The sequence below is a fragment of the Chelon labrosus genome (assembly GCF_963514085.1).
Source record: "Chelon labrosus genome assembly, chromosome: 20".
NCBI classification, from domain to species: Eukaryota; Metazoa; Chordata; class Actinopteri; order Mugiliformes; family Mugilidae; genus Chelon; species Chelon labrosus.
This window is the reverse complement of record NC_140353.1, coordinates 23,331,228-23,403,316: the sequence shown is the minus strand read 5'-3', so window position 1 is coordinate 23,403,316 and position 72,089 is coordinate 23,331,228. Positions and strand designations below refer to the sequence as shown.

Below are 72,089 nucleotides of genomic sequence, written 5' to 3'. Positions count from 1 at the left end.
GACATCAAGTAATCAAACTGGCAGTGAAAGGGTTAAAATACTCAAAATGATTGAACGTTTGGTCGTTTTGAACAGAGCTGAAGTTGTTTAAGAGATTTATGCTGAAAAAAAAAACTGAAAAAAAAATGTTAATCTGTAAAATCTTTATAGCAGTTTTTTTTTTTTTTTTTGATGACTTAATGACTTAAGAGGGCAGTAAAAACGTTTCGCAGTATTCTATTGATCTATTTGAAAAATTGAAATTTGATTCCAAAATTTGTTAAGAGTCAGACTTTCTTGCGAAAAATTGTGCCACAATCAAAATGACGGCCAGGTGAAGAGGAAAAATGGACAAAAAGTGATGCATGAGGGCTTAACGATCAGTCAGTCAAATGTATAGCAACGTTTATTAACATATTAACTGTGTTTCAGAGGTTATTTCAAATTTTTATTATAATTATTTAGTTTTATAGTACTTAAATCAGGTGCTTTTATTTTGCATGAACACAGTTTGGTATATTCCTTAACAGTGTGTTAAGTTTCATCTTAAAACAAATCCAAATTGCCGCTCTAGCTGCTTGTGATTGAATGATCTCTTGTTATACTGGGATAAAATGCCATTGTTGTTATTCTTATATTGCTTTTAGCTCATTGTTTTGTGTTTTGAAAATCCAAATTCAAATTTAAGCATTATCTCCCATTCATTCCAAAAATCCCCATCAAGGCATCTTTTCATTTTGTGTCTTTTTATACAGTACATTATGAGCAAAGGGTCTAGATTTGGTTTGTTCTGCCTCTGGATAAGAAGCTGCTGGTTATTCAGATTCTCCACCTGTTCCGTCATGCTCTTGTAGTGGATTCAAAGTGACCCGTTTGGCTGGAAAGACCAGGGGCATTCCTGTTTTATATGCAGATGGAAGGCGCCTCAGAAGGAGGCAGCATGAAGGTTTTCCCCCACCTCCTCCTCTTCCCCAGGTCTCAGCTTTAAGGGCACGAGACGGTGAGGAAGGCTTCAAGGTAGACCTAGAGGATGCATTGTTGCTGCTCTCAGTACACACACGCACAAATACGCACATACTCACACCAGTGTCTCTAACTCCCCAAGGGGCTGAGAGCAAAGTCATACACTGCTTTCACTGAGACCAGTGTTGGATGGTGGGTAAAGCAAAAACTGAAAAACTGAAGCTGGGATTTAAATAATTCTGCATCACAGACACAAACTGGATAACAAAAAAAGAAGAAGAAAGAACACTGATTAAAAAAGAAAAACAACATGAGGTGGAAGTAAAAGTGTAAGAAAAGGAAATTGTGATTCGATTCATAAAAAGATATTCCAGTATTTATACGGAGCTAATGTTGAAATTGGTCTCAGAGATTTGTGGTATTTCCACCACACTGTACCTCTAGTTTCACATCTTTCATACGGCTTCCCTTTGGTCCACCTGTAAAACTTTTTAAATCCAAAATGCTGTATACCTCAGCTTTCAGGCCTGACGGTGCTCTCTGAGCTGGAGCTTCTGTCACGTTCTGGATCTCACTCACATGTGGACAAATCTCATTGCGAAATCTCGCGAGACTGGTTTCGCGCGACTGGATTAGCACCGAAACCAGATTGACGCAAGATGAGGTAATGACAACAGTAAATAGATGAGAAAATTCTTCCTCGAATCAGTTCTAAATTATTGCATTTGAGCGTATTTTATGTGCCTGTCCTGTTACTATTGTTTCCTGACACATTCATTCATTACCTTTCTCTTATAGGTCTATATGTAATGTCAAACCTGTTGATTACAAACCTGAAAGATGGTTGAAATGCATCTTTCCTCTACTTTATGTCCACTTCGTGAGGTCTCATGACTCACGCTCAAGGCTCCCCACTGCTTTTCACTTACTATGCATTAACTGACCTTTGTCAATTCTCTCCGTCACTGTTGTCGTAGTAATTGCAATGCTAAGCTGCAAAAAAAAAAAAGAGGACTCATATCTTGTCATGATTACAAAAATGAGGACATTAAAACGTGAGTTCATTACAACTCAATTTCAGCATTTGTGAAAATCACAAGACGTTGTATTGTATAGAAAGTGATGAAGGATAATCGCGTTTTGAAAACTGAAATATTTCCAACAGTTAAACAGTAATCTAATAAAGCACCGATGTGTCGAAGATTACAAAGGCAGAATGTAGGGTCTCCAATGACTGTAATTAAGGCCGACCCATCCACTTACAAATAAAGGCTTTAAACCCATTATTATGGAGAGAATTAGAGAAAAGTCTCTTTTCAGAAATGCTTCAAGAATGGAAGTATGATTACCCTTTTTTCTCTTTTACTTGGTCTTTTTTTAATCACAGCAGAGGGCTAATCTTTGTGCAGACGGAATAGCAACGGCGCCCCGGAGAAATGTGTTGAATAAATGGACAAGGCAGGAGGCTTGTGTGCGTGTGTGTGTGTGTGTGAGAGAGAGAGAGAAGCAGGGCACCCATAAGAATGCAATTTCTTGTTCTCTTCAATAGTCTTCTAATAAAACAAAAGTGAGGAATCTGATGGAGTTTCTTCAGTCACAAAGGAAAGGATTTGGCTTCTGCTTCCTTCTGCTAATTTATTTATTCGAAAGTCTTAAAACCTGTGCAGCGGGGAAATGATCACAAGCAGTGTCATGTAGCGATGGTTTAACTTACTGTCGTATGCATTTAAATATGTTAAATTGTGCTGATGTCAACTCCTTGTTGAATAGTTTGGAGTTGTTTTTTTTGTACACCTCTCTTGCAATTTCACTGAATGTAATGGCATTTTAAATAGAATTGTTTTAGAATTAACTTTGTCGAGGAGATGTGTACACTCCAAGCTCACAAGATTTCTGATTGGTTCTGCATGTATACTTTTTCTATTTCTATTTCTTTCAGATTTGTATATTATTCCTGTAGATTTGTACATATGCAAACATTGCACATTTTCTGCTCATACAATTTTATTTTATCTTAGTTTATTCTCTCATTTTTATATTAATTATTATTTTTCTTTATACTGGTGGTTTTTTTCATTATTTCATTATTATAAAATTGTAATTTTATTATTAGTATTATATGTACAACTGAGCTACTGACCAAGCAATTGCCCATGTGGATCAATAAAGTCTAAGTCCACATACAGAGAGACATGAATAACATGCTCCACACACACACATGCACACACACACCAAAATACAACTACCACTACCAAACCAGCGGTGAGAGTGATTCATTCCAGACCAGTTTTATCTGACCTGAGCCAAGTGTTTTACACACTGCGGTCAGGCCTGCCAAGCACTTGCTCACTGGGACATTTAAGCGTGTGTGGGTGTGTGTGTGCGCGTGCCCTCTGCCTTGTTCGCCGGCCTTTCTTACAACCTGTCTCAGAGATAAGAAGCGTTGCTTTTTCATTTCAGGAAACTCTCCCCCTCTGTTCTTGCACTTGGGAGCAGCGCACTGAGAACTGGTGAGGCTTTCTGACTTCATCCTGTCAATACGACGCGATAAGGAGTCCGACTGAAAGTTCATTAATTCCTGGGTAACCTATGCCGGGGTCAGGCTAATACCCCCTCTGCTCTATTGATGTTGCTGTTCCCAGGGTGAGAGCAGTTTGAGCCAAACAACACACACACACACACACTCCTCTCTCTGCCTGTCTTATCCAACAGTTTCTAACCACACTAACACCTCTCAACCACGTGCCATTCAGTCAATGGATGAAGAAATGAAAAGGGTCTGAGAAGAACCAGCTCATAAACAGTGATTAAAGAACCTGCAGAGACAGATTGGCAATGTGCTCCTGCAGCTATAGAAAAGGTACATAGAAACAGGTGACATCAACACTTGATCCCATTTGAAACAGTGTCTATTAACGGAGGTGACATACCCAAACCCAAAATATGTCACGTCAAATTTAGATTTTTGAAAAAGAAAGCAAAAAAACTAAAACCGATCTGTCACACAGGGAAAGGTGAGTACATCCCCACCTTAATCACACCTTTACATCTATAAAAGCTAGAATCCTGAGTTCCAGATTAGGTGCCAGTGTATGATCACAACCCCCGTAGGGAATGACAGGTGCAACCCCTGACCTCTACGGTGTGCTGTTGAAATGTGTGAAGATTTAAAGAGTTCTCCAAGGCCTTCATTAAAAACTTTTTGTAAACAGATTGTTCAACAGAGCAATGCTGTCTTGTGAAGACAAATAAAGATGATACATAAATTACGTTCTACTTTATTGTGCAGCGGAAGTGGAAGCATTTATGTTACCTCATGAAAAGGCATATGCCATTTTAGACATATTTTACACATCACAGCTAAGGACAGATGTCGCCGGCCATTGAGATTACATCCCAAAATCAAGATATTGTTAGGCTGGGATAATGCTGTGGCTTGTTAGTCAAACAATGTTAGAGGATATCAGATAACAAGCGCAATGAAGACACACTCAGTGAAGAAAAAAATAAATAATATGAGGTACGCCACTCCAGAGTCAGAACAATGAAAAAATCTGATCTGTAATAAGTATTGATAATCTTCTAAACTTCCTCACATTAATGCATACAACTAACAGACGTTTTAAGTTTCAGTCATGTTTTAACATAATTTGAGATTCAGGTTGAGCTACTTTAACATCCCAGGTTATCTTGTCTTCCATGAGTGTCAAACAGACTTTGTAGTGATGTGTCGGTCGCGAACGAGACGGCTCTAAGAGCCGGCTCTTTGAAGTGAACGACGGGAGCCGGCTCTTCATTGGGAGCCGATTTAGTTTTTTTCTTTCTTTTTTTTTTTTCCTCCGCTTGTTTTGGTGAAAGCCACACAGTGATTGGTCAAGATGTGTGGCGACAACTGCAGTGTCCACACAAAGAGCAGTAGGGGCGGGGGAAAGGGAGGGTCAGACACACACAGCAGTGAGCACACACACACACACGGAGGAAGACAAGAGAGCGAGAGAGAGGAGGAAAGAGCGAACGAGAGAGAGAGAGAGAGAGAGAGAGAGAGAGAGGACGAAAGAGCGAGCGAGAGAGAGAGAGAGAGAGAGAGAGAGAGAGAGAGAGAACGACGAAGAAACGGTGAGAAAATGAGCGACAGCAGCAGGAAACGTAGTAAAATTTGGACCCATTTCAATGTTATAAGCAGCTCAAATGCTTCAATGTAAATAGTCCATCTTCTTGCACATGTGGAACCAGTGAATTTTCTGTTTTGTTTGTTTTGTTTTTTAAACTGGTGAAAAAAGGAGTTTTGAGCCCTGGATGGGTCTTTGTTTTTTATAGCATACTTTATAGTTTATTTATTTTTTTATTCTCTGTTAAAAAAATTTATTCTCTGTTCAAGTTTGAGTGTGTTCAGTTGCTAAATAAAGCCATATAAATGATAAATATTTGATATAGTGTATGTTTTTTACATTAGTAATTCATTTTACACATAGTTTTGCATTATTTTTGGTGATAAATATACTTTAAGCAACAGAAAATCTGAGGAGGCACTTGGGAGCCGAAAGAGCCGGCTCTTTTTAGTGAGCCGAGCCAAAAGAACTGGCTCTCCAAAAAGAGCCGGAATTCCCATCACTAAGACTTTGACTTTGACTTTAATGATCCACAAGCTCAGTTGTACATAAAAAATAAATACATCTCTTGAACACTCTTCAACACTCTTGCAAACCACTAGTAAAAAGAAAAAGTTACAATAAAAATGATAAAAAACGAATAAAATAAAATAATAATAAATAAAATCAATAGAATAAGCAAAAAAATTACAAGATTTGCACAAATCTACAAGAAATAGAAATAGAAGTATTTCTGCTCTATATACATTGAAAGGATAAATGAAAAGGTGTAAAAATATGGATGGATTTTGGCTTTTTATTCAGTTTAAGTCTTTTATTCCTTTAATTATTCCTGTTTTACTTTGAAAGTTCCTTCTCTGTTCCGTGTTTTGCTTATTTCCTGTTTACAGTCTTGTTATTTCTGTGTTACTGTGAAAAGCTCCTTGTCCCTGTGTCTTTCTGCTAGTTGTACGTCGCTTCTTTTTTTCGTCCTGATTGTTTGCTCCTCCCTCATGAGATTCGCCTGTGCTTTGTTTCCCGATTAGTTCGTGTACATATGTGGTTCAGTTCAATTTGACTTACAGAACCCAGAGTTCTGTTTCTCCCTTCTTCTTTTATCAGTTCATATGTGTTCTCCCTGGATGTTTTGCCTGTGTTTTTCTCATGATACCTTGCCTGTGTTCTATCACAGTTTCATCATCAGTTTCAGTCATTTCATTGTGTTCCCTGCTTCTCTTAGTTTGACTTTTGTTGGACTACGTTATGTTGGATTCCCTGCCTTGACAGCATTGCTTTTTGTTTTTACTGTAATAAGTATTTTTTTACCGTAAGAAAAAAAAAAAAAACAGGGCCAAAACGATTAGATCGTGGAAAATATATATTTTCATTTCACTGTCAGAGCCAGTTCTGAGATACCATAACCCTGCCCTAAGGAGTGGTTAGAAATGATATACTCTGAGTACTTTCCCCCAACCCCACTTATGATGCCTTAACCTGCACTTAGAACATCCACCTGGGGTGACTTTCCACACTTGCAGCCCGGTGCAACATGCAGCATCCATTGTAGAGTGTAGGACCTTGACCTTTGAGGTCACGTTCCGAAAGCCAATTTAAAAGCCTGACATCTGTTGCCTGGCTCTCTTGATGAGGGATAACAAAAGAATGAGTGTCCGTCTATGCTGAACGTCACCCTCTCACCTCACCAGCAGCAACACAGGTCTGTGATTTGTGATAAGAACAAAGAGCTTGACACCTCCCACCCTTATTTAACTAGTTTTACAGCCACTGGTTCACACTGTGCTGCAAGAAAAAGATGGGCAAGGGGGGTAATATCATAAGAAACAGGAAATATTCAAGGAAATCAAGATGAGATATTTAAAGACAGATATGGTCATGCAGGAAAATAGATGATGTACATATACGTATATATGTGCGTGTTCCTGTCTTTGTTGGCACAACCAGATTTTAAATTAAATCTATAAATAATGCTGTATGTCGTAGCTTTAAGTGTGATAAAATCAGAGAATGTGTCCAAAGTTGAAAAGAAATGGCACTGATGGCACAATTATTAAAGGAATTCAGAGAGTGCTGCTGAAAAACAGCGCTTCCAGAAGCTGTGCTGCTTATCCAGCCCCAAAAGTTATGGAAACAATATGTATGAAAATGAGTCGCAGTGTCAAAATCCTCTCTTCGGCAAAGTGTTTTGTACCATAAGCAGCCTTCTGTTCCCAAACTGATGAGAAGCTTATCCTGGGTTTGCGGGCCAATAGACTGCCATTTTTCTTCTTTCTTAGGGGTGTCCCTACTTTGCCACGCAGAAGCTGTTTTAATAGTTTCTCAGTGCAGTTGGCATGGTTACTGGTGCAGAAAGGCAGCGTCTTAAATCTGCCAGCTGAATCTCAGTGAACCTCCTATAATCTTTGGACAATCTCTGTATTAACATCCAGCTTCTGCCTGGCTGTCCCTCTGCTGCTTGTTCCATCGCCTGTGCACCTCAGACCAGCCTTTTCCTTTTTTTTTTTTTTTTTTTACTAACAGGATAAAGGCTGGTAAAACGGAGGTTCCAACATCATTACCTATCAAAGCCTTCCTTATTGCCCCTGACTGAACATCAGTCATTTGTCTTTTTTCTTTAATTTTGAAAATAAATAATTAAATAAATAAAAGGAATGGGGGGATTTTGCTCTAAGCATGACAGGCTACTCAAGGCCACAGTCAGGTTTTTGATACAGGGAATGGGGATGGGAATAACGCGGCAGGACAAGGGGCTCTGGTGATGGCTTACTGGATCTCTATGTAAATCCCTGGAACATGGAGGGAAATGTAGCAGGCAATGCGCTAGCGTAAGCCCTTTAACAGCCGCTGGCCCTGATTAAAACAGCACATTAAGATGCCACGGGTAGCTGAAAGACGTGGCCAAGCCCAGGACCAAACTCTGGGTTATTTATTAGCTGGCCCTGCTAACAAGTATTGACTGGCCAGAATTAATGTGCTCTTTTCTCTTTTGCTACTGATGATGTGTTTAGTGCTACAGCTATTTGTAATGGGGCTGGGCGTTCCTCATGACCTCAGCTTACATTATGATATGGCGTGTGTGTGTGTGTGTGCGTGGTGGGTGGATGATTTTGTCTTATTGATTTTAAAATGAATGTTAAAAGGATGGATGAAGTTATCATTGCACACTTCAGAGTTTATATTATGTGTTAGTTAAGTGTAGCATGTGGTCTGTTTTGCCAGTTGACTTGTCAGCAGGCGAACACTGCTGACAAGTGGATGTAATGAATCATTTCTACACGAACTATGTGACTGATTAGAATTTCAGTTTTGTATTCACATATTGAAGGAACACTACAAACTGTTACCCTTTTGTGTAATTCTGACAATCATTCATTTGGGTTATAGTTACATATACTAACAATACTGATGCTGGCACATGTAGCACCACATGCAGTTGGATGAGTATACATGCTTAAATTACTCTCAGATATGCAAACTTTTTTTTAGCAAAGGAAAACAAAGCTGAACTGTCAAATTCTGACCAAAATTAAAAACAGTTGTGGCGGGAGATGGTTAGCAACTCACTTTTGATATCCTCATCTATATCCTAATATCCTAAATCTGACTTAGCACAATTTTATCATGACCAAAACAATTCTTTGTGTTGATCTTTTGCACTTTCCTTGAGATTTCATCATTGACCCTAAAGGTTTCATCCTTTTAAGCATAAGTGATATATGTGCCATGTGAAGGCAAATATGGTTAAATCCAGCTGAGCTCCGCCTCTCTGTGATTCTATGAATGTGTGTGCAAAGGGAGATGTCTGATAGCAAGGTGGGCAGAACAAACATGACCGCACCATCAGCAGATCAGTTCATCCACCTTTGTTCAATAAAAGACGGAAAAGCAACTTCATCACAATTTAATAAATAAAGAGCGCACGACTGCAATTAGCAACAGTCCTGTAAGTAGACGTAGCATTGCTCAGGCAAGTGCTATTTATTGATAAACAAAAAGAAAATCCCACAGTGAAACACGGTGGCCTGGTTATTCAAATCCGAGAGTGGACACCTGGACTAACTCCACTCAGGAGACACAGACTTCCATTCTTCAGGGACTCTCTTTTCTGTTTTTTTGGCAGAATAGAGATTCCTCTTTCTTTTTTTTCCCCCAGCTAATTAAGAATGAACCAATACTGATACCATACTGATAGTGGATATGGTGCAGTCAGAGGACACATGACTGGTTATAAAATACTAGTGCATTGTATTCTACCCCAGGTAGTAGCGTCTCTGTTCTCGGTTTCAGACTTCTACACAGACTTCTTCTATGCAAATGGTATTGGCGCAACAACATCTGAAAAGTTTCCCCATGTGCATATATCTCTGCCCTTGAGTTTTTTGTTTGTTTGTTTTGTTTGTTTTTGTGGAACTCCAAGTCATATACGAGTTATTTAACGTTCATTGGGAAAACTTTAAGCTAAAATCCTCAAAGAACATCGAAATGGCGAAGTCCAGGAGGAGTGACCCTCAACAGACCTCCATCTGTTGCTGCCTCGTCTCTGCACTCGGTGCAGCAGCATTTTGTATGCTGAACTCCAAGGGCCACACGAGAAGTCAACGTCACTAAACTTAAAGTTGCCTTGACTTCGTTTCTGGGAGCCGGGCCAAGCCTGTTTAGCCAGCCGGCAGAGAGCAGCAGAGGTGGGGGACAACAAAGAGGGACCTTCCATTGCTCCATATGGCAGGTTGAAAGAGGTTGCTGGTGGGAAAAAGAGAGAGAGACTGTGCAACAGCAATGCTCGGTATTAAGGAGAGGGTCGGTACACTTCAGTGAAACCTGCTGCTGCCTAGAGTCTACAGGATGGTCGAAGATGTAAGTGATAAGGTAAAATACACCAGATTTGAACCTGCCTGTAAAAGGAGAAAATGGCTTATGTCTTGTTTGTGTGTTGCAGGCATACACTGACGTTTTGCAGTTTTTCAATCACGGAAAAATCCCAAACAATGCAAACATGTAGTTGAATGTAGTGAAAGTTGAATTGAAAATGTTAATCAATGCATCAGTGCAAGACCTACTACTCTGAATACAATGAACACTAAACAGAGGACAGCATCTAAATGTACCTGGAGAACAGAAACTTCAAGGCCTCAGTATATTTCAACCCACCTTCATCATATAACTACTGCAAATGTGTTTATACTTGTAACAAATGGATGCAGTGTGCTAAAAATATCATAAAAATGGCCCTACATGCTGATTTTCACTATTTCCTTGTTCTCTCTCCAACAGTGTCTGAGTGCGATCAGGATTAACATTAAAACCAGTGACAGGTTAAGTGAATAACTGATCAAGCAGTTAAACTGTCATTACTCCCTTAAAGATCCTTTTTAATAGAGGGAAACGTATGCCTTCATTTATGGCTGTTACTATGTTTTTAGAACAATGTGTTCTTACTTAACAAAAGTATTATCGTCCACTCCTGTATGAATTGCATTGTTTTGTGTTTCTTCTTGAAGCATTTACTTTCCTTCAGGCAGTGGGATGTGAAGCTTCAGTAAGACCAATGCTACATTAGCGTAGTTAGCATGGGCAGGTATGTCCAAAAAAGTAAGTCTCCAGTAATCAATGTCCTGCACGTAAACACTGTTGCTTATGACAACATCTTTAAACAGTCAGGTGTAGATAGGCTTTCTCTGCACCCTGCAGTCCGACCATCAGTATTTTCCCCATTTCAGCACTAGGAACACCTCCCTTGAGTTGTGTTCAGGTGGAATTCTGGTCAGATGCTACAACCGCCACAACAACTCAAATAATCCATGTCCCACATGCATCTCCCGTAATAAACTGCGTGGGCCACAGTTATAAGTCAAACCATTTTCCAAATATACAAAACTGACTAGAATTAAAAGGCACATTTCCATCCCTTTCTGCACTATTGAAAGGATAAAGACCTGGCTCACTTTGATGGACAGAACCGAGTCTGCATCGCTTCTCCTTTGCTCATATCCTGAAGTCAAGCAAAATTCTTTAATCTGCAAAAGTACATAACAATAATAATAATAATTCCCTTTCTGATCTCACATAGGGAAATTCTTTCTCTGCATTTGACCCATCCATTCATTCACACTGTAGTGTGTACATTTTGAGCAGAGGGCTGACACAACCTGCCCAAAATCATCCCAGGTTCCAAGATGTTTCAGACTATTCAATATATGTCATCCACTTTTTAACAAAGTAATAATACTCTCAAAGAAATAAGTGTGCTGGAAAATCATCTTTAATAAATGTAAACTGTTAAAATGATCAAGTCAATACATCATTTCAGAGCAGTTTTCTTCTGTGTCTTAAAAAAATGAAATAGATTCATCATAATCACGTTGCATATTTTACTCAATACATGTGCTACATGTTTTGTGTTAGTATTGAGTTATGTGTGGTCAAGGGAAGAGTATTAATAAAGTATTATCAGTATTTATAAAAATTAAGTTGTGCGTGCACCTCAAAATCTAATTTATGCACGAGCATGAGGTCCAATATTGTAAATTCAGTTCAGGTTACATTCAGGTGTCCAGCTGTTTTCAGACAAAAAATTAAAAATGAACTATGAAAATAAATAAATCAATTGAAAATACTGTATTTAAAAGCTCCTCTTAAAATTGCTGTATGTGTTATTAGAAAATGCAGATTTTATTTATCTGTCATTTTTAATTTATAGTTTTTTATTTTAAAATCTCCTCACATATTAGTGTGGCCATGACCTCTGTGTGGCAGCTAGTTATTTATTTCTACAGTTTAACATGACACCTCTGTACACGTGTCACTTTAGCCAATCAGCTAATTTTCAACTACAGTCCCCGTGACAGTTGAGTCACAACAAAACGATAGCAAAGGAAATAAAATCAAGCAGGCATTAGAAGAAAATGTACTGACTTTCGTTTGGCCTGATGGTCAGGTACTCTGTGCATTAAAGGTTTGGTTATACTTGATAGAGATGTATGCGCAGAACCCCATTCACAGGAATCTATCCCATAATTTGAGTGTGAAAACAAACCTATCCGTTCGAAACCTTTTTTGCATTGGGCAGCACATACACCTGTTACATGACTAAGCCTGTGGGAGAAAGTGGCATCTTCAAGGTAGCATGTAAAGGGCAGCTGGCGCCTTTGCAAACCCCTGAATGCCACCCGTTCCAGCGGATTGACAAAATAATATGCACCCATCGCTTTATGCCAGTGGATAGAAAGAGAATAGAAAAAAAAACATAAAGGAAAGGACGCGGGGCGCATTTGGGCCCCCCCTCCCTCCCTTCTTTTTAATCAGAGTAGGAAGACTGACATGTCCAATCATAACAAAACATCAGCTGGTAAATGGGCCTTCGCAATCACTGTCAGCCAGCCTCCATTAGAGAGACCCCCTTTCCTGGACATCAATCAATGCTTTATGGACTGATTCCTTCATTCATTATTTAATTACAGCTATTTCTTTATTTATTTAACCACTGAAGACTTTTTTGTGAGGCTTAATCACTTCTTTGTTGGCAATCACATTTTTACTTCTTGTTTATGTCACTTTTTTTTCCCTTCTCTTTTATCCTCTTTTTGGTAATAACTTTGTTCCTCTGTTCTGTCCCTGGTGAATAAAAGCGGAGAGAACAACAGTCCTGTCCTGTCACCAACTGCTGCAAGCTCAAAGGAAACTGGTCAAAGCAGAGCGTCACACATTTGATCAACTTTGGGTACGCTAAAAGTGATCCGCTTCGTTCTTCTTTCGAATTCCAGAACATTCAACGAACACACGCATGACAACAACATCCCCAAAAGTGGCAAGGCATCTGCCGAAATCACATGCAAAATAGCCAACTGTGAAAATCTGGAATTATTTCTTGAAATTAAGCCCATTAGCCATGAAATTATTTGCTTTCATTTAAGAAACCATGCAATCCAATTTGAGGTGGCACGAGCGCACTGCATCTCTTTCCAATTTCCCACTGATCCCGCGGAACCGAACATGCACAAAAGAAGCTGCGTGGGTCACCTAAGTATAGACATAAGAGATATATCCCACTGAGAATCAGATTGGAATGGAAGATTAGTGAGGCTTTATCAAGATATTCATTCAAATCCCCCCGGCTGCCAGCTCGCTTTTTTCCTCCAGTTAACACTTGAGCAAAGTTTTACAGAGGAACTGAAAATGAAGCCACGAAGCAGAAAGCTACAGGAAACATGGTCAGATGATGGTGAAATTGTTTAAATAAATAATGGAGATGGCTGTATTAAAACAATCTGTACCAGTTATTTTGTATTAGGACTAATGGTGTTCAGTTTGGTTTGCAATTATGGTAAAAAAATAAAATTACAAAAAAAAAGTTGAGAGAGCTTTGAGAAGTTTTTGACATCAGCTCAGACAGAGATTCACAGTATCCTGGCCTGGAAAAGAGAAAAGTCTAGGGAACTGTTACTGACTTTATGTTAATTATGCTGTTTGATTTTGTCCTCTGCATATTTTTTTTGTCTGTTTGTTTATTCAGTTCATCAGTTATCTTGTATATGTGGTTTATTGTATATTGTTGTTTCTAAGGAAATTCTGTTCTTATAACTGTCTCACCCCAAAACGGTTCTGTCTTCAAACCAACTGGCCAGTTCATTTTTATTCATTTATTTGTTTATCAGTAGAGCTCCCCCTGCTGTCTGACTGCAGTATAGGTCATAAGCTATGCAGTATAGATCATAAGCTATTATCTGTTTTTGTGTGTGCCTGTGTCATTATCTGCCTCAAAACTCGTTCATTTCACCAGTATTTTGTTATCGTATGCTAGTGCTATTCCCCGTTGAGTCCAAAGTTAGCTGTTATCATCATCCGGGGTCTGTAGATTGACCTACAGACCCCAGTATTGATTAAATGAAAATGTGAATGAGTCTGGCAGAAGTGTGGGCGGGTCATCGATAACGTGGCTTCGCATGGCTCCAGTCTCCCACTGTACTGCACAAACCCCGGCTCTAAAATTGCAAAATGGTGCCACCAATTTCCCCAGGAAAAAAGCATCAGTTAGGTCAATACAAGGGAGTGGGGATGCATTGTCCATATTTATATACAGTCTATATGGTCATGACCAGAAGGCTGTATTTGCTTGCGAGCTGTTCCTTCCTAAGGTTTCTGATTTGGGTCCTCTGATCAAATCTACACATAACTTCAAGTAAAACACGGCCTCATCTTTAATTAAAATGACTGACTGATTTTTCTTTCTTGCATTTCTATATAGTTTTTACTGAGACTTGCAAAGTAAGAGTTTCACCATATGGTCTAAACTGTGGTGTTTTTACTGTGCATATGACAATTAACATCTTGAATCTTAAATCTTAAAGAACATTTCTGGTCAGGTGTGTCACTGCAACAGGGTACTGACTCTGTAGTTGCATTTTCTCTAAACAGTAACGCGCAGAACTCACTAGGTCGTCATTGTGGGTTTGGTCAAAACACATGCGCTCCCACAGGTGGCAATTCTGAAACTTGCGTGTGCAACAGCGCACGCCTCAGCCGTGGTGCATAGTCCTGTTTCACTGAACATCCTAAATGTAGCTGCCTGTTAGATATTACTGAAAATACAGAGACGCACCACAACATTAACATTACAAAATATGCCAATAGACAGTCCGTCTTTGTGTCTGGTGTGTGCACATTTAGATACATATAGAAGCTGTAGAGACATCTCCCAGATCAGTAACACTGACCACAAGTGCTTTTATTGCAGTGTGCTGTTGGCTTTTCGTTACCTTAGCCTGAACTTTGACGTACACATTTTCTCAGTGAGTTCAATAGCAGCAGGGTAGCATCCAGAGCCTCCAGGTGCAGGAATCCATATACAGCCAGTTATCATAGCTGTTTTTCACAACTGAATGTTATGTTAACTCTTCTCTATTGAAGTCCCATGTAATCATTGTAGTTTCCTCCCTGTAGCTGTGGTTGCCCTAGTTTCAAGGCCAGAATCAAATTTGGTAGTGAAGACAAGGGAATTTACTTTACATTTTGAATCCTGGATATTCTTAACTTAACAATAATGTGTGGTAGATTTTCTTGCACATCATATTTATAATAAAATATTTTTAAAGTGGTTCACAATAATGAATTAAACCTGACTCTCAGCAACACACCGAGCGCATGAAGAGACGGTGAACGTATTGAGAATGTTTTCGTACGTGTTTCTGATCAATGAGGAATCTACACTCTTTTAATCCTGCAGGTCATTGATTGTGAATGCTCACACTGAAAAATGAAGACTGGCATAAAGTCTGAGCCAAGCCCGACCAGTAATAAACCGTTAGCACAGGTGCTCATCTGGCAACCCTTTCCTATGAGCTGTGGTTTGTCAACACAGGATGTTTAGTTCAAACAAGTGAAAAGACTAAATGAGTGCATGCATCCAATCCACCAGCAGAAGACATGTAGATATGGGTTGATAAGCCACATCCTGTGGCTGAGTGACAGCGCTGGATGTGTCATTACACACATCACGTTTGCTCTCTTCGTGCTAGCACCACAGCACCTCAAGACACCTTGATGGTGACTAAAGAGTCTACAGTCTGACCATTGGCTCCGAATGGAGAAGGACCACTGGACATACAGGTAATGGATGGAATGCATTTGGGCTGCTGCATTAGTGAGATTGCTCCAGTCTGCTAGAGGCGAAAGGACTGTCCATCTGTCTCTGATTGTATCCTCCTAATAAATCATTAGGGTGGTGTCTTCAGGCTTTGCATCTCTTTATATAAACAACAACTCACATCATGACATACACCGATCAGCCACAACATTAAAACTACTGACAGCGGAAGTAAGTAACATTGATCATCTTGTGACAATTCAACGCTCTGCTGGGAAACTTGCATTCCTGGCATTCGTGTGGAAGTTATTTAGACATTTACCATGCACCTAGACCAGATCAGGCACCCATGTCCATTCTTCTTGTTACTGATTCAGCAGTTACTGATTCTCCTTACAGATTCAGTACTTTGTACCAACGTTAAAGCCTCCAACAGCTACCAACTGCTCCTACCTCAAGGTTTGATTGCACCGAAAGTCATTTTTGTGATGCTTAGACGAGGCAACCTTCAAAGCGAATCACACTCCACCTGCCACTGCTGTACATACTGAGGAGATGCTCTTACTTATCAAACCAATCAGTAATCCTTTGCTATAAGCTAAAAATGTATGAAAATGAACAGGCGGGGATGTCTTTTACTATAATGCTGTAGCATTCTATAAATAGTAAATAGGTAAGTCCAAGTTCCAAATACATGTACGACAATCTGTTAATTGTTACAGTAAATACTATAGCATATCTAATGGGAGACATGGATTGACTTAAATTTCACAATAACATTTCAAATACAGAATTTAACAAGCAAAAACTAAACAAAGAAACAAAAAAACATCATGGTACATAACTTTTTCTTTTTGTCACCACAGTAGCACAGAGTGATAACTGCCTCACACAGCTACTCCTAGGATCTTCTGTCCAGCATTAAGCACACAAAAGCCCTGAAACTTCGCCTTAACACCTGCCTGGCCTTTAGCTCCTACCACTACTGTCTGGCATTCCCCTGTACACAGACCCCCACCCCTACCACCAGCCTCCACACCCCCTCCATATGCCTTAATGATGACCTGCTAAGGCCTCCTTTGCCTGAATAAAAAGGGATAATTGGCTATCATTGTCTTCCCACCAGCACTGTAGCAGCAGTGCCGGCAAAACGCTTGTGTCCAGCTGCCCCCAGCCCAGTTCTCAGGGCCTTAATTAGAGTGAACCTAAGGACCAGGAAAAGGCCAATTAGACCCCCACCCCCCGTAACACACACACACACATACACATACACACGAGGTCTAATGCCAACCCACTTTTTTCTGGTCTTCTGGTCTTTCTTGCCTTCATTGAATGTAGGTGAAGGAGTGGGGGCTTACATTTTTCTCATGGCGTGGGCGTAACTGTGCAAAAAAACAAACAACAAACCTATTTCTCAATTCATTTCAAAGACAAACAAGTCTTTTTGCATGAAGAGTAGCCTATATTTGAGCAGCACAGCAGCGATTTTATTTAAACACTGTTTTTTTTTTTCTTCTGGTGTGTATTGTCATGATAACATTATGTCTTTGGGGTTCATGAAATCTCATGTCCATATGTGTACAGGCAAAAAGAACCTGAAGGAATAATTAATTATAATATTTGCATTTTAAAATGCGTAAAACGGTATGATGAAGCCTTAGTGGTATTCAAATGACCTGCACTCCCTTCCGTTCTCCGAGAAAGCATCATGGCGAATTTGCATTGAGAATTCATTCAAACGCATCTCAGATTAATCAGAGCAAATGCTGCAGCATGCCGTAAAAAAGGACCTTTTAGCATGGTAACCAAGCACCCTTACATGTATCTACATTATTCATGAGAGCGATTTGGATAATGCTGCTTCTGACTATTACTCCCCCTATGGTGTGTTAACATGTATTAAGAGTGATTTGATGAGATGTGGATTCATGGGGAATGGGTCTGTCAATTACCACTGGAGTTAATAGGGTTGAGTGAGCAAATGGTGCGAGCAAATTTCATGCAGTTCGCACTCATGCAACATTAATGTGATTCTTTAGGAACAAGACTTTTAAATCCTTCCATGTTAGCACAATGCCCATCTGAGGTACAGCAAATCTGCTACTAATCAATTATGAAAAGAGTTGACAGGGAAAGCTCTGCTAGCATGCTAACCTGGTTTAGTTTGGAAAACTTTGAGCTTCTTAGATGCTAATTGGCTTCTCGGGATTAACAGCCATACAGGAGCAACGTATAATGATACATGCATGTTAACATCGAGAGAACACAATTAGCAAGGTGCTTATCCATGTGAGCAGCATTTCTCATGGTTGTTGGTGCTACATGCTACTTCCTGCAGCATTCTCACACTCTGGTAGTCCTGTTGTTTAGTGCCAAGTGGTGTAAATATCTGCCTAATAACTGTTTCGTTGCTTTCTTCTAATCCCAGCATTTCCACCAGAATCAATCAACACCTCAGGAGTGGCAGAGAGACAGAAAATAAGGTCTGCTTTGTGAGTTTGACAACTTTGTCACCACCTACCATCCAGTGAGGAAGAGGACCTGAGAACAACCACAGGAGATTTTAGCAAGTTACGTGGCATGTATGGCACATAGCCATAGCATTGCATACCTCAGTATAGTAGTTGTTATAATGCACACAACATAAAACAATATTAAACCCTGAAGAGAAATTGTCTTTGGAGAGGCCAGGGGTCAGTCCTAACACTCCAAGCTGGTTGGAGCAAAATTAGATTATTCTCAATCAAGATGGTCTTGTTAGGGGGAAAAATGTGAAAGTCCACCACTGGATCTTTTGTGTGAACTGAGTTTGGGATCATGCCGATCAACAAAGATAACTGGAAATGCAGGCTTGTCAACTGCCACGTTGTGTCCACACTTGACCTTGGTAATAAGCCTCCGACTGGCCGAGAATGTCTCTCCTCTGTCCTTCCTGAGACTTCCTTGAAAGGACAGTTGTTAGCTCCAACACTATCAGTGTAATCTTCTTCTAAACGAACACGATGCTTATCTTAATAATGACCATCAAAGTTATATTTTAATGCTGAGATCGGCACTGGCACATGTACCCCGGGGAAGGGCTTCTTAGAGATGAGTGCAGCTAGATGTTATCCAGTGTGGCGGTTATCAGATCTGCAGCAGAGTATGTGAAGCCTTCTAAACTGGGTTTGAGGGAGGGAAGAGAGAGAAAGGGAACCATCCTGCTGCTCGGGATGGTGTGGAGGGCAGGTGAGCACAACTGCTGAATATGCCTTTCTTTCTGTTGGTTCACCTCCTTGGCACACAGCTCACCTTCGGGACAGGCATGAATTCTGATCGGATGAATTCAAAGCAAACATCTTCTTTTACATATCTAATACAGTAGCTTGAACCAGTGATAGCCCTTAAACCCCACCCCTGCATTACATACATTTTCCATTGCATCTGAGATGCAATCCAAGATTGAAGCCCTGATTAAGCCAGTTGGCACTGGATGTAAACCAGATTCCATCAAACTGCATCAGATAATATTATAAAAACAATGAAAGAGCCCAAGTGCCCAAGGCCAAAACAGTTTAAGCAGCTGCAGCTAACTTTTAACATAGTGTTTCTGTAACTCACAGGGATAACACAAAAAAAAATTACATTGACATCAGATGATTTCTAATTTGAGTTTACCATACAAGCTACTGGGGCTCTGTGGTTTAACTAACAACAGCTGTACCAGTGCCAGAGCTGTCTCAGTCAAACTCTTGCACTCAATTTATGCTCCAACCTTTTACTGTACTCATTTAATTGTCAGAGTGGTTCACAGGGTGGTTCACAAAACCACTGTGGACTGTGTGGATTAACTAGGTGAATGAAATGCAACAGACACTTAACACTCTCAGGCAGATGTGATGCCCACACATCAAAATGCTGATCGAATGAAGATCCTACTATTTCAGAGGTAAGTGAAAAAGGATAATCAAATATACAAAAAAAGAGGGAGGGAGGAGAGTGAAGAAAAAATGTGAGAGAGGGAGGAGGAGGCCTATTTATCAGTCTAATTATGAGAGAAAGATCAGAGGCTCTAGTGCATAGTGGGATGGTCTGAGTCAGGGAAAAGACTGGTCGGTCACACTGAATATTAATAGAAAGTGAGAAGGGAGGGGTGGTGGTGGGGGGTCATTTTATTAGAGAGACTAATGGTGGGTGTGAGTAAACCTCTTTTCCAATATCTGGGTTGCTCTGACCTCTCTCATCTCTGTGGCCTCTTTTGAATAGAGCTGCTCTCAGATAAGCTGGACCACTGCAGGGCGACCTTCTCAGATTTCAATATCAGACACCAGATTTGAACCCACTAGACACAAGGGAAGACAATATGAGGAAAAACTGGAATGCATTTTGAATAATAATGCCACATGAGATTCTCAGGATGCTTTAATTTGCTGTCCAAACACATTCTCGCCAACTCACCTGTTTTTTCACCTGTTCTATGGCCAGCTCTCGTCATCATCCCATTTTATATATTTTTTTCCCCCAGAAACTCTGCAATAGCTTGCTTGGCACTCAAACTTTAATAATTATAACCCGTAATTGTTATACACTGTTCCGTAAGTTTGTATGTTTGTCCAATGCTGCCAATGTTGCCACCAAGCAACAACCTTTAGGGCTGAAAATTAAAGGCAACGCAGAGCAGCCAAAAACAGTTCCTCGACTGCCCACTTGAGGAGCGGGATCTCGTAAGAAGAATGTGTGAGAGAGGAAGAGCAACAAGAAGGCTGGGCTCCAAATCTGGGGTCAAAAGTGTTACTTTTCACATTCTTCTACTAATTTCAGTACATTTTCAAGCACAAACATGCTTTTTGTATGTTTATTTTTTTTAATTTGATCAAGTTATTTGTTTTTAGTATTAGATACAATCGACGTAAAAATGATTCAACACAACCACCTTAAAAAGAAAAAAAAAATGCTTGTCAGATCGTTTGTCAGACAATTTCACATCACTTCAATTAAATTTTATTGGAACCCCCATAGCAGCATGGAGGCAACAGTGGTGACACATTCATATGCACATAATAAGATCTAAAACTGATCCTTAGCCCAGATTTCCAAAAGGTCAACTCATCTGTGCGTGAAGACACATGAGAGAAAGAGAGTTGTAAACAAACATTGGTGATTTACTTCATTAACAAGAAAAAATAGATGTATAGGTAATATTTTCTGTGGAAAATGTAAGAACATACAGTACTTGCACTCAGAAGCTCGCATTGTTTGCATTTTGCATAACATCAGTGTCTCTCATCAGCTCAATGCAAATGTTGTTAAATTCTGTCAGTTGCAAGAGGTGTGAGGGTTTTCCTTCTTTGTGTTTCAAATCCCCCCACATCATTTCAATGAGATTCTGGGCTTTGACTAGGCCAGCCCATTCTCCTACATTTCTCGTTGCCATTCCTTGGTGCATTTCATATTATGCAAAACTCACAGTTGAATCAATGGCCCCCAGCTATCACTATGTTTCACAGTTGATATGAAGTTATTGTCACAAAAAGCTGTCTTGGTCTGCAGCCAACATGTGTAGTGTTACTATGACCAATGCCAGATGTCAGAGGTTTAGCAAAAGCAGGAAGTGTACAAATACATGTAACCAAGCCTTTTTTTCCCCAGTAAATAATGGAAATGACTACTAAACTACTGTAGACTACTAAGTCATTTAGAAAAGTACACCTCTATTTGTATGCAGTTTCAGAGAGAATTTACCTTAACTGAATTGAATTGAATATATATCAGGGTGTTGGTAAAGGGAAGAAACTCTTCTTGTGTCTTTATAGCGCCTGACAGAGGGGAGAAGTTGGAACAGGACCAGGATATGAAGGGGGCATGACTCTGGGGGTGTACATGTTTTTGCAGAATTAACTGTCTGCTCCTGTCCTATTTGTTGGCTGGTCCAAACCAGAGGGCTAGGTTTGGTTATATAAACTGCCAGGTTAGTCAATTGTATACTTTTACTGACCAATTTTTTTTTAGTGATCAGAACATGGACCCTTGGCTTACAGTTGTGCAGATTTTGAGCTTTTTATTTTACGTCTGCCTGTTGCGCCTTTGGTGTCCACAAAGCAATAGCCATCACTAGGAGCTTCCTGTAAATATCACTAATCAGCTGGTTAGCTTTAGTAAACATGTAAATATATGTTGATTGGTTCGTCAGCCAGCTGCCAGCAAAAATTATTTTTAGAACAATCCTCATCCTTCATCCTGTTGATCCTTAAGAAATTGGTAGGCTGCTGGACTCACGTTGACCTACAACTAGTTGGTCAGCTGACATGCTAGCTAGGAAACTAGGAATATGCTAGCTCGACTCACAATCGTTGCTAAAGCTGAGTTTGCAGAGTTTCTGCAAGCTATTTACAGTTAATACTGTAGCTTCCAAAATTTTGGACTCTACAAATTTATGACATTTCTGAGCACTCAACAAAATGGAGATTAGTATTTTCTTCAAAATCATAGTGTGTTTTAACTCTGGAGACAATGTACAACATGGTTATTAGAAAGTTCTTATGAGTATAGTCTTGTCAAATCATGCACAATACTATACAATACCAGCAGCTTTAATTTATTTCTTGCTGCTACCTGCAGTCCACTGACCATACAACGTGTTCTCTTTTAAGATGTCCTCTGGTCCTGGCTGGTTTTCAATGAGAGGCGGTTTAGTTACCAGATGTAGTTCTGGTGGCTCCAGGATGTAGGAGATCTACACTGAATGGAAGGCCACGCTGGTTTTGTATAAGCCTGTTATTTTGGACTGACCCCATGCACCCAATTCCCTCAGGAGCAAACCACTGATTGCAGCTTTAAAATATGGAAGATAAGCTTTTTAATATCTCAAAGTAAAACAGGAAAATGGGGTTGTTACATTTAGGCTTGTAGGTGTTACCACACTGAGCTGACAGGTGGTTTCCATTAAGAGATTTGCTGTTTCGGCATTGACTTCATTGCGGGCTGGTTTGCGCTCAACGTTTGAGGCTTGTCAACAGCAGACCTGAAGCAATAGGAGTCATGTAGCTGGATTGTTAATGTTCCTGTGGTGTCTTTACCATCAGGCCAAGTGATTCAACCCTCAGGCCTCCTCTAGATAATTGCAGCAGTTTCAAAATAATGTGACAAATGGAACAGAGATTACAAAATGAGAAAGGGAGAGATTGAAATGCAGTATTTTAATTGAGGACATTTATTCAGCGCATCTGCATTTTCAACAATAAAACTCCCTCTAACCACTGCCTTACACCTTGTAGCATTTTTCTCTCCCCGAATGACCTCAATTTGTGGACTTCATAAAAAGGTGGACAGATATCTGGCCTTTTAGTCCGGGAGGTAATTACTAATGTTACCGCTTCTTCCTAGGGGAGGGAAGATGTGATGCTTCGGCCCACGCTCCTATTTGGAGACGGGCCAGTTATTTCTGTGGAATCAGGCAGCATTAACCTCCTGGATGCAGATCCAGTCGGTTGTAAATTAGTAACTAATTAGAAGGTGCTCATCATCTTCCAGAAACACTGCAGATGAAAAACACACCAACAAATTACATTATGAAAAAAGAGCCACTATGGCAGTGTGATTTTGCTCAGTGTTTTTGGCATTAGTATTTTCTCTGTTTTCTATTTAAAACGTGTATCATCTTGGATGGAGTAATAGTCTTGGCTTATGAAATTGTCACTGCTTTAGATTTCCCAAAACAAGGCATAAATAATGTAAGGTTTCACACAATGGTCCTCCAAAAGAACGAGATTTTCAAAAGCATGATGGCATTAAGAAACACCAAACATGCTGTGAAGTCTTCCATATTCATGTCAAGAATTCAATGTAAACACAGTCCTGACCTCATGTTGTTCGACTACATACAGACGAGTCATTCTGATCTGCAAAATCTGACAACCTTCTAAGTCAGTCCTTAGTTGCATTTTCTTCTTTTAGAAACAGACAGCGAACACTACACGTTGCCAGTTGAGATGTAATGGATATCTGCTGTTAGGATAATCCAGTGATGGTGGAAGTGAAAATCTCTCTTGCTGCGTGCTTGTGTTTGTGTGTACATCCATGTGTTTGTGGACAAGCGGCGGATTATTAACAGGCTTTGTAATCCACAGCTTCTCTTATCTCTCTGGGAAAATGAATGAAGAACTACCACTCTTTGTCTTGTAGGTCAGGCTTTAGCAACTTTAGTGTGATTCTTTTGTCCCTTTAGCACAAAGTGAACAAACCCACTGACTTAGTCCAGGGTAGGCCCGTCAGTCTACTATAAAACACAGTACATAAAAAGTGTAAAGAGAATGTTCATTACTTTTTCTTTACTTATACCTTTATATATATATCTTTGAAACACACATCATATTTGTAGTTTAAACTCTCTCAGTTTGCCTAGACAATGTGGCACCCCGTGTGCCAATCAGTAACATTGCCCCTTTAAGTTTCTCCAAGTCGGACTGGTGGCGCAGGATTTCTGGCCTCTTAAAGTTCGAAATTATGACCTTTAATTAAGACACCCCCTGCCAGGCCAATCAGTGGAATGTGTGATACGTCAGAGCACAGCGCCAAGGTATACCATCAGTCCTGGTATGTCAAAATCCAAGCAGGAGCCTAGGCTTAATTTGCGTTAAAAATGTTGACATTTAATCAGAGCGCCCTCATTAGGTCAATCAGTGCAGTTTTCTGTTTTTTTTTTTTTTTCAAGTAACAGTTTTCTCACTAAGATTCACACCATTTCTAAAATTTCCATTCAACTAGTGATTGTATTTTTTTTTTCTTACATTATATGGAACAAACAAACCAAGATCGATCAATGATCAATGATGAAATTACTGATATTTAATATATATATGTATATATCCAAGTTTTGTTTGTGACTTCTCAAGGTTTGAATCTGAATCTGCTCCACAGAATGAAGGTGTTGAACAACACTACCAGTAAAATGATGATTTAGTTCTTCTTCGGGGCTAACTAGCAGCAGTGGAGCTGATTCTATAGAGTCTGTCCTGCGGACGTAGCCATGAGAAATGTGCTTTTGAATATATAAGGTTTATTTTTCTCGGGCTCCATCTGTCTCTCTGTCTGTGCTCTACAGACATGTGCTTAAACTCCATAAACATAAATGCGCATAGACATACACATACACACTAACACAAATATTGATATGCATCATGAGTGTGCAAAGCATTGTGTGTACGTGGACCTGCGTGTGTGCACATTCATGTTTATGGCGTGTTACCGTGGTTCGGCTGGCACTAGAGACGGGAACTGAGCAGACAGTTGCATGTGTTTTATGTGTGCGTATATGGTACTGTATATGTCCAGCTGGCAGGCGAAGGCCTTTGCGCAGCATGTAACATCGTCTTATGGGTTCACACGTAAACATGACCGAAACTCACAATGAAAAAAATAATGGACCTGTGTGTGTGTCTGAATAAATAATGGTGTATTCTGAAAAACTCACTTATCAAAGGGTCTAGACAACTCCGGTATGGGAGAGTGAAACTTGCATGGATGCAAATCAGGTTCTAAGTGCTTTACAGTATGGACAGGAAATAAAAGAAAGAAAAAAATAGAAAATATTGGAGAAGACATGGGACAAGAAGGCATGAAAGGGGAAAAAAGGAAATGAAAGTGAATAAAGGACATGACAAGCTGAGGTGAGAGGAACAGAAAGGTGGTACAAGGAACGGGAACACAAGTAGGGAGGAAGAAGGAAGCAAAAAAAATGGAGAGAAAAGAGAGGGAAGACTCCTGAACATCATCTCCCCTCTGTTCCTCAGCTTCCTCTTTCTTTCTGTGTTATCTGATGAGTCTTGCTCAGGCTGTCATGGCTGACTGATCGAGGCAGCCAATCGCCATTGCCCGCGCCCGCCCACCCCACCCCCACCTGATGTAAATAACCTCCCCGCTGGTTCAAGGTGGGACGTCACTCCAACTCCATTAGTTTATTTTATTACCTCGGAAAAAGGCTGAAGGAAGTGGGGGTGTGGAGCAGGATGCATAAAGAAGGGGGTTCGGGGATACAAGAGGGGAGAGGAGATGTCTTCTACACTGAGACTGAGGCGGGAAGGATGGAGATGGGCGAGAGAGATTAGGACAGACAGAGGAAGAGTGAGAGAGAAATAATGCAGAATGATAGAAAGAAGCAATCTAAGGGGAGACAGACAGGCCTGAAAAAAGAAAAAGAGGGTGACAGTTGACATGAGAAAGAGTATTTGTGCGCGTGTGCGTGCATATACATGTACAAGTAGAAAGAGATTTTTATTTTTTTCAGCTGCAGACGTGCAGTTAATCAAACTCATCTTGTCCTCTAACATCTGGGATAAAATAGGTTACTTCACGGCCTGGAAGCCAGACCAGCTTCCCTATGAAGTCTGGAATCGCTCTCATGAGAACTGATCATCCTCTGGCAAAGATCTGCCGGGCCAATCAAATAGTTTTGCAATTCTTTACGCCGTGATGGACAGAAGAGTAGCAGCGACATAGTCATACACGTCAACAGAACGGTTGCGGTCAGAGAACGATTAAGGAACTTGTTGAGAATGCCTCAATTGCTTAATGTCACTTACTTCATTCCTCTGATTGGTTGTTGGACTGTCCAGTTGTGCACAGAAGTGTTTATTTCTCTGTATCGGTCATTCACGAGTCTTTCACATTCTGAGGCTAGTTGGTATGGGTTTCTCCACCAATGGACCTTGTTTAAAGTACCATTACTTGTGTGTGTGAAACTTTATCACATTCCTGAATGGATTTGTGACCTTTTGTTCTGTCCTCTTGATCTCTCTCCAGACATCACTCTTACCTTCTCTATGACCTCCATTGTGGTAACATTCATTCAGGGTAGGCAGGACAGGCGGGGTAAACCCTGGACAGGTCACCAGTCACACAGAGAGACAGAACCATTCACACTCACACCTATGGCCAATTTAGAATCAACCTTAACCTAATCAGCATGTCTTTGGACAGTGGGAAGAAGCTGGAGTACCCGGAGAGAACCCACGCAAACACAGGGAGAACATACAAACTCCACACAGGAAGGCCCAGTCAGGCTGTGGATTCAAAACTTCTTGCTGTGAGGAATCCACCACGTCACTATGCCGCCCCATCTTAGAAACAACCAATTTAAGAAATTTGAACTGTACATTGAAGCAAAGCAGTAGCATTTGGTTCTACGAGTGTTTGAACCAAATGCGTTTGTTGTTTGTTTAAATAGTGAGGAATTAACTGTTACCGCTTCACCACGTCCTCCATACGTGTGCATGTGCAGTACATTGTATTGATCAGTTGTGTTTAGTGTACGCATGATGTGCAGTTTTTGTGGAATATTAAATCACAAGAGCGAACATCTTGGCTGGCAGCTTGCCTTTTTTTGCTGAAAGGCTTCCTCTCTGTAATCATGGCCAGTATGTGAAATAAAGGCTATGAAACAAGGCTGGAGCGGAGTGATAATGGTGCTGATAGTGTCACTCATGCTTCACCTCTCTCTCACTGTCTCTCTTGGCCTATAATCTCTGTTTTTTTCCCCTGTAACCCCCTCTGCATTTCAAAGGCAAAAAAATAATAAAATTGCCTTTAGTGGTCAGATCTATCTGATCCTATCTCCTTTCTCGCTGGCTTTAATGTAAGCAGATTCCCAATCAGCCAGGATGAATCCAATCAAGACGAAGGGGGAGGCGCAACAATCTAGGGCACTTTTCCCAATGACTGCTGCAGGCCAGGAGATTAGAGGACAGAGAGACTGACACAGAGAGGGAGAGGAGTTAGAAAGCCAGAGTTTCTGTGATGAAGAAGAAGCCTTTCATTCAGCGATGCAACACTAAATCACACATACATTCATCCCTTTACCTCCATTTGGCTAACCCCCAACTCCTCTTTGATACAGAAATGCTAATTTCCCTCCTTTTTCCCTATTCACTTTTTTAATGATTTCTGCCATATGGATGCCAAAATACCAGAATGGGAGGAGGCACAGTGTTTCTTCAAATCAGCACGGCTAGTGGCTGATTTATACTCAAACTTTCCTCCCTCCCTCCCTCCTTCCTTCTCTCCCTTCCATCTCCTCATCCCTCCACCACCAACGCCCGGTGACGGCTCTCCTTCCTCTCTTCTTTCATTTCCAAAGCTTAACTTCATTGTCTGAAGCCCCTCTCCGCTTTCATCTTAAGACAAAGATTTATGTAAATCTTTGGGCCGGCGTTAATGCGGAGCGCCGTGTGAGAAATAGCATCCCTAAATCGTGGCATTGTTGTTGAAAATGACAAGGCAGGCCCGTTAATCCTACAATGCGATCATCCAAATGTGTCATAATGCTGTGTGTAGGCAGGCGAATCTGAATATCAAAAAGACGCTGCGCACCTCTTATACAGCGCCTTCAGGACTTCCACCGCTAACGCACTACTATCTCCCTCTTTCTCTTTCTCTTTTTAAGAAATGTCACCCTGCTTGTCACTTCACTTGCATTCAGGAAAGTGGATAAAACACATAAGATGCCACAGCCTCAAGTTTTTCAAGGGATGCTCTTCACATTTAGCTTGTTTTCAGGAATATTTCTATCTTTGATCCGTTCAGATATTGACAAACTACATCTGTGTAATCGTCGCCACGATTGTGAGCTGAAATAAATCAATAGCTTCAGCCTTGTCACCAAGAAGAAACAGCAGTACGAAGCTTTGTGAGGAAACAACGCACAGAAACAAAGGGACCGTAGCGACATGTTGAGTCTAGTCACTACATGTATGGAGCATTTAGCTAACAATCAGTTACCTGGTATTCCTTTATTCAGGATGTGAAGAGGACGCGGGGCTGATTCTCACTCCTATTTGTGTGCAGCGCGGCTCTCAAATTGAGCCCAGCAAATGTCTGATGAGGATTCATTTGCTGGGGGAAATTGACAGTGGAAGTGAGGCAGAGACCGAGGAGCATGATAGCTTCTTTTTTGGAAAGAGCCATGAAATAGGCATGCCAATCAATTGGACAGGGACAAGGCTGGTGAATGATAATGTTAATAATTAGCAGCCATGTCGAGGGACTCCTCTCTGATTGGCCATGAAACCTCTTCCATAATTAAACGACAAGTCCCGGTCTTTCTGTCCCTTCCCTCCGAGCCTTACCTCCTGACACGGTGACACCTCCTCGCCTGACCCCTTCTCTCTTTCTCCTCCAAACCCCTCCACCTCCCTCCTTCATTCCTCTGCCATCCAATCGGGGAGGAGCCCTGCGGGGGGATTTTGTCAGGGAGAATAGCAGCGTTGATCTTGAAGGCTTAAGACCCTACTGTACCTGTCAACAGTGTGGCTTTGGCGCTGACGACCAGCGGCTTAAGTCATTTGAAGTTGCTCTTTTTTTAAAGGAGGAGGGGAGGAGGTGCAGCGAGCGCTGACAACCAGTCAGGGTCTTGAAATAATTCCATCCCTCTGAATAACCAGAGGTGTCTGTCTGACTTAATCCCCCCCCAGACACACACACTTTTAGTTAGTTATAAGAGCAGGTTGCAGGGCTGATAATGGCAGAGAGGGGAACAGTCGGGTCCTGTCAGACTATAGTCCAGCTGGGTGCTGTGTATTAATCAAATGACAAAATAAAGACATAATCCGTTAATTCAAAAATTAGACATTAGTGCAGCTCTTTTTATGAATGGCAATATTTTGCGATAACATATAATACAGGTCTAACAAAGTATTTTTTTGACTGATTAACAGTTAAAACTAAAAAGCTTGAGTACAGAATACATCCATACATCCACCGTAGCAATGAGGCTGCAGGAAAGGAGATTTTGATTAAAACAAAATGCTATAGTAAAACAAATAAATAAAAACATTCTAATTCACTGATTTGCTTTTTAATTAACTGATTAATTAATTATTATTCATCTCCAGTCAATCAAATAATCAGTTAATTTTAATCGTTTAATGGTTTCAGTCCGAGTATTGTCAGCGTTTTATTGTTTATTTCTAAGGTCTACATTTGTTTGTGTATTGTTTTGCCTGTGATAAAAATCATCTATTTTCAAATAAATTATTCGATTTTTAATCTCCTTCCTCTGCAAAGGCTTCGCTCCTTGCTTTTCTCAGTTTCTCCCCCTCGTACTGGGTCTCATTACTTCACTTTCACTGTCTTTCTCTTGGCTGGGATAATCCCCCCTGTAGGGGACTTCAAAGTGCAGGCCGGCCAGGGAAAAGCCTTAATTACCCATTTGCCTTGAAACTCAAGCCAAATCACAACTTGCCCAGGTCCGTCTGACTCCACACTCATGCCTCCCTCGGACTAATTGTGGGCCTGGAATTATTATATTTTTCTCTCTCCGTCCTCCGCTGTGGAAACGGAAAGATGAATTTAAATGAAATTAAGAGAAAATATGAAAATGCGGAAGCAGGTGATGAGAGAATTAATGACCTTATTTCAGGGTGTTGATTTGCCCCCATGTGTAGACTTTCCAAGAAGACAGTGAAATTCAATGATGCAAAGAGCCATCATCTTAGATGCCGCGCTGCTATCTTGTAGATTTTAGTATTTTCATTGTAAACGCTGTCATTCCGAGCCATAGGAGGGCAAAGTCTTGCGAGATAAAAACAATAAATTATCTCTGCTCGTCTGTTTTGTGTTACTTTTAATCGGAAAGCCGCACTTCAGCTGACCAAAGACTTCTTTTATTTCTTTGAATCCGGCTTAATTATCATAACTTGTCATTTATTCATTGTGGCCTTTGAAAAATATTGAGCCTCACTGATTGATGGCGAGGTTCAACATTTTTTAACAAGTAGCAGTGCCACCTCTTGTGTGGTACGCTCTTTTTGACAAGGGATGTCAATCAGAGCAGCGAATGGGAGAAAAGATGGCTATTGTGGGTGATAATTGTGTTCAGAGCGATTTCAAATTAGCTGAATGAACCGGAGGGTTAGAGATAGTTTGACTGAAGGTTTCAGGCTTCCACTCAGATGCTCAGAGAGAAATAAAATAAGCCCACGCAATTCATATAATAATGAATGATTAGGCTAATAAAATGGAGTGTTAAATAAACATAGTGTCAGATATATTTTGACTGCAGAGTTCAGGTTAAAGTGAGTAATTACCGCATTTGCAGTACCTGTAATGTGTGTAAAAAGGTAGGCTATCTTGTTACTGTGGAACGGGTAGTCATTGACGACAAGTTGGGATGTCTTGATCTTTAATGTACATGGTTTTCACAGGTAAAAACTGATAAATCTGATAAATAATCTGAACTGTGACGGCTTTAAAGTCAATTGCAGGTGCTCAAAAAATAAACTGGACAAGGGCATACGCTGAGGTGGACTCGTGAAGCTGGACAAAGCTGAATAAAAAATATTGTCACTTAATGTTCTGGAGATCATTATAGAGGCCTCAATGTGAGATTTTAAATAATGTATTAGCATGGATGTGTCAGGAAAAGGTGTATTCGGGATTGCCCAATCTATATGTAAGTAAATAAAAACTTTACTTACAATATGTGGTAATATACTACTAATGTTGTTAATGAACCACACTACACCTGAAGTTATGAACAAGAAAATGTCTATGTATCTATGCTGCTGTGGTGAAAAAGTTTTATTTCTTTTTTTCAATAAATGTATTTATATATTGTTTTATATTGTCATGCAGCATACTTTAAAAAAAAAAAGGAGAAGTAGACAGTGGGAGTCTGAATGTCATGTTTACTGTAATCAGCCAATGGCAACCACTGGCAGCACCTCAGTGACATCAGAGAGAACACAAGCTGCAGCCTATGAGACGTAGTTCATGTATTTAAATTAAGCGACATCACAAACAGCAGTACATCCTTACTCCAGAAAGTGCCGTCCCCAGCCCTTCCTGTCTGCATTTAAACATTATTACAGAACAATAATGACATTTTCTCAGCATCATCCCAATGCATTGTATCTTTATTACTATTTCAGTACAAACACAAGGAAAGCCGTCAGTATGGAATGTGGAATTGATTGGATTTGAATTGGAAGGACCTGTGGGAGGCTAAATAAAAGCACCATGAAAGAAAATATTAGGCATACTCTTTTGAGAGGTGTTTTATCAAAGCCCCAACCATTTTCTTCTGCATCTTTTATCATTGGAAGGTGTTTAAATGATTGTTCTTTCTGCGGCTCGTTCCAGCAGCAGTGCACGTGTTTGTGTTTAAAACGTAGCCCATATGCATGAGATATAGCCTCTCATGGTTGATGGTGTAGTTGTGTTTGTCCGTGGTCCCTTTCTGTGAAACCAAAGAACAAAATGAGACAAACAAGCAAAGGATGGAGAATTGTAACAGTTTGTATTTGTGCTCTGTTCTCATGCCGAGAAATATCAACTGGGAAGGCATTGGCCTGAAAACTGACATGGAGGTCACAAAGGTCAAACAGAAGAACACCCCACCCCCATACACACACGCACACGCCCAACACACACACACACAGACACACACACACCCTCCCTCCAAACACAGGGAAGTCACTGCCAGTGCCAGTTAGAAATCACAAACAAAAAAAGTCAAACAAAATGAAAACAGCGTAGTCATAAAAAACTATGTACAACCAATGGAGTGGAAAACAAAACAGCAAGTTGTGTTTTTGTCACTAAAGGCTGTTTAACAACCTTTTTTTGTTCCCTTTCTGTACAACATGAGTCATTACAACAGTACAAATTCATCAGGTTCTGTTTATCCTGCACACTGAGAGGAAAAACAGATTGTGGCAGCAGGTGAGTTGGATTGGTCATTGGAATAATGTCACCCTACCGCCGCACCCAACATAAGAGCAAGACGTCCTGAGGTACCCAGAGTACCCTATTCACAAAGGATGCACATAGCCTACAAGTTAAAAAAAAGACAAGCTCCTTAGGAGAGACAGCAAGTGCCTATACATGTATTTTAAACCATCCATGAAGAATAATCCATTCCAGAAGAAGAAAAATAGATACAAGCCAGGATTCTCAGTGTGTTTTTTTTTCCTGAAAAGCAGAACCAATGTTCTCTAAGGGAGAGAACCTCCCTCTGCTAATGGAGCACCCACCCACCACCCTGCACCCCAAACCCAACTACCAAATCCAAGTTTGTTACAGCTCAGTCATTTTTTTTTTTTAATTCATTTATTTTTTTTTTATTATTTCATTACACCCAAGGCAGAATAAAAGTTACTAAAACTTAAGACTTTTACAGTTACAGTGACAAAAACAGTTTAAGAGACCCACAATTTAAATTGGACTGTAAAATAAAGAATTAAAATTAACCTTTTTTATATTTTTGTAAAATGCCCAGGCATTCTCCAATATTACAAATACTGGTATACTTTTACAGTAAACAAGAAAAATGTAATATATATTCATATATATTTATATATATATATATACTAAAACCCCGTCACCAAAGAAAAGAGAAAAAAAGAAAAAGAAAAATCAATGTACACGTTGCCACTTTGGGCATTCAGAGAAAGTTTAGAAGTAAACCTGAAATAAAAAATACTTGTTTAAACACACATACACACAAATATTATTTTACCCTTGTACTTGTATCAATACTGTAAACTTATTTTAAGATAGAGTGCACTAAATTCTTTTTTTTTTTTAAGTTTCTGCATTTCCTGATTTTAGTCCAGTCTCTTCCTTAACTTTTTGTGTGGCTTTTGTGCACTCCTGGAATTTTCTATTGAGGGACTGACACCTGTTCTTGTGAGTGAGGAATTTGATAAAGATCTATATATAAGTTTGTGCCTTTATATGTACATATGCATACATATATACACACACAAACACATTAATATTGTGCTGGGTACTCCTAAACCTAAACTCAGCATTGTTTCGTTCGTATTAATTTAAATAATTATGTTTCAAATGACACATTTTTGCATCTATTTTCTTGTTCAATTTGATACTCCATAAAAAGTGTTCCGTTTGTCTACCGTAACAAGGAAGATCATTGTTCAAGGCACACTCATGTCAAATTGAATGGCAGTACAAAAACTGTCCCAAATATATTATTATTATTCGTTTACTCAATTTTAGAGTGCCAGCATTAGGAAAGCCAAGCCTAACAACCCTGGGCACTTCAACATCAGGAGATCCCAAGCTCCAGACCCTTTAGTACATTTTTCTGTCCAGATTTCTGTGTGTGTCAGACGGAAAAATCATAAAGTGCAGGTCTGTTGTTTAGAGCTGCAAGTATTCACATTGACAACGTAAAAAATAAAAAATAAAAGAAGTGCCATAATGAATGTGGATGAGGCTTAAAGAAAAATGTGATTGTGATGTATTTATTTATTTAAGGGCATGGAGCAAACAGATGCTGTTTGGCATAGTGAAAATTTGTTTTATTTTTTTCAGCACACACTGATACATGTTCCTCCGCTATGCTAAAGTGTCCCACAACTAACAATGAAACTTTGAAGAATTCCAATTTATCTAGAGGTGACTTTATGAATCAGGCTGTACAATTTTAGAATCACTAGAACATTACAAGTCATAATTTACTACTAATGTCATTTTAACAAATTGCAATATATTTTAGCACAAAATGCATAGGGATGATGATTTTTATACAATTTTTAACTATAAAATCTGAGAAGTCAGAAGTCTAGGTAAAGTGGTAGTATGTACTTACGTTTTACCCTCTTTAAACAAATTAACGTTAGAATTAGAGACACTGACTTCAAATATAAATGAGGATATTGAAATTAGGTTAAAGCTTGGGCTCCAAGCTTTGTCTTGGCGGGGGGGCTCTGTAGAAAGTAGTACTCTAACAACTGATGAAGTGAAGATGTTTTGAAAGTTGTTTGATAAGTGGCAATATAGGAATGAATGGGTAAATAAAGGAAAGCAGTATAGTTTACCCTGAGATGTCCCTGTGCTCTCTCTGTGTCTTTTTCCTGATCTCTCTATGCACACTCTGCATGGCTTCATGCTCACTTACTCATAAGAAATAATAAAACCCAGGTCATATGGCTTCATGCAAAATATAATGCATGGATTTATGAATGTAGGTGAGGCGGTAGTAATAGGAAGGGGGGGAGTGAGAAGTAGAAGAAGCAAGGGAGGGTACTCATAGCATTGTCAGAGCTTGGCACAACGTACCAGTCAACAGCTGCCTTATTTAGAATCTGTTTCAGGAGGAGACAGAGTTTATGAACCTTGGGATCCTCCTTCATTTTACGTTTACTGTCAAATATGACACTCAGTGCTACATATCCAATTATATTGACATGTTTTAGAGTCAGTTCATGCTACAATGCCAAAGGATTGTTGTCCGCGTATCGTTGTCACATAAAATAGACTAATTCTAGCATTCTCAGTTAACGCCACTTTCAAATTGAAGATTGAATTCAGCATATTCTCAAGAAATTACACATTTAGCTTAATATACAATTTCCTACAAGCAGTGGCCAAAAAGACTTAAAATGGATTTTTGTCCTCTAAAGAACTCTCAGGATATCATGTGGGTTTAAAAAACAAAACAAAAAAAATCGAATCAACTAAAAATCTAAGTAACAATTAAAAATAAAATCTTAATAAAAATGTACCTGCTCATGCCAAAATACAAAATCCAATAAATACAGAAATTATTGCACAGTTAAAGGCTCCACATATTTTGTAACTCAACCGACTGATTGTTTAAAAATGAATGCCAAATGAGGCAGTTTAGACAGCTTCAGTTGGTGTAAGATCTCTGTTTTTACTTTTTTTCTCAGTTGGCAGTTTTTTAATCAAAAACACAAAATTAACCAAAATTAATATTTCATTTAAAAAAAGTATCCAGCTACCCCATTATTTATTTTAAGTCAAAATGTGGTGCAGAGTATGGACATAGGAAACTTGCTTTAGGCTCTCTCTGCTTGCTCAATTTTGACCTCACTGGTCATCAAATGTTCTCCGTGCCACTTTTTCATATGTTTCTCCAGAGTGCTATACACACTGAAGGGCATTTGGCAAATGTCACAGCGGTAGACCTCCTTACCAAGCTGGCCGTGTGTCTTCATGTGGCGTGTGAGTTTAGAGCTCTGGGCGCAGGCATAGTTGCACAGCTCACACTTGTAGGGCCTTTCACCAGTGTGACTGCGTCGGTGCACCGTCAGGTTGCTACAGTTCTTAAAAACTTTGCCACAGAATTCACAGGTGTCGCACCTCCTGCTGTCCTTGGAGCTTGGTCGACCGGGGCCTCCGCCTAGATGTGGCGTGCTGCCCCCACTGGCAGTACCACTGCGGCCAGACAGGCCCCCATCCAGCAGGTCACCTGGAGGCGTTGAGAACCGTAGACTGCCGTTTTCTGATGAGTGCTCAGAAGAGGTGGCAAAGGGCGATTGTCTGGAGTCAGTGAAGCCTAGGAAGGGGTCTTTTATGAAGTGGCGTGAGGCAGCGTAGCCCACCAACCACTGGGAGTACACGTTCTCAGAAGGGATATGGGGGGCTGGGGGAATGTCCAAGTCCTTCTCAATCTTGATCCTCTTATTTGAGGAGTTAGACAGGGTGGGGCTGGTGATGGGGGTAGGTTTACGGGGAAACAGGCCTGAGAAAGAGTCACCGGAGCCACAGTTCCGGCCATTAATAGTTGTCCTCTCTTCCTGCTGGTGGTGGTCCATTTCCTCAGCCACTGAATTCTCGTCTCCAGTGTCACGCTGGCCATCCAAACCCCTCTTGGAGAAGGGCATCCTTTTACGATTGTCAACTATCAAATTATTGTACTGCTGTATGGAGTTGAGCCCGCCACTTTCCACCATCTTGTCAAGGGAAAGCGATGACTTTTCTTCTGAGTGAGGTTTAGAACCATTCTCCCTGTTCCGGTAGAACTCAGATTCCATGCTGAAGTTAGACTCTGGTCGACTCTCATTCTCAAGTTCCTCTTCTTCCTCTTCCTCTTCTTCCTCCTCATTGCCTTCTCCCTGGAAGTCTCCATCCCGATTTTTCATGCCCTCTCCTGTGACATCACTGGTGCCTGGCTCTGGGGAGCTTGTGGTTGAAAGGCCATCATCGGAGCGCCCTGTCAGTGATCCAGCCTTGTGCATGTGGGTCTTCATGTGGCGCTTCAGCTTGCTTGCCTGAGAGCAGGCGTGGTCACACAGCTGGCACTTGTATGGTTTTTCTCCAGTATGGCTGCGCCGATGCACCACCAAGTTGCTCTGAAACTTGAAAGTCTTACCACAGAACTCACAGGATTTAACCTTGTTCTGTGTCTGGGGAGGAGTGGTGCTGTTTGGGGGCATCGGTGGCAATGGAGGGGTGCTCAGAAAGGGCGATTTAGGCCCAGGTTGGAATGGATTGGGATTTAGTAGCCGGTGCATAGGGTTGGGCCTGCTGGGTGACAATGGTGGAGTGGTACTGTTAGTGTTCCCTGCCAACTCGCGTAACCGCCTGGAGAAGTCCATCGACTGAGACTCCATGGCCATGGGTGTGAGCCGCATTACCCTCTCAAAGGCACTGGGGTGCTGCGAGATGAGGCCCATTTCCTCAGCGCTAAGGCGTTCCAGCCGATGGGGGTCCAGGTGATGGCGGGGAGGCGGACTGACAAATGGAGGCGTGTTGGGGAGGCGGTTTTCAACAAAGCCTGGGGGAGGTTCCCGAAGCAGGGGACCTGTCATCCTCAGGAGGTGGAAGGGGTTATTGTCTCCTAGAAAGTTGGTTAGGGGGGACTGTGGGATGGAGTCATTGCCCATGGGTGGAGGCATAGTGAGACGAGGGGTGAGGGCTGTGCTGGAGGGGTTGGACTCCAAGTAAATGCGAATGCCATGGGTGTTCTGGGCATGCTGCAGCAGGAACCAGGCGCTGGGGAAGGGCTGCTTACAGGTGGTACATATATAGCTGGAGGGCTCGTCCCTACCACCTGCAACAGAGAGAAATAACAGATTAAATATTTCAGCTGATATGCACATCTCTTTTTCAAAAATCCTTTCCAAGAACCAAGAATATGTGACCTCATTTCATGATTTTCGTGATTTTGTCATCAGCAACAGCTTCGTGCATATTTGGAGTGTGTAAACTTTTCTTAAAGGCAGCGGGATGTATTAAGTGTGAGCAGTTTATATTCTTAATACTAATACTCCCAGTATCTGGAAAGACCTTGGCTGATCATGTTGTCGCACGAATGCAATGTACTTATCACGTTTTTGAAAAGTGATTTTTCACAGCCACACTGGCTTGGCCCACACTGCATCCGTGTTTTAAGAGGTCCTTAATGTTTCATTTAGAACAATTACAGTGTGTAGCATCCAGGATTACACATATACAAAGCATCATGGTAGATGTGTGTATGCGTGTGACTGCTGAGCAAATTATTTGGATAAAAAGCCCGTCTGAATCTGTAAAGATGTCAACTGATGAAGATTTAAGAAACACACACTGTCAAATTGTGCAACTGTGTTGTGAGTTCATCTGAATAAACCAAAGTCAGTGCTCAGTATTTAAATAAATTAAGTGGAATCACAGAGAAATACACACAATAGAAAAAATTTAATTTTGTGAAGAAGACTTGCTAGTTGTTGTTTTTTTTTTTTTTTGTAGCACATAATTAATTCAAGTGCTTTAAAGTAATAAATAACTACCAAGCTACCGACATTAAAGAGGCTGGGGATCATGCCACGCTGCACACACACACACACAAGTACACACAGATAATGGTAATTGTACTGTTGTTCTTTCTCTTGTATTTACTCAATGGAAGCTCGTAGTCTTGACCTAGTACACTAATTTCAGATACTAGAGAAAACATATGCTCCTCTAATTGTTCCCTTATTCCTGTTTGCATGTGTGTACATGACCATGACTCTTTCTGGCAGCTAAACACACACAAATTAACACACAGTATATGTATGCGCACACACGTCTATGTATCCAGTCTTCTCTATTTGGTTGTCCGGAACTAAAATTGTTGAAAAGGTCACATCTATTTAAGATAGAAAATGTCAAAATTCTAGTGAAATACATGTGAAAGGTTGATGAAAATATTGACATTAATTTATTATTCGTGTATACATATATATATCACTTTTTGGCTGAAATCAGCTGAAAGAAAACAACATATTATTTCAGTAATTCCACATTCAGCAAGAGATTTTTTTAATTTTTTTAATAAATTCACTATCCCTTGCTTGCTCGAGTGTGTGTGCGTTAAGGAGGAGCTGAGAGAGGCAGAACAGCTGTTCACCTCCATAGTCCTGTAAAGCCTTTTGACTTAATTATTGCGGACAGCGCGCACACACAGAGACACACACACATTCACTTACAAACAAACACACACACAATGGAAATAACAGCTCCCCATGTCTCAGCTTTTGTTTCTCCCTCTCTCTCTCTCTCTCACACACACACACACACATTCAAGCTGTTTTAGTGCCGAATCTTAAGACCCTTAACATTCACCCCCCTCACACTCACTCCCTCTCCGTTCGGTCAACTCCTTGATCTGGGAGAGAAACAGAGAGAGAAGATCCTCCCTCCTCCTTCGTCTTTCAACAAACTTCTCATCTGCCGTAAGAAGTCATCTGATGCAGCTGAAGCAGCTGATGTTCATTTTTGCTCAACAATTAATGCGTCTGCGTGTGTTTGTGTGGGGGAGAGAGGGAGGGAGACAGAGAGCGAGGGAGAGGGATAGAAAGAGGCAGAGAAGGAGAAAGAGAGAGAGAGAGTGCTCTGAAACGCCATTTCTCTGGCCGCGCTGGAAGGAGCAGGTCATGGTTTTTGTTTGGGGGAAGCGTGTGTGTGTGTGTGAGCGTGTGTGTTTTGCTCGCCCTCCCGGGGGAAGGGAGTCTACGCAGATGGCAAATAAAGTATGCAGCCTGAGGCGAGAGCACATTATGCTAATTCTAATGTCAGCTGTACTTTAATATACGACTCTATTTAATCACCCCATTATTTCCTATTTCCATATGAAAAAACAGAGAGAGCGAGGGAGAGCGAGGGAGCCGCTCATCACTTTATTTGGTAGAATGCAGAGACCCGTGCTTTATGGAGTGAACGGGAAAACACACTCCCTCTCCTCGGCATCTGCATAGAAACATTCCTCCTCTCTCCTCTCTCTTCTCTCCCTCTGTTTGTGCCTTACACACACACAGTTTAAATTATGACCCACTGTATGTGTATTTACAGTAAGTGTGGGCTGTGTGTGTGTAAAGGTTACATCAGTTCACTCTGTGTTCTCTTTATAGAAACATTAATGCTCAAAGGCTAAATGTTTTCACCGACAGATGAACTGTCATGTGTAATAATATGCCATGTAAAACGAGCCCTTTGCTGACTGTTGCACGAGGTGTTAACAGGACATCACTATGTCTTAGAATTCTCCCTGTCCACCTGGCAAGTTAACACTACCCCACTAGCTAGCAAACTTTATCAGGTCTTACATTTTTTGTTTTGTTTTTGTTTAGTTTTGTTGCACAGCACTGTAAAGGTGACATATAAGTGGAAGGCAGCAGTTCTAAAAGTTGTGAGACACACTTGTCTAAGGATATAATATTTAATCACTTCTGAGAATTCTCATGTGAAATTATTAACTTGTGTAAAGTGTGAAAGTGTAATTGCTGTAATAATGATCAGGGTTTAGAAGGCAAATGTGAGGGACATGTCCACTGTCACCAGCCTTCAGCTTGCAACGGTGACGGACCATTTGTGGGCAGCTGTGGTCATTATTTTTGGGCATCAAATATCGACATAATTTCGATAAAATGTGTTCACTTTTGCTCAAGAGTTATGTTTAAAACATACGTAAATGTAAAAAGAAATGTATTGTATATGTAGTAAGTCTAAACTGCAGTGGACCGGCACGTACAGAAGCTGATTTGGGTTGCGCATACATGAAAGAAACCGAAATGGAAGAAATCACGAGTAAAAAATTTAAAAACAAAAAAAAAAAAAAGAAGTAAAGCATGGAGCCGCTGACAAAGTTGAGTGACTTATGATCTGTCTGTCAACAAGGAGACTCCATTCAAAACCATTATTCTACTGCCTTTCTCTCTCTGCCAGGGGAAGTGCAGTCTGGCTCTCTGCCTGTGTTTAGTTTGGCTCATGTTCACACGCACACACACAAAAACACACGCGCGCACACACTCACAGGCACGTGCAAACGAATCAGAATGCGGCAGTAGTGTTTAGAATGTCACATTTTTACACACGCTGACATCGTATTCTCGTCTCTACAATGACACAGCTTCTGTTGTCAAAATATATCATTTTAAGAGATAGGAGAAAAGAATAAACCTTTCTTTATGCATACATCAGCACACATTTCCCTCTTCTCTCAGACTCGTGTGCTCAGGTTGGTCTGAGTGTATATCTACGTGTGTATGTGTGTATGGAATACACGTCAGGCTACAGAGTGTGTGTGTCCAGCAGCAGCCAAATACGCTGGCATCCATTACTTTATCCATCTCCCCCTCCCTCATCCGTCAGCAGCCCTTGCTTTAGGTAATCTCTCCTCTACGTTCCCCTTTCCTGGTTCGGTTTCACACATTATAAAACTCTCATTACTGACTGATTCCAGTTTTCACTATGATTCAATTTGCCATAATTACTGCTGCTGCCGCTAATAAAAAAGGGAAGTGAGGGAACGGCTAGAAAAGCAAAGGTGCAAAGGTCAACTGGCAGTTAGCGGCATTCATTTTCATCTCAGTGTATTCATCTGGGGCGGCTAATGGCCCAATTTTCTCCCCCTCGGTCCTCAATAAATATTGCTGGAATTACAGGTTAAATAGCTAAATTAAATCACAGCTATTACAGATGAAGGAGGGAGGAAGAGCGGAGGAGGGAGAGAGCGAGAGAGAGAGAGTCAAATATGTACAATTACAGGGGAAGCGCGCATCGTCGCAAAGTGTGCGATTAATGTAGTGAGTGTCAGCGGAGCGCCGTTGGATTATTGCGTCAAATTATTACATAGATCCTTTTTGTCTGTGGCCGGCGGCTGAGAAGAAGACAAACACGCAGAGAGTGGAGAGTGAGAAGGCAGAGCAAAGTTAAACGGACAGATCTTTCATCTTTAACTCCACTTACACGGAAGCTTTTAACAGTATTTCTCTTCTGCAATATTTTGCATCCCCTTAAACTGCTGCTATTATTGTTACAATTTACTTTGCACGCTTTAATATTTTCAGGTCTGTGGGGGTCACACTGCTCATACTGCTGTGTAATCCATAAAGTATGATCAGATTTATCTTTTTTTTCTTACCTCTGCTTCATTCCACGACTTCAGAATAAAGTTTGAGTAAAATTTAAATGTAGAATATTAGATAGAAATATTGACCAGGTTGACTGCCTCAGAAAATGGCGGTTTACTTTTTCACTGTTTGCTTACAACACACAGATCTACAGAATGACCTCTATGTGATTTGCATTGCGTTCACACAACCAAAGGAATGCGGACACATGCAGACACACGCGAGCCAGACCACCTCCGACTGTGGTCAGAGTTCGGATCTCTCAAATGCGATCTTGATGCATCCTGGGGGTGTTCACACCTGTCTTTTACGTGATCGGATCGCCCAGACGGGATCTATAATTCAAGGTCTAAACAGGTAAATGAACTGGCTGTGATGTCCAGAGAGGCCGGATAAAGAGCTGATAACCACTCAGCTCCCAGGCTGCTGAGGTACCAGGGTACTATTTATCTGAAGGGTCAGAAGATGATTAATAATACAGTATAGGAGAGGAATAAAACTAATGATAACAAACAGTTATTGTGATTCTGGACGTTTGTCATTCAGCTATTAGGTCGCAAAACAGACTTTTTTCATCTATAAAATACAGCACACTGAATTGTTGCAATACCTTATGTGTATTTACACACCCTGGGGCACAGAAATAATTTGGCAGATATTAAATGTACTCCACGACATTATCATGAGTTAAACATGGAGTGAAATATGACACAACCACAGGAAAGACCACTGTGCATGCACTGTGTGGTGATCACCTCCTTTGTGAGGAGGTGTTTGTTGGCGTGAGGGGGCTGGTGTCACTGTCGCCGACAGCTGGCCTGAGCCAAGGGTACCGTAGCCGCGTGCGTGTTTCCTCTTGGCCTTTTGTCCGCTTGTGAAAAGTTTTTCTGACAATTTTCTTGCATACATAAGCAGTGTTAATGTGATCTCGAGATGCCCAACATCCCACCCAGATATACACCAATACTGCGGCAACAACTACATGTAAATCTGTGCGTGTTTCCATCTCTGCTCATTCTCGAGTGTGTACACACTGTGCATACATCCATTCAACACTGACAACTAGAGGGCCAATTCTTGTTTTCGCCTGTGGGGAATTAAGAAGTGTTTATTTCTCGTGCGTCTCCACCTAATGAGATAATTTCAAAAGCAGAGCTCATATGGCGCCAAGTTACCAGTATTCTTTAAGTAGTCTGTAAGTTTTGAATGAAGTGGTTTGAGAGCGGGCTTTTAAAAGCCATCCAACACGCGTTTTAAATTGGATTTAATAGCTCACAACTAAACTCATTGCAGGACCACACAGCAGCAGCAGCTTTTATTAAATCACCATAACTGTATGGACATGGAGATCTTTCACACTCTTAGCAGACTTTATCTGCTCCGTCTGAGTCGTGATTCACTACAGCTTCCTCGCAGCTCCCGGAGCTCCGGTCAGCCAGACTGAAAACTCCTTGTGGGGAAACTGAGTCATCTCTGAGCTCGGCTCACCACAGACGCTTCTGGCTAAAGACCAAGAGGCAAACCCCAAACTCTTGCTGCTATACAGGCTGTTACTGTCAGCCTACATGCCACAAGCTGGGTTCTCATCCAACGGCTTTTTTTGATGTGTCAGAAGTGAAAAACTGAATGGAAAGTTCAGTGTTTTGTTTTAAAATATTTTGTGCTCATTTCAAATGGGCATTGCTTTTGTAGAAACAAATAAATCTGGAGTGCATGTGTTTCTTTACACAACAGCCACTCTTTTCTATTTTTGCAGAATTTTCTCAGATAATCTGGTTGGATATAGAGTGGAACGTTCACTTACTCTTCCATCAGTAAGAAATCATCGCTAAAAATCACATAGGTGTTTTTTTTATTATTATTTGTGCAAGCTGATTAATACAGTCCATCGTGGAGCCATATCTTAACCATCTTCCCGGCTCTGGAGCAAGAAGATGACATTTACAATCCTCATCTCACTCTGACTTTAACAATAAAGTATTTCATTTGGTGGATTCTTTTCTGTCTGTACTACTTTTTTAAAGGGAAACCATGTGTTTTGATAGTTCATGAAAGTTCATTTGGTTTTTGTACGTGGACACAAATTGTCTTGTTTTTTTTTTATGACACTCACCATAACTTGTACGGAGTTGCAGTGCTGGCAAGCTAAACAAGCGCACCTTCAGAGGTTGGAGGGAGACAGCTACACACAGGAGTACCATCCAGAAGAATTGCTTTTGAGTCTTGTACGCACCCATTGCATTTTTGTCTTATTTTCACTTGCTGTTTCCTTTCTTTTTTGCGTCCCTCTCTGCTCTCACTTCTGGTTAGTTTGAGGAAACAAAAACACTAGGTTTAGGAAAAGATCATGGTTTGGGAAAAAAATTAAATAAAAAATCAAATAAGTGGTACAGGCTTGAAAGTTAATGCCAACTGAAATACATTAGTCTCAAAGCAGCGCAGCACCAAATAAGTACTGAATGTCTTGGCTGTATTTCCACCCAGAACCATCTCAATAAGTACAACACCAGAGCTACAAAAACTGCTCCAAAAAAACGTTTACATACCCATGTCATTTCTCAGGTCTCTCGTGGGCACAAGTACTTATTTTGGTGGCAGAACAATTGCCTGAATTAATTTCTTCCACCTCCACTCAAGAAATGAAGTGTTTGGTATCCAGCAGAGCCAGTTGATCTCACCAGGACATAAAAAAAACTATATTAATTGCATTTATTTATATTTCCTTGCTTTATGTTACTGTGTCCTTTACTCTGTCCCTATCAGTGTCTACACATCCTTCTTTCATCCCAGCATGTGTTGAACTTTAGCATTACCCCATCTTCTCTGCATGTTATCCAGCCGACAAAGGATTATCATTGTGCAAGGTGTGCGCGTACGAGTGTGTATACAAACCCTGCACTCGTGACAAGACAAGAAGGGGGGGGAAGGGGGCTTTGACATTCTTACGTTATGAATTTTAAAGGAAGGCTTAGCTGATCATAGCCAAATTAGAATGCATTTAGCTCATTAAGGTAGTGGAGCAGCAGCGGGTACAGGAAGGGAGGACAAAGAGGAGATTCTCCGTCCCCCACGCCACATGACAAGCAGTCCCAGAGTCAAAATGAGGGGGTGACAAGCAACCCAAAACAAAATGCCGCAGTGAGCGTGTGTGTGTATGTGTGTGTGTGCGTCCCTGTCTCTGTGCCCTGTTAACAAATTAGAGGGATTACCAGAAGAGAGTGCCAGAGCATACCAGCTAATCCCACACACTGGCCCGCACCACTGCACCTGGGGAGTGTGTGTGTCGAAGCCGTGTGTGTGCGTGCGAGGTGTGGTTGGAGGAAGAGGCTCTTCCTGCCGCCGGCAGCCTCTACACACGGCTTCGTCCTCCCAGAACACGGCCCCTGGTACCGACGGGGACCCCTAATCCTGAACATGCACAGCAATATACGTGGCTTGGAGAGTGAACCTGATACATGTCACTCTTGCTGCGTTGATGGTTGTATGTTCATTGTGCAGGGGCCAGTGTTCCAGTTAAAGACTTTTAAAGTTACTTTGTGGGGGCTTTTGCAAAATGAGGAATATTTGCATTTTACACAGATAAAAACTCTAATATCCTGCATGAAAGTCACATTCCTACCAGCCTGAACTAGAATATATCTGATGTTGTTACTATACTATACTCCCAGTGCACTAGTGCCTGGGTGTAAAATGCTGAGTTGATGAACACAAAGATACATGTTTATATTTTAAAAACGTGTGTTACGGCAGATCTTCAGCATCTCATGGAGACGACTCTACCGTGGGCGCTCGGTGTTTTAGTCTTTTGAGGTTAAGTCATCGACATCTTGTCAGGTGAAGAGTTGGCTTGGTCTCTGGAGCCACAATAGAGAAACTCTGCCATGAGCTTGATTTGACTGGGACAGCAGTCCAACACATTTTTGGATCCCTCTCTTTCTCCTCTACGTCTCCCTGTCACCTGTCCCGTCCAAAATCCTCTCCCTCCTTCCCTCCCCTTATATAAAGCTCGTCCAAATTGCACGCTGCCAAGTGGGAGTCTCCTGGAACACACTACAGACACACACACATGCTGGAGCTCCATCCAAGACTATGATGTAGCAGTGCCCCTCTTGTCTGAATAAGACATATTACAGCTTTGCCTGACATCAAGAAGAAAAGAGTCTCTCTCTCTCGCTCTCTCTCTCTCTCTCTCTCTCTGTTTTTCCTGCACCTCTCCCTTGCCTCACCACTGAACCAGACAAAATTCAATGTAATCCAGGGTTTATGAATTCAACATTATGCCCTCAGGTCAGATTTTCAAAATAAACCTTTAGGTCAGATATCTTCTAAAATAAAACAAGTACTATTTCACCTGTAAAGAGGAGAGCAGAAAGAAAGGGTTTGAGGTGGAAGAGGAGATGAAGCAGCAAGAGGAGGGGGTGACAATGAAGGAGTGTCGCCTGTGGTCTGAGTGTTTTGGTCAGACTCCACTTGTTTATACAGAAATAGCAGCAAGAAGCAGGAGCGGGGAGGGAAGTGCGGCAGGTCGAGGACGAGAGCAGATCCAGACCAGGAAGGGGTTAGGGGAGGGCACGGATGGAGGGATGGAGAAAGGGATGAGGGGACAGGTCTCTGCTGGAGGCCCTTATAAGGCCTGGAGGACTGGAGAGCTCTGGAAAGGCAACCGAGCCACTACAAAATGATATACCTGCAGGCTGGGACACAGTGCAAAGGAACCCAGCAAACAAGCTCTTTATCACATAACAGCAGTCATGCCGACTTAAATGATGAGTTCAATCAAACTTGACTTAAAAGATAACTTTGATTAGAAAATGTCTGTGATATAGGAACAGTACATTACTCTTCAGGAGGAACACCGAGGAATTGACTTCAGTGTTGCTGCCATAGCTATGGCCCTGATTATAGTTTAGGAGCTAAAGTATTTACATCACATGAAATTCTCCATCTGACTGGTTCATACATACTCATAATTTTATATTATTTACATGTATTTCCAGTCTGACCAGTTTACTGGCATGTATACAGACAGGAGACTTGTCAACTTAGACCATTAATTGTCAATCCCTCTACGAACACAGCAGTTTGCTATCCATATTTTGTGTTTCTTGAAGTTTAGCAGTCAGTTGGTATTCATTTCAGCACTTATATTTAGTTTCAGTACAGTTTATTCTTCAGTTTCTATTGTTGATTCTCAGTCATGACTAGTGGACAGAGTCCTTTTTTTTTGGTTTGGTTCAGAGAGGAGATCAGCTCCTCGGCACTCCTGCTGTCTCTCCACTAACTGGAAGCAGGCCTGCTCCTATAACCAGTCCAATCTGTTTTCATTCGCTCATACCAACACACACACACACACACACAGTCTGAAGCGCGGTCTCTGTCTCTTAAAGGAGAAATGCACTCCTTTTATTGCTGTTTCGGCTACAGCTACATTGTCAGAAAACCATACGAGGAAACCAGCTAGAAAATCAGTCTGTAAAACAACATCTTAAAGCCTGAGGAAGTTTACAGTTACACATCAAAGTTTTGTAGAAAAAGTGCCCACACTGTCAACTGACAAGCTGGAACACTGGGAAACAGTGTACAGCCAGTAAAATATACCACCAGGACATTTTTCTGTACAGTCTAAGTTTAACAAATCAAGCATAATAAGCAAAAAGTTCATTAGACTCAAGTACTGACTATTTAGGTATCTGCTGCTGCTTCTGCTCTACTCTGCTTGTGAGTGCTTTGTCTAGCCACTGTAGCCAGGCTCACATCTAGCTACTCTGGATGCCCTGATCTGACTTCCCTTGCTGGTGGGACTCCCCACCACAGACATGCAGATGGATAGGGGTGATGTGATGCCAGAAGCCTACCGAGGAATGGCGGCCAGTGGCACTTCATCCACTGACCAATCACAGCTAGAAAACAGTTTATTTCTCAGAGCCCACAAATATCTCCAATATCTTTTGGGGCAAGGGGGACAAAAATAATGGATAAACCCTCTGGAGATTAAGCAGCCATAGACAGGCGGAGAGAAAACAGTGTACCAACCTGCAATTTACTCCCTCTTATTTGCCTTCCTGCAAATGGTACCAAAGGAGCAGTTAAGACATCATGCACGAGCAAGGATGTGGGTTCAGACAGTGTCACACAACCACTCTTGGTTAGGGGTTAGGGCAGAGATGCAGTCAGTCGTATAACCTATGAAGTGAGCAGATTAGGAGCAGCTTTTATTTTGAAATTCTCACTCCAGCTTTCTCACAAAGGCGAGAAAGAAAGAATGGAGGGGATCTGCCTGTTTTTAATCAGTGGGGTACCGCCAGTTATTGGCCCTCAGCCAGCATTGTTTACTTGGCCAACCCCCAACCTTACTCTGAAAGGCAAATTACCCCAGCGATGGGCAATTTTAGTCTAACCAACAGGTAGAAAATACTGTTCCCACATGGAAAGAGCCTCATGGCCACATGGTCTCACTACCTAAAAAATACATAGTATAAATGCATTACTTTCTTTCCTGGGAAACAGGACACAGGTTTCTTTCTCAGGAGAAAAAAAAACTACACATGTTATTGATTTATTTACAGATGGAAAAAAAAAAAACAGAGACGGCAGCAGCCCAGCTCTTCTCCTTCAGCCCTCTTTTTGTTATCTGTGATGTTGCCCAGAGAAATCAATAGAACAACTGTAGCTAGCAAGCCTTGTTTATCTTTTCCTCTAAGTGAATAATTCAGGGATGTCAGCAGGGGTGAGGCAAACCTTTGATACAAACGAAAGGGTTTGGTGTTCACGGGGGGAAATCTAACTCCCTCTTTATCCCGCTCTTCTTCCCCCAAAAGTCTGGAGGAGATGAGAGATACTAAAAGCGGCTAAAAATCTGTGTGAAAGAATAGAGAGAGAGAGAGAGAGAGAGAACGCTGGCATTATAGCCCCAGCACCATGGACGTCCCTCGCACTAAATAGATGACTATGAAAGCTAAAGATAGAAACACTGGTTATATACAGGTGAAGGAAAAAAAACCTTAGTAATGTTAAGAGGTTTGAAGAGATGGAAGGGTTTTAAGCTGTGCTTGGGATTTCAAGGGGGCTCTATTCAAACAGTGTTGTTATCGTACTGTGGAAAGGAACACTAAAGTCTTGGTCATTTCAACAAGGTTGAGACTGTAGCACCTGACGACTTCTGCACATGTCTAAGGGCAAAAGCTATTTGACATCATGTTGTCGTAAAGAGCGATGCAATACCCATTCAACTGTTGATAACGTTGCCAAAGGTGCTATTGGTGTTGCACTCAATTGTACATGTAACACACAAAGAGATGGAGGCAGGGAGTGAAGAATGTAACAAGGGAAGCCAACCAGTGTGTAAAATGGGGGCATTTGTGTAGAAAAATGCGCAACGCCAAAAGCATGTTGCTCACTTGAGAAATTTGAGGAGTTTGCAAAGGGTGCTAAAGAAGTTCACAGGCTCCAGTGGAGATTTGAGGTGAACAAAAGGTCTTTAAGGAGTTATAAGGAAATGTTCATGGTAATAGGACCTGCAGTAGCCAGACAATACAAGAGCAAAACATTTGCTGTTTCCATCACATAACACAAATGTCCGCTGTGTCATAAGCTTTGATTGTACATCATACCTATTCTTTTAAAGCCTGAGTAGTAAGTGTGTTATACTGGGGAGATTTAAAACCCTCTTAAACAAGAGGATCAACATGCATTTGTCAGGCTGTGTCACCCTCAGCTGCATGCACGTACATACGCGCACACCTACACAACGAGCACAACAAGGCAGCAAACATTTGCAGCGAAGTCGCTAAACCTCTGCGTCCCACCTTCGCCACGGACGCACAAAAGCCCTCAGTCCCTTGTAATTGAGGTTTAAATCCTTTCCTAACATCCTTCCATCCCTCACTCTTCACCAAACATGGATTGCGCCAACACAGGGCCCCTAATCCTTCCCAGTTTAACCAAGTGAGAAATTAGCTTTTGTTAAGTGGTGATTTGGCCGGTGCTAAACGCCAACAGACTATTGTAGAGGAGAGGGGCAGTCATGAGTCCCCCAAACTCAGCAAAATACTGTGGTAATCCCATCCTGTCCGTGTGGCCAGGCTGGAACTGCTTCTGCGTGCTAGTGTGCAGCTACAATAAAGGCAAATTATTTTCAGTCGAGCACTACGTCTCTGCCTGTTTGGTCAAAAGGGGTTCTGAAGCATCACCATGTCAGCTTAGCAAGAAAGGCCCGTTGTATGTATTACCTATTTCTGAGGTGTTGTGTCTGTTTTGCAGCATGCCCTCGCTGCCATCTCCGCCTTTACAAAATCAAATCTTGTATGCAGAGTTGTAGTGAAAGCCGCCCGTGTCAGCTTGATAGACGACGCAAGGAAAGGCTACGGATTCAGATCCTCAAAGCCAGTGAGAAAGAGCAGGCTGTTCTGGCAGGAGGAGACAAGACAAAGCGCGGTGTCGTGTCTGAGACTCAGCGGGGAGACATCTGAAACAGAAAATCCCTGTGACTTGGTCTTGGTTCGAGCAAAATTGAGGAGTTAATTCTGAGAAGTTTGCAATGGTAGGGTGTAATGACATAGCTGGAGGGCATGGGCTATTCAGTCAATAAAAAAGACAGAGGGCTTACAGAGCTGCTCGAGAGAAAACTGGCTTTGACCTGCATATTGTCTTTATTTGGAACACTAGAACTGTTTGTGCTGTAATTCATACAGGACACAGTGTGCAGGAAATGTATTCTTTGCATAAATACAAACGCAGCAGTCCAACCCAAAGTACTATTCAGGGTTTGGTTTATTCTTTTACTTTTTACTTGATCTTTGGTGTTTGGTGCTAAATGTTTGTTGCTGCAGATGTAATTTGGACGTGCTATCGTTCTTCTTTTGTTTGTTCCAACCTAAGTGGAACTTCTTAGTCTTGGTGCCTCAGAGGAAATGCCTCCCAGACTCTAAGTCAGTTTGCAATGTCTTTGTATAATCTAAACAACAAGCAAATACGTCAGTAATTTACAAGGAAAAGGGGGGGAAAAAATAGTAATCAAACATAAGTTTTTATTGCTAAAATTTGTTTACCTGATTTGTTTATCATTTAGCAACCACTTGAAGTTATCTTACAAACTGACAGCTCAGGAAGAGGCTTCTAAATTGACCTTTATTATAGTTTTTGCATAGGTTATGCACAGTGTGCTTAATTGTGTATCTGTCTGCAGCATGCATCCCAGTGTTTATTATAGTTTTTGCACTTTTGACTCATTTTGCATGGAAGCAGTAAAACACATGTTTATTTACATGGAGTGAGTGTGAGTTGTTACTAAAAGTGCACATGGAATTGTTAACAGATACGCCAGGATTTGACACCCACCTTCATTCTGTTACTTCTTAAAGGCAAGTTTGAGGAGCACTGTGTAAACTTGCCAGGTCCATGTAATAACTGATCACACTGAGCTCAGATGGGATGTTTTAAAAAAAAAAAAAAAAAAAAAACCTCTGGATCTGCCTCTGAAGAGATTTTCACAAATGACCCCTTATACGTGCTTGCAGACATCTCATGCTCCCAAATGCACATTCACGCTAACATTTGCATGGAAACAATAAAGCACAAACACAAACATTAGAAGTTTGTTTAGAGAAGAATTGCAGCGTAAACACGGGCGAGCGTCCCAAACTGACACAAAAATAAAGGTATTCACACACACAGTAAACTGGAAGCAGCGGGCACGGATTCTCTGTAAACACGCGCTCACATGCACAATGCAGCACGGTGTACAATAGCGTTCAGAATGAATGCCGGCGCAGCCTTTCCGAGAGGGCCGGTGTCCTCAAATATCCAGTCCAGATGAATGCAGATGGAAGTATAGCTTTGCATCCAGCCATTGTCATCTTCACAGAGCTTCCCAATCGGCCTCCTTCACCTTTCTACTCTCTCTATTCACGTACTACCTGCCTAATGACAGCACCTCGCCCAGTCATTCAACAGGATCCAAACTCCACTGAGCGCTTTATCGTCTTATCTGATCTCTCCGTTTCACAAAAGCCAACATGTTATATGAAAGCCTCTCCCATCAACAGAGGGATTATTCACAGAGGAACCTATATTTTATGCGGAGATTACATTTCCCCAAAGGTGATCAATACAGCTCTGACGACACTGGATGGTGTTGATGTCCTCGTGTCATTACATATGAGTTTTGCCGAAGACTGATTTTTACAAATTTGTGAAAGAAGTTCACAAGATTTTGTTTGTTTGTGGCAATCTATAAAGGAATTTTTATTATAAAGTCTATTATAAAGTATACTTGCCACTGAAAACACCTAATTCTCTATAGAGAGAATAAAAATTTCTCACCCTGACAGCTGTGATAATTATGTCAACGTGGCTATTTACAGGAGAAAAAAAAAAAAGGTGGCTATTGACTGTCCTAATAAAGACATTTTTAACATGAACTTCAGGCATCATGTGATAGAAGAGGCCAGAGGAGCTGACACATGAACGTTTCTAGAGAACACAGTTTAAGAAGCAGGGCATGTGATGTGTTGTATTTGCTGTAAAGACCACACTGGCGAAGTAGGTTGACATATTAACTATTATTTGTCACAAGTGGTTCAAATTCTATAAACTTACATATTAAACAGAGGAAATGTTGTACCGCAGTTAAAAAGCTAACATATTTTATACTGTTCCTGCCTACAGTTAAACAAATGTCTGCCAAAGGAAGCATGGGGAGCACAGGTATTGCATTTTTAGTAAGTTTAGCTTGAGACATAGGGAGTGCCACCGACAAATCCTACAAGAAATAGAAACCTCTCATGAACTGTCATTGCTAAAAATGGAGAGAAAAAAAAGGAGTTAAAAACTTCATCCGTGGCTGCCTGTGATTCATCCTGACGATGTCTTTGCGTTGGCCACGACTCGCCACGCTCCGAATAGCTGTTGCCTTTGCAGGAATCAGAGACCATCAAGAAAAAAAACACATATTTTTTTCCTCTCCTTTCTCCTTCATTGATTCGTGCAGATCTAAGAAAAACACGTGACACCTGAATTAAAAGCCCGGCGCAAAAAAAACGGTGCCGTAAACTCCATGAATAAATTAGGACTAACTGGTTTAGAAGGGTTTGTTAAACCTGATCGACCCCGTGGGGAATTCAAACGAGCCGTGCTTCTAAAATCAACAATTGTTTGCTAAAAGGCTATTTCCAACAAAGAAAAGCTTGTTTTCCAAAGCTATTAAAAGGCAAACGGAAACACACGCGTCACGTCTCAGTAGCCGTTAAACCAAGTGCCTCTCGAAGTCGGGTCCAGGGACCTCAGAGGGTCCTCCAGATGTGTAAAATACACAATGTGACTCATATGCCCTCGACCCTGACACGACTTGGCTCCATTAAGGGTGATATTGCATCACAAATGTGAAAAGAATCTGTTTCTTAACTACATATAACATTCTCTCCCTCTCTCTCCCTCTCTCTCTCTCTGTCTCTCAGGCCCAGAGAGAGAATGTTATTTATAGAATGCTATGAATATTATTCAGTCTTGAGCAAATGCTGCACAGTTTGACAAGTCTTTGGTGTTTGAATCGAAGAACTGCAAGTAAACAATAGATTTACAAATGGCTGCTAGCCATCCTTTTTCTGTGTGTGAGTGCGTGTGTGTGTGAGGATTTTAGTGAACAGCTTTCTCGTCACTCTTCACAATTTAAGTACATTTCAGAAAAGTTATGGGCGGAGAGAAAGTTGCCGGATGAACTGCAAACCACACCAGCCTGCCGTCTACTCTGCTTTGATAATGCCCCAAACACCCCCATCCATGCCTCACCTTCATCATCCCCCACCTTCCTCTTTTTCATCCTCATTCACACACACGTACACACGCAGATACACACACATACCCGGAGCCTCCTCCACAAATCTCATCACTGACGCCAGGACATCAATTTTTGCAAGTCGCCGAAAATTACCATGCATGAATGCAAAAAAGACTGATCAGGAGTAATTAACACGGCTTCATATGCAAATTTTATTAATGCAGAACTACAAAGTCATTATGCAAATGAGGGTTTCGTCGAGCCTCTTGACAAATACTCCCAGCTCCAGCCATCTAGCAGCCGGGATGGATGACAAGTCTGCTCACTCAGTTTAGACTGGAGGGATGCCTGTGTATTTTAGTCTAGTTAGCGGATTAGCACTGGTTAGCGCTGGTGGCTAGCTAGTGCGTTTTTGTGCGTGTTTGTGCATGCATACACGGGGGTAGTCTGTGTGTGTAAACTGTGTGATTAGAGAAGTGGCTAATGGCTGCGCAGCAGAGTAATGAACCTGAGATCCAGGGGATGGAGGCATCAGGGGGTGGGGGGGTGGGGGGGGGGTAAGATGATATGAATATGCATGATGCTCACTGGCTTTGATGATTAAAGAAAATTTTAATATTTAAATGAGTGCATGCAAAGTGATTAACACAGCGGCGAGAGGCGACAAGGCGAAAATCGCAAAAAGGGATTTTGAAAATGCTAAGAAGCGCATGAGATGAGATGCTCTATTAATGGCAAAGACTCTCTCTCTCTCTCTCTCTCTCTCTCTCTCTCTCTCTCCTCCTGCCTCTGTATGCCTCGCTCAGCCCCGCTGCCTTTCCCGACCTTCATGTCTCACTTGTTTTGCTCTCGGTGTCTGGTTTGTGTCCAGGATGTTGGATTTACAGAGGAAAAGTGGAGCATTGTGTAGGCCAGGAAGAGGTGGATGGCTAGAGGAGAATAAGGAGAAAATGAGGCTCTCTGACATGCACACACACACACACACGCGCACTCCGGCTTTCAAAGACACACATGCAGATGGGAAGATAAGTTGTGACAAAATCTCGCTGACCAGGATTGTGCAAATATTGAGTAACGTTTTACAGTCATGGCTTTTATAGTAACAAAAAGTTCAAGGGGGTAAACTGTGGACTTCGTACACTTTGTACACTTACTTACCCCAGTGGTACACTGTTACTGGTGCTGGACAGGAGGTTTGGAGGCAGTGGGGCTTCACTGTGTCTGTGCATTCACCACTGCTAAGGAGGCTACTATTCCTGGATTTATGCACAGGTATCAAAACTATACCTTTCATCCAAGATTTGAACATGTTTCCCCACAAATGTCCGCAGCCATCCTTCTCAAATGCTAAATATTCTTTTGGCACAGCATGCGATGCTAGGGGTGCAGCTGTAAAGTAACAGGCAATGTAATGTGGAGTTACAGTAATAGGTAACGCCCAGTGTGTCTTTCAATTTCATCTTGTCCAGCACTGTGTAAGACTGAAACACAAAATTTGGTTGATTTGTGTGTGGCCTCGTGTGTGTGTGTGTGCGAGTGCATATCCACACCCTTTCAGGCCCATTAAAAATGCATCAAGACTGTACTATGTGAAGACACACACACACGCACAAATACCCAAAACCCAAACTAGCCAAAAGCACACATACAGAGGCGAGAGAGGTAGAGAGAGGCCGAGGGAGGGAGAGCAAGCAGCGATACAAACCAGAGTAATTACCACTTCAAAAAGGCCGTCGCTCCATCCGAGAGGCCTCCCAGCTTTATTGAACCAACGCAAAACAACAAGAGCAGCGGGCGCCGTAATGCCTCTAAAGTACGGGCTGTTATATCAAACACACACACACACACGTGCACGCACACCCGCACACACTGTGCCATAGCTCTTTGTTCAGTCTTTGTGCAGATTAATTTGGAAGATAAATAAGCATATGGTAAATATTTTAGGGACACACCGCTGTGCTCAGTCTTATTTGCTAAAGATGTGTGCGCATGAGAGTGTTTGCGTGTTCACGTGAATAATCTTTGCATAACATTCAAACACACACATTTCTTCTCTGTGTGTGTGTGTGTGTGTTGCTCTCTTACTCTGCAAATCGCACATAATTAATAATGTGTATTGATTATTACTCATTTGGTAGGATTGTGAGTGAAAGAGAGAGAGAGAGAGAGAGAGCAGGAGAAAGTGTGTTGTCTGAACGTGTACGAGTAACCATCTGTGTGGGAAAGACAGAGAGAATGAACCGGAACAGAGAAAAAAGTCGGCCAGGAGAAAAAAAAGGACAGAAAATGTGGGTGTGAAAGCCGAGGTAGATGTAGAGCTAGACAGCTGGCACACACACACACACACACACACCCGGCCTGTCAAATGGCTCTGTCAGATTAAAAAGGTGTCATCATATCTGAGTTTGTCAAAGTTACTCCTTTACACAGCCGTGTGAGTGTGTGTGTGTGTGTGTGTGTGTTCCTCTCCACTCCAACTGGACTTAGTTAAATATCTGAATTAAACTCTAGCTGACAAGGCTTTAAGGGCTGCGCAGCACTGTGTCAGGTGGTGTTAAACACTCCTCAGTGAAAAGTGTACACAGCGCGAGTGTGCGTACGCCTTATAGTAAATATGACATGTTTCCTTCTCTTTCTCTAATCCGAACTGTCAGTGTAGCACCTCTGTGGAGCAGCCAGCTGAACTGACTCTCAGAGGCCCGGGAGTCTGGAAGGTGTGTGACCTGAAGGTTGCCAGTTAAAATACCTAGACTCTTAGACAAAGACGAGGTGCACTTGTCCCGCATAACAGTGATGTTAGTGGAAGCGAGTGTAAAAATAAAAAGAGTGCTGGTGGTACACGACGGATAAAATCAAACAGATTTCGACTACACTGACCTCCCACACCAGTTTGCATCTACGCTTAATGTAATGTTGCTGCAGACAGTAGCAGCAGGGTTAAAAAACTTCCCGTTATTGTAGTTCTAAGCTGGCCTACCACTCTTTCTTAAGTCAATATGTAGTAAGGTAAATTTGAATTCATCTACGCTACAACTTTCACTTTCAGGTTCCATGACGGTTAATTAATGAAATTACCAACACAATGTATTTAGATAGCATCAGTACTTAGTGTTAGATGTTGTTGATTAGAGATGGAGGAAGGGAAGGATACGACTGTTTTCTTGGAATTATTATTTTGCTGAAAAAAAAACATGTGAAATAAGACACCCTGAACCCCAGTCATCAACTCCATCCGCTCGTAAATGTATTTTATTTTAATGGTTTAGCGACATACAGCGTCAATTGGAGCGAGCTGCAAGTTATTTTAATCAGCCGCGATAAGGCACATGACAAAACCATAATGTTTCCTCTGACAGCTTTAGTTTAACTGTACTTCCTTTACACAGTATTAACAGTGTATTCTATTTTTTTTTTTTTTTTTTTTTTCAGAAATATCAAATACCTATTTTCTATAGACTTGCACAATCAAATCTGTGACAAAATGTATGCGCTGAAAGAGACCTTCCTGTCTGTGACCTGTCAGTCAGTGTGGGGGGGAAAAAAAGCACTGTTGTAACAACAGGATAACACAATATAACATGGTGTGCATCCTACAAACTAGACCACAGCGACATCTGTCAACACCGAATCCAGTTTAAGTTGTACAAAGTCAAAAAATGCTCCTCTATTTGAGTCTTACAGTCCGTGCTCTGCTGCCTTACAGACGGAGAGAAACAGGAGGAAAAAAACAAAACCTTCACTTAGGGCAGGAGCACCTCTTCTAATTCAGGGGTAAAAAAAAAAAAAAAAACTTGGCTTGATGCTCATCTTAGAGTGTGAATATGGGTGTGCGCATGTTCCATTCCACGTGGAGAACAAATGGAAGTGAAAAAGCTCGAGAATAAAGGAGTAGTTTGACCTGCTGGGAGCCAATTACGAAGCGTTGTCGTCAGTTGTGTTCTGAGCTGACATTCAAACTCCCTGATCAGTTTTCCCCCGCTCTCTCTGGCGCTCCGCTCAGCTCTGCTCTCTTGCTTCCTTTTCTACATCTTTTTTTTCTTTTTCCCTCTCTTTCACCAGGTAATGAAAGGTGTAAAACTCCACTGGAGGAAAAAAAAAAAAAAAAACTCTGTCTGAGTTACAAAGAGAGAATTTCACCTGCCATATTTCAATCCCCCAGTGATTATGAGCCGGGCTGAGTGTGTTCTCTCCAAATTAAACTCCGTCTTGATTAATAAACCGCTCTGTCCTCTCCCCGTGTTAATAAGGTGCTAGTTGGACATATTTCATGTGGAAATTGTGAAATACCGAGGGTAATTTTGAAACATAAAATGTTATTGGAGCAATATAGTTTACAGTTGCCGCAGTGCACGTCCAATTGAGCCGCTAATATGTTTTTGCTTTTAATGTGAAAATTATTGCGCTTTCTGTTATAAAGAAATATTGTGCAATTACAATTTCAAGCCTTCCAACGCAGCACATGTGGGGTTGATTTCACGGGAGGATTGCAGTTAGATATATTGCAAGCATTTAAACGCAGGGGGAAAATATATATTTATGCACATAAATATGAATAATGCCAGCTTAATAATGCGACCAACGCCAGTCAATTAGCGTTCATGCCTGAGCGCAGCTCTGCAGACACGCTGGGATTGTGCTGAAGCTATTTGCGCCCTACAGTTTGGACTTATCTGTGTTAAATGTGAAGCTGTAGCACAGTTCCGGAGCTAAGTACCGAGCTTTTCAGATATACAGGTGGCCGTGCAGTCCACAGCAGCGACTGAGTGGCTGTCTGGCAGAGTTGTAACAGCCTGGTAAAATATTGATGAAGTTCAGGCCCAAACACAGTGTTTACAGCGCAGGCCAAACCGCAGACTGACACGTTCCGAGGGGCTTTGTCCTGCTCCAGCACACTGACTGGGGAAACAGAGTCAGGCGTGTTACCTGCGAGTGCACTTCCTCATGTGGCTTTGTGCCAGAATTTTCTTCTAAATTTAGGCCGTTGCTGCCGCTGCTTCCGAATCACGTTACGTTTCCATCCAAACGGCGTACAGATTTTACACAAACCTTTGAAATGGTGTATTAATACGCAAAACCATGGGGAATGGAAACAACTTCCTGAACACGTACGTACACCTGACTGATAGTCATGCTTTAATGACACTATTCCCCTGGTGGGTTCTAATGTGCTCATACAATCATGACTCATATGTGCAGATTGCAAACAACGCATTTGGAATTTGTAACGGTTTTGCCAAAACAGCTAAAGCTGTTTGATCCAAATTGTACATACATTTGTTGAGACCTCATCACATATTTTGTTCATCAAATTCAAGCTGATTAAATAATAACATAAACTCATTTTAGATACTTTGACCATTGTTAAAATGGTTAAAATGAGACACGGTGAAGCAGCCCTGTATGTCTGGCCTGTTTCTGCAAACACTGACGTCTAGGAAAGTAGGAGTGAGTTCTGGTCGCACACTGGAATATTCTGCCTTTCTCCTCTGGTCCCTTTCTGAGCATACTGACTGGTTTCAGAGATAGCTGCTGGTGCTCTTTCCCCCTGCAGCTGCTATCCTGCTAAACTGCCTCTTTACCCCACTGAATGGGGGAGAAACTAGCCTCCTTTTAATCCCTATTTCTCTGTCTTTCCCTTCTCCTTCTCTCATGGTGTTTTTTTTTTTTTTTTTTTTTTTCTCATGGCTTTGCTTATTTGAATTTTAATGAGCTTTTCACCTTTTTAAGCAGATGGCTTAGGCTGGATTTCTCCATGAAAGTCGGGGTGAGTCTCTCTGTCACGTTTTGCACAATTTGTTTCAACTAGTCGAGTCCTTGAGGGGGTTTAGTGCTTTGAGTGGGTAATGTGCCTGTCTCACCCTTACTTCCCTTCTCTCCTCCTCTGCTGTCCTCCTGCTCTAATACAATGAACTCTCTCTCTCTTGCCAGAAAGGGTGGACTAAGTCGCAACGAGATGTCTCCATAAACACTCAAACAACAAATTTATGCCTGTGTGTATGCATTTGAATAGTTGGTCAGAAGATTCAAATATGTTTAGTGTGTTAAAAAAAGATTTGGTAATATCCCAAAAACTGTCCTTTGAATGTAATAGTTTTGGGAAATGTGCTGGATGTCTTCTCTTTACACCTTGTATTGACATGCAGCTTGTATGCAGGCGATGTGACTGCGTCATATGCGGACATCTAGGTCAAGGTAAACACACATTAATGTAGGTGTAAATGTGGCAGAATGCACTAGCACCCGAACGTGTTTCAGACCACGTTTGGAGATGGTCAGGCTCGCATTTTGATCAGGTCTCGGGCAGGTGTAAATGCCACAGTGCGGTGAAAGAAACATCAGTCCCCCCAATTTGAAAGGTCACCTAAATTTGCCTATTCCTGCTAACTCAATTACCCAGACGAAAGCTTCAGGTAGCAGTGGCAAAGTTAGCTCGACGGTAAAAAAAAAAAAAAAAAAAAGAGCACAAACAGCAGCATCGCTTCCCCCCGTGTTTGTTGACTCAGTCTGCCCCGTCGTCTAACTAATTCGTATACTGTGATTGGATCGAATTGCAGGCACCATCAAGATAAGAAAAAACCCTTCTTATTACTGCGTGTAGCTGAAAAGTCCCATGCCTCAGATGTCAGTATCCAGATAACGCATCCAGATATGTATTAATATTAGGTCGAAACGGGACCTGTGTTGCATCTTGTTTGTCTTGCACACACCGAATGAAAAGTTTCAGCAAAATCTACAAGTCGTGGTGTTAGAGGGTAGAGCTTTAGAGGCGTGCTCGGACTATTTCTTCGTAAAGGAAGGGTTGCAGCATGTGAAACACCATATACTCTAATTGTCACAAAGGTTTAGAAGTGTCATGCAAAGGAAGGACATCAATACAGTGCTGTAATACTGTATTATAATACAGCATCAAAGAGAACAAAGGAAAAAAGAAATGGTGTCTCTCTCTACATTATATAGAAATTGCATAAAATTGGTTCAGAAATAACATCTTAAGTCATCAAAACAATGACTTTTAAAGACTGAGGGATCCTGCATGATCACACTGACAAGGCATTTTTATTTTTTTCAGTGACTTAGAAATGTATTATTTTATTAATCTGATAATGTTATTGGACTGATCGCTGCAGTAATCTAGGCACGCTGTGTAAAACTTCTCTCATTTAAGAAATATAATAATTATAATTCTGCCCCTTCTCTATATTCTTTCATGTTTCCGTTAATGTAGGTAAATGCATTTCTGAACTTTTCCTACCTATAATTGTTAATGCTAATCTTGGCCAGCCAAGACCGCTTATAATCTCTGTACGTAATACACAGTCATAAGATTGATATTAGTCTTCTGATTGAAGTGTATTTCCCAAAATGCTGAACTATTTCTTTAAAGAGTGTGTGTTTGTCGTGGCCTACCTGTTGGTGTGTTCTCCTGCTTGGGGCAAATTCCTTTGGTGGGCGTCTTCTCTCCCCTCTCACCTCTTTCCCTTCCTCCTCCCACCTCCTCCTCCTCTGGTGTCACCTGGATGCCTATCTCCACCGGCTCCACCACCTTCCTTAGCTCGACCCGCTGGGTGTAATGATGAAGGCTCTGCAGAGTCGGGCTCCCTCCTTGGCCTCCTCTGTCGTTCATCTTGTCGTAACAGCCATTGGCCAGCAGTGGCATTTGGCACTGCTTCTTTTTGTGCTCAATGAAGAGGACGATGTCGCCGAGAGGGAAGGTCATCTGGCACTGGCCGCAGGTCAGCAGGTCGTGGTCGGCGTGGAGGCCGGGCGGCAGGGTGTGGGCCAAGCTGTGGTCCAAAGGGTGGGGAGGTAGGCCAAGTGGATGGGAGGGTAGGCCAAGCGGATGGGGGGGTAGGGAGTCGGAGAGCAGAGCGCCATCTGGATGCTCGGCTTCCGCTGTAAAAGAAGAAAAGCAGAACGCTCATGTCAAAGTAAACCTGGACTAATGTAAAGTCGTTCCCAGATTATTTGTGGGAAGAAAAAAGGCTTGAATTCAAGACAGGCCAAAAATGTGAGAGGAAAATGACTCTGATAAGGGCCTGTGAGCTTTTTTGTTCTTTTCACCTGGACAACTACTTGTTCTCTATCCTCTTGTCTCCTTCGCTGATGTAAATGCGAAGCAGCAAGCCAAGTTTGCTGATAACCACAACCTCCTAGGTAAAGGCCTTATACATTCAGAATCTGAGGGTAATAGTGTGAATATGTGCGCCATTATAAAACACAGAACACACATATACTGTACATCTGACTTGTTCCCAGATGATTCTGGCCTTTTTTTTTTTCCTTTTCTTTTTCATTTGGGCCCTAACAGCCGAGCTACGTATGCTAAGGAGACGACTACGAGTTGATTCGAGTAAGACAAATATTACGAGCAGTTTTTTTTTATTTTTTTCAGCGTTTGTGAATGAACGAATGTATTGTGCCCAAGAATTTTGCTGTGAAGAGGCACATATGTGGCGAAACAACAAACAAAAATGCTTGTGAAGGAGTAAAGAGGTGAGAAAAAAAAAAAGGATGGAGAAAGGAACTGAGCAACGGAGGTAAACAGAATCAAGAGAGAGAGAGCGGTCGCGACGAAGAGGGAACTCGCAGTCATCATCATCATAATTTTCTCTCTCTTTTTCTTTCTTTCTCTCTCTCTCTCTCATTCTCTAATACAGGATGATGGATTAGCAGCAGGTTGGCCATTTGTCTCAGCCTCCACATTAGAAATGCAAACAGATTTGGGACGTCAAATGCAGATGAAGGCTCCAGATGGAGCAACCCACCCCAACATATACCTGCCTTAGGTCTACTTTTAAATACTAGTAAACCGGGCCTTTTAACACTGGGAACACATCTCGACACTACGTTGCGATGATGGCATTTCATTTAATACATTTTATTTACTTTCAGATGCGTGTAGAGAGATAAGATATATATTTGGTTCAGACTCTGTAGATTGTAGTTACAGCGACAGGAAAAGTGTGTGTGAGCAGGTGTGCAATATCTGAGCTCCGCCAACCCACATAGCCACACACCAACTGCCCTGCTCCCCCTGTATATGTGTGTATGTGTTGCATGCATCGTGTGCCATAACATGTTTGTCTGCGCACCTCATAGACACACACACATATGCATCGTGTGCGCGTGTGTGTGCGTGGCCCGCAGGCAGCAGCCATCTGTCCTCCGCCATTGAAATGAACAGTCGTGTACAGTAGAGTGTGTTTCCCCAGTAATAAACATTAGAAAGAATAAAGCCAGTGAGCTGACCTGGAACAAATCCAGCCCACAGTTTCAGTGACCCCTGTGAGCTTGACATCATCTGAGACGTTAATAATTATAGTAATGTGATTTGGAAATAAATAAATTAAAAAAAAAAAAAGACAGAAAGACCTCAAATACACAGCTGACTTCCTGTGTGTGTGAGAAGAACTCATGTTCTAGAACAGGATCTGAACTCTCTTTCTCTCTTGAAACTACAAAAGTAGTTTTACAAATTCACACTCGGATGTAGATATGTAAGATTCATATGAATATACATGAATAGACTGGAAGAAACGTTACATTTAGATCTGGCAATTTCTGCCTCGGGGCTTATTTAAAGGCCGTGACATAAAAAAGAAGAAGCACATTTTTCTTTGTGTCCATATTTACTGAATGGCAGAGATATTTATAGTCTGTTTGCAAATGACTGCTTCAAAGGAAGAAAGGACACTTTGGTTTGATTCACCTGACGAGGCAAACTAAAGCACTGATATAATTTTATTTGTGCCGATGAAGAACAACAGAAATCAACAGAAATGAACAACTTGATGAACCACCTGCAGAAGTGTCTGCAGAAGGGTTAAAGCAACAGGCATCTAGGGAGCTAAACTGATTTTTCTCTACTCTCAGGGCCAAGAAGGTGCCGTTTTGAATTCCACCCGTCGCGAGGAAGTTTCCTCTGAGCAGGCTCCCGTCTCTGGGGTCTGGTTTCCTCTATTTACCACCTATCACTGTACATGTGCTGTTAATCCATCTGAACCTTTCACACTTACCACGCGGCTGTCATCTAATATTCACAGACACAAATTGCGCAGCATATTAGCGGCCGGCAGCTGACCAAACAGCTATTTTCAACCGTCCTCAACGGTAGATTTAACGATTTTACTTTTTCACCACTGTCACAAGTTTCATCCATACACACAGACAGACACACACACATGCGCACAATCTCTGGTATCAAGATATGTTTGCGGGCGAGACTGCGCATTACAGTCACACACACTCAGAGGCAAGAGGCCTCAAACACTCACATGCTATGCGCTCACACATACAGTATCCCAGCCTCTCAGCCATTCCTCACCTACTAAACTACAGTCACACCTCTAGATTTGCCCAGGGGGTTACTATGTATGGACACACACAGTTGGATCCACAGCTCATCTGTCTTACCACCTGAAATACAAAGGTTTTTTTTTTGTATTTTTTTAATTTAATCCTAGTTTCCAGTTGGTTACCATCCAGGTGATACATACAATTGACATTAATCGAGGAGTTGTGTGCACTCTGCTGCAAAGGGCATACTCACACACAGTACGATACTAAACATGAACATGATGCACCTAGATAGTGGCGACAACAGAAGTGAAGTGAAGGCAGATCTCTGATTGATAGAAATGATCTGCCACCACAGACACTCTTAAAGTCGGCCTTTCATCTGAACAGGAAGTAGCTTTAAATCCAGAGTCTGTTTTGAAAAGATCTGAGTTAGGAAAGAGAAAATTCAGACACTAGTTTGTATTTATGGTTCATGAATCTGACTTGAGGAAAAATTTATACTTTCATTGAAAACGTATTAGCTTTTGAAGCCACTACAGTAGTTCCCTTTTGTAAAAAATAAAATAAAAACATTTTAAAGTGTAAATCTAGAAACTTTTACTCTGATTTACAGTCATTTGCACCTTTATTTATTTTTTTAAATATGTGCGTGACACATTATATCATATGGGGGCACTGAGCTAGCAGGTGTTTAAGGACTAACGGCTCTTGTTTCTATCTTTGCTGTATATCACCTCCTCGCTTTCCCCTCATTTCCTGTCACCGCTCTCCTGTCAACTATCAAAACAAAACCAAAAAAATGCCTGAAAAATACTTTACAGAAAAAAATAGAATCATATCTACATCAATACATTAATACAGCCGCTAAAAACATGTCCATTCAGGCAGAAGTGGAGGAAGTGCTCGTGAATAAATGTTTCACCGACACGACTCGCAGCCTATTTTCAGGTTTGACCTGGTTTTGCATAATCTGTTTTACCTCAAAGCTAATTCAAGTTCATCACAAGGTAAATCCTCCGTTCTGGCCCGAATCTGGATGACAGTGTCGACACAATCGGACGTGGATCAGAGGCGAACGTGCGAATAATTTTAAACATTTGTTTGAGTCTGATGATAAAGAGAGAGATCAGACTATAGCAGGAAGGGATCTGTGAGCGAGCACAGAGCCACCTGCTCGCGAAGCGCTGTGGTGGGAATCAAGCGCTCCTCGGAAATGCAGCACGAGAGCAGATCAACTGTGTGACTGAAGTTTGTCACCCTCAAAATAACAAACTTCAATTTGGAGTGTATCTGAAATATATGTTCAACCATTTAAATCATTGTATAATTTATAAATAACCTCTCAAATTAATAAAAGTCTGCAATAGAGAGCTCCACTGTTTATTAGACTCATTTGTAAAATATGTAGTTAAAATAAAGCGACACATGTCTTCAAACCGAATCCATTTTATTAGAAAGCATGTTCTAAAATAGAACAGCATGCAGTATATACGCAAAAACCAAACACACATGCGCTTTAAAATAAAGACGTAGTCCAATCAGAACAGTATCAACACACTCATACCGCCAGAGATGCCAGTCAGACACTGCTGTGAATTGACAGTACATGCTGTAAATAAGAAGTGCCACAGAGAGACAGACAGTCAAGTACAGGGTGTGCAGCTGTTGACAGTTAAGAGGTGAATGTGGTCTTTCAGCACTGATGTCATCTGATTAACACACACACACACACACACACAGGCAGGCAGGCAGGCACACACGCCACATTTACACTCTGCTACCATTCTCGCAGGCAGAGTGAGTGGAGCGCTGACAGCCTGAGAGCTCCCCCTAGCAGGAAGAGACAGAGGGACATAGAGACACAGACAGAGAGAGAGAGAGAAAGTGATAGAGAAAAGAGAGTGAGAAGGGGAGACGCAGAAACAGATAGAAAAGGAGACGCGGGGCCAAGGATCAGCGGCGAAAGACAGACATAAAGCCTCAGCTGAGCAAACCGGCACTCGGGTATGCAGGGTATAGACCGGTGTAAATGTGTGTGTGTGTGTGTGTGTGTTAGTGTGTGTGTGTTATGTCGTATTCAGTGGTGTGAAAGTGTGTGCAGCCTGCTGATCAACAAAATGAGTCCAGGCATGTTTTTTGGGATCTGGGAACCCATCCCCGTGCGTCCACGGACACACACACACGCACACACACACACACACACATACACTCTAAACAGTCAAAACTTCAATGTTGCATTTAAAGACAATCTCCACGAAAAAATATATTAAATAATTTTAAAAAACTATAACGTGTTTTCATCAAAATCCTAAATAACTAAAATAATCAGAGTGCAATTTAGTATGTATTTTCTTAATTACTGGGGTTAAAAAAATTTTTTTTAAAAGATTGTGACTGACAGGATTAAAATCTGACATTTAAACAAACTGTAGCAAGGTCTCTTGTCAGACACGGTGTCTGGGTTACGGTGGATAAAACACAGACATCACCCCTGAGATCCCTGCCCAGGGCTACCCCTTTAATTTCAATGAAAACAGTTCACAATTAGAAATACGTTCCTTGTTTCTGTAGTGCTTTAGTGAAGCTTTAACCAGTTTCTTACACTGGAAGACAAATGGAAGACATTTGTGAATATCAGGAATGTTATGACTATTTGAAATATCATTGTGCGTACATAACAATCAACTGTGATACTTAATATGACACAGTGAAGAAGTGCATTTTCATTTGTGGCATTTTAAAAGCACCTGATCTACAAAATGCTTCAGTGCATAAAAGGAGGAGGCGCTGGCTTCTCTCGCTCTCTAACAAAGACTTAGCCCCAGCAGGGTGCACGGCTATTTGACAAGCCAAAGGGAAACATGCATCTCAAGTGGGCGACTGCAATTTACACGCAGCCCTCTGTGTGTGTATGGGTGTGTGTGTGTGTGTGTGTGTGTGTGTGCGTGCAGCTACAATGGCAGCCCTCGTCCTGTTTGCGTCTCTTCACACTAAATCAGCCTCTCGGAGGAAAGCCGGGGTTATTTGCAGTGAATGAGAAGCAGAAGGCACGTCTGCACCTTCGGCTGTAAACTGTCTCGGCGTCGTGGCGCTAAAACGTTCACCAAATCATTCTGACAAACAAAACAATATAGATTTCGACTGATTAATATTTCCCGCGTGTCTCTTAGGGAAGTAAGACGGTCCAAACTTTCAGACGATTTTCCACTTTTCAGGACAGATTGTTTGATTTTAATGTGGCAGGAAATGAGTGTGAATTTGGTGACAGGGATGGTGTACAGGGCCAAATTTAGTGCATATTATGTATTTTCTAGTGAAGGAGAAAATAAACATGCACATTCTTTTCTTGATATTTGTGAATTGAACATTGTTTCCAGGTTCAAACCATGATCCCTTACTAATTTCATGAGATGAGACTGATGAATAAGAGGAGGGTTTTAAAGCTTCAAGACAACTCTCTGGGGTGATGTTCGTGGGGGAAAAGAAAGACAACAGCAACTCAGTAGCGAGAAAATGTCCCTAATAAATTGAGCTCTGAGAGGAGGAACATTGTTTTGTGACTGAGGCCTTGACAAATTTCACTTGAAAAAACAAGCGACTTTACACTCCAGGAAACGTGTCTCACCTTTCCTAACGCTTCTTTCCCTCTCAGGAAAATAGAACTGAACGTCAAAAGACGGGGAGCAACTGTAGTTCATCTTCTAAAACGTAGAATACATAGCCAACACATTTTGCAGCGTCTGATGCGTCATGATGCCAAATCCAAATTAAAAATGCTCTGCATTAAAACCCAGGTCAGATGGATTTTGCCACCTGACAGCTCAAGAAGAATTATGTAGATTTCGGCGAGGGGGATTCACATTTGTGCATTTGCATATATGTGTGTCTGTGCGTTGATGTCCACATGAATATATATCTATGCGTGTGTATGTGTGTGCGTCTGTTTGTGTGTGTGTGTGTGTACTCAAGCATAGTAAATCGGGGAGCTTCTCTTACACATAAATTATGGAATGTACAGCATCATGCTGCAGCCTGAATGGTGATAAATCAGACAGACAGAGAGACAGACAGGTTGGACCTGCTCCTTGGACACAACTAAACTGCACACACAGTGTGTGTGAAAGCACCTTTGTTACAGTACAAAGGGGAAGCTCATTTATTAGCCCCCCATCTATATATTATCTCGACTTTCCGAGGCATGTGACGGTATACCTGCATGTTTATCTGTATTTGCTGTTCTTTGCTGCAGAAGCTGATGTCACGGCGAAGCATGCGGCGTGCACAATGTGACACATTTCAAAAGGTAACCAAGTACACACTGCAGGCCTGTGTATGGCTGCCATACCGAGTTGTGGCTCTGTTGGGGAATCAAACCTCCACTTTCCATGGGGCGATTTGACGTCTAAACCACATGCAGTGACTTTTAGTGTGTGTGTCCTTGTGTACAGCTGCATGGGTTGGCAGTGTGTCGCCATAAAGCCAGCAAAGGAATGAAGCGACACACAGCCAAGCAGTGTGGCCCAGCACCATGCATGGACTCCCAGCGCACAGCCTTGCTGAGGTTCTGCCGGAAATACAGGAGTTACATGCACCATGCGACAGAGATGAACACTGATGCACCATAGTTTAAGTGATCCTATCTAGCAGGCTTAGCACAAAACACGTTTCCCCAAATAACCTCATGCTGGAGGACAGAGGGGAGTAGCTTTCACCACATCAAATGTCTTATTACTCAACAGCAACATAAAAATCTACATTCCCTCCTTTGTGATTTGGACGAGTTGATGCAAAAGTTTAAATAATTAACAGGGGTGTTTGATCCCTGCAACCTGAGTGTCGGTCATTAAAATAGTGTTTTCGTTTATTAAAGTCCTGCGTTAGAGCTACTGGAGGTGTGCGCTCCTGTCAGAACAGATCAGCCTGCACGCTGCAGCCACACCACCCAGAAAACTGATCTCAGGCCAGAAATATGATTGTATCGATGCAAAGTTTAGCGGCAACGGTACTGGCTCAAATAAAAAAAAATAAAAAAATAAGAAGACCTAGAGTTAAATAAGGCCGAGCGCTGAATTTCCTCTTGAAATTCGCTTGCGTAATTCTTCTGTAATAATATGTCAAAGAAGTCTATTTTCTCTTTCAAAAATAATGAATCGCCTTTCTTTCTTTTCAATGAATAAACACTTTGGAGTCCACACTACTCCTCCACATTTGGTCGTTAAACGCCGTTACTCACTGTTCTCTGTATTAAAGTGCAGTGAAGAAAACACCTTCCTTTTCCGATGTCGGTGCGTACGTGAAATTAAATAATCCGAACCCCGCATTAATATTACATCAGCTTTGCATCCGTTACGCAAAATAAAACGCCACTAACGGTGTGATAATTTACCAGAAAAGAAACGGGCGTGCATGAAGCTCTAACGTGCAAGATCCAGTAACCCTCAGTAAAACAAAATAGACACATGTACTTTGGAGTGCGAGGAGAGAAGCTAAGGATCTATTTGATTTCTTTCACGAGCATGTTTATTTGTTAAAACGTGTTAAAAGTTTTCTGTCGAGATAAAATTAAGTGTGGGCCCTTTTTTAAAAAAAAATAAATGCAACGGAACAACAGAATTTGTTCAAATTAAATTTGAACCAAATAACTGGTCCTTCGTGTGTTGATCTGACATAAATGTAACAAAGCTGCTGTTGAAGGTGTTTACCGGAAAAGAAACGGTATTAAAAATAAAGTGCACGAAGTTTAAAAAGTGGTTTGAATTGGAGGGATTACAAGTATGTTTTTATTATGAGTTGAAAATGAAGTGCAGCCTACACGCCCTGATGATGAAGCGAATTCAAACAAAAAGTGGAATAAAGAAGAATGTGTGTCTTAATAAACTACCGGGAAGGACCTCTGACTCCTCCATGAGCAGCTTTTACAGTAAAAGTCGAACACGCAGCCGGAGACAGTTTCACTCGCTGTGCTCGGTGTGTAAATTTGTTCTAATGATAGCGGGTTATTTGTAGAACGTCATAATCGCATAAGCACATTAAAGCATTCGCCTAATTTTGTCAATAAACCAGAAGAGGATACGCTGGTCTCCGGGAGGCTCTAAAGTTTTTCTTCCAAGTTTTAAAATGTTCATTTTTACGCACTGATGAAACGCTCGACTTCTGAAAATGACCACGGAGACAGGAAAAGAGAGCCTAATGTGGTGCTGTGAACTCTTGCATGTGTACTTACATGTTATTTCTCTCTGGGACAGGTGCTGCGGGTTCCCCTGCTTGCGTCGGGACATTGCCCTGGCATTTACACTGGCATCGCCCGGAGAGCGGCGCTGGAAGGGTCGGCTCTCCTTCTCCTCCTCCACCTCCTCCTCCTGCTGTGTCTGTAACCGGCCAAGCTGGCCCCAAAACCGACCGTTCGCTGGCCACCTCAAATTGCACTGGCTCCAAATGTGGCCCCCGAGATGGCTCCCGCGCGACGGTTGTCTCTTCAGCGTGCAGCGGCTCCTGCGCTCTGGTGAGACCGGCCGTAGCGCAGCGCTCGACTCCTGGGCTCTCGTTGCCAAAGTGGCTGTGCACCTTTCTTCGGTCACAGTGGAGGTGAGGATGGGGGATAGTCCGGGTCCTCCTTCCGCTGCTTTCACACCATCTGTCACAGGAGAGCCGATGAAGACGCGGTGTTGAAGGGATGGAGACACGGTAAGTCGCGGGAGGTCGGTGGTCACCTCTTGGTCAGTCACTACCTGTGTCCACTATCCGGCCACAGTGGACACCTTTCGTTCCTGCGTGGAGGAAGAAGGTGACAGGGCGCCAATTAACGTCTAAACGTGCGTAAAATAGGAATCCAGTTTTCTTCTCGGCACTTCACGAGATGTCGCCAAGTGGTGGGCACTTCTGCTGCTGCACTGACAGTGCCGGCCGGGCGGGCGGGTTAGACTTTAACTCTTCAAGTCAAAGCCCAGTACTGGTCTGAGGACAGACTGACACCCTCTTTTCTCTTTGTGCTAGCTGCAGAGTCCCGCATCCCCGGACTGTGTGCGACTCTGTGCGGCTCTGTGCGGCTCTCTGGCTTCTACGATGGGAGAAAACTCAAGTTCAAGTGCGGACGTGACGTTCAGTCTGCGGTGAGAAGGGAGAGTGGAGACTGAAGAGCACTGGGGGCGACTAGTGGTAGCTTTCACACACACACACACACACACACACACGCACACACACACCACACACACAGGGGCGTGTGGCGCGCACGGCGCTAGTGGTCAGAGTCACTCACCGCCGACAAAGCATCACGAGTAGAACTAGGATTTATCTGTGTTAAACTGTGACCCGAGGGGCAGTCTAACCCGGTCCGCAGGGTGCTGGACATTTTGCACGAGATTGTGTCCACATTTAAAACATATGCAGACTTGCAGTGTCTAATTACTCTTCTTTACGCACGACCGTTTAGCGCTACAGCCTTAAATTAAATTCATGTTAATATAGTTTTTAACTTCACCTTTCCGTTTGACCCCTTTCAACCATCTCGTTACGCGCAGACACTTTTACAGGCCTGTCGTAAAAATACCGCGTGTGCTCCGAAACAAAATTAATCTTTTTGGACATTTGAATGCGCAAAAACATCAAAATGCTAAAATATGTTATGAACGGATTGCATCTATATTATTTATATGTGATCATATATTAGGCATATATATGTTATTTCCATTCATTTACAGCCTGCGGTCGTTTTAACTTTTTTTTCCCCCGACTTCGTGTCAAACCAGTGCGTCGCGGCCTATATGCGTAAAAAATGTATCGATCCCGCACGTTTTCATTCATTCAGATCGTTGATCAATACCCAGCGTGACCAGCTCGCTTTCTAAATTCACACGTGGTTCTGTTTAAATAGTTTGATCGCATTCATCAATTATGTAAGAAAGTCAGACAGTTAGGAATTAATTTAGGCTCTCCGTGGGAAACGGTAGTGTTTTAAAAGGGCAGGGCTGTGACCTCATGGTGACTCTAAAATTGATTTTTCGTTAAAGTGTAAAATGAAAATGTGAGAAATTAGAGGTGTGGATTCAAAAGTGATTTCCTGTGATCAGCGGTGGGGAGATTAAACATTCCATTATGAAGAAAAGCCTTATTTACTTATTTTAAAATTAAAATAAGGCTTCTGTTAGACAGGAAAAAAAAAAAAAAAGCTTTAATAATTGCCACACATCTCCGTCAACGCCATCAAATGTAGTCACTTCAGCTAGAGAGTCATGGCTGGCACAGCGTGTGAGTGTGTGTGCACATTAAGCGTGTGT

The 72,089-nt window shown here is 41.7% G+C and overlaps 1 protein-coding gene across 2 annotated transcripts; it reads right to left on the bottom strand.

The window, feature by feature from the left end:
• Positions 1-30,837: 30,837 nt before the first annotated feature.
• Positions 30,838-71,162, bottom strand: bcl11ba (BCL11 transcription factor B a). 2 transcript variants are annotated; one of them, XM_084569184.1, is made up of 4 exons: positions 70,040-71,162; positions 60,925-61,410; positions 35,564-37,423; positions 30,838-31,834 (listed from the first exon to the last, which is right to left on the bottom strand). In XM_084569184.1, the coding sequence occupies exons 1-4, from the start codon at positions 70,092-70,094 to the stop codon at positions 31,794-31,796; spliced, it is 2,442 nt and encodes an 813-aa protein (XP_084425310.1). In that variant the 5' UTR covers positions 70,095-71,162; the 3' UTR covers positions 30,838-31,793. The 2 variants fall into 2 exon arrangements, with proteins under 2 accessions (XP_084425310.1, XP_084425309.1); XM_084569183.1 differs by lacking the exon at positions 30,838-31,834 and having other exon boundaries at positions 31,876-37,423.
• Positions 71,163-72,089: the final 927 nt, after the last annotated feature.

Coding starts and splice junctions, on each gene's coding strand:
- bcl11ba (XM_084569183.1), bottom strand. CDS start 70,094: ATGTCCCGACGCAAGCAGGGGAACCCGCAGCACCTGTCCCAGAGAGAA. Junction 61,411..70,039: donor GTCCCAGAGAGAAATAACAT/GTAAGTACACAT, acceptor CTTCTTTTACAG/CGGAAGCCGAGCATCCAGAT. Junction 37,424..60,924: donor GCAGGAGAACACACCAACAG/GTAGGCCACGAC, acceptor TCTCTGTTGCAG/GTGGTAGGGACGAGCCCTCC.